Source organism: Ranitomeya imitator, chromosome 3 (assembly GCF_032444005.1).
Source record: "Ranitomeya imitator isolate aRanImi1 chromosome 3, aRanImi1.pri, whole genome shotgun sequence".
Taxonomy (NCBI): Eukaryota; Metazoa; Chordata; class Amphibia; order Anura; family Dendrobatidae; genus Ranitomeya; species Ranitomeya imitator.
In genome coordinates this window covers 384834942-384907030 of record NC_091284.1, presented here as the reverse complement: position 1 = coordinate 384907030, position 72089 = coordinate 384834942, and positions in this window count along the sequence as shown.

The following is a 72089-nucleotide window of genomic DNA, read 5'->3' as shown; positions in this document are numbered from 1 at the left end:
AGACAAACCCCTCCTCCTCTCCGATTTTTACGATCCTTTCTAAACAGACTGTAACCCTGTAAGTTAACTGCCCAGTCATAGCTTTCATCTAACCATGTCTCGGTTATTCCCACTATGTCAAAGTTACCTGTAGATATTTCTGCTTCTAGTTCTTCCATCTTGTTTGTCAGGCTTCTGGCGTTTGCGAGCATGCAGTTTAGAGGATTTTGTTTTGTTCCAATCTCCTCACTGTGGATTGTTTTAGAAATGTTCTTACCTCCCTTCTGAGTATGGTCCATGCGTCTCTTGTCAGGTGCACCTTTCTACTGTTTGATTGCCTGAGTGCTATGACAATGCAGACTTTTTCATGCCGCTGGAGGGCTGGGATGGCTTTTCTCGCAAAAGAAATGTCGACTGGGTAGCTTGAACCGTTGCACAGCGTAGTTCATCTGGGCTTTCTAAATATAAAACAAAGAAAAAAAGGAGGCTACATGCACTTTCAGCTGGGTTCCAGGGGTACACGGCCAGCATTGGTCTGGTCAGTGGAGAACTATTGGAAGGAAGGACCGCAGACAGGCTTCGAAGGCCTAACATAATAACAGATGGCTGTAGGCAATTTTAAATTGGTTCCAGGGGTACACGGGAAGCAGTGGTGTGGTCAGTGGAGGCCTAGTGGAAGGAGTGACCGCAGACAGGCATCGAAGGCCTAACATAATAACAGATGGCTGTAGGCAATTTTAAATTGGTTCCAGGGGTACACGGGCAGCAGTGGTGTGGTCAGTGGAGGCCTAGTGGAAGGAGTGACCGCAGACAGGCATCGAAGGCCTAACATAATACCAGATGGCTGTAGGCAATTTTAAATTGGTTCCATGGTTACACGGGCAGCAGTGGTGTGGTCAGTGGAGGCCTAGTGGAAGGAGTGACCGCAACAGGCATCGAAGGCCTAACATAATAACAGATGGCTGTAGGCAATTTTAAATTGGTTCCAGGGGAACACGGGCAGCAGTGGCCTGGTCAGTGTAGTAGTAGTAGAAAGAACGGACCGCAGACAGGCTTCGAAGGCCTAACATAAAAAAATTGGGCTGGCTGTAGGCAATTTTAAATTGGTTCCAGGGGTACACGGGCAGCAGTGGTGTGGTCAGTGGAGGCCTAGTGGAAGGAGTGACCGCAGACAGGCATCGAAGGCCTAACATAATAACAAATGGCTGTAGGCAATTTTAAATTGGTTCCAGGTGAACACGGGCAGCAGTGGCCTGGTCAGTGTAGTAGTAGTAGAAAGAACGGACCGCAGACAGGCTTCGAAGGCCTAACATAATAAAATTGGGCTGGCTGTAGGCAATTTTAAATTGGTTCCAGGGGTACACGGGCAGCAGTGGTGTGGTCAGTGGAGGCCTAGTGGAAGGAGTGACCGCAGACAGGCATCGAAGGCCTAACATAATAACACATGGCTGTAGGCAATTTTAAATTGGTTCCAGGGGAACACGGGCAGCAGTGGCCTGGTCAGTGTAGTAGTAGTAGAAAGAACGGACCGCAGACAGGCTTCGAAGGCCTAACATAATAAAATTGGGCTGGCTGTCGGCAATTTTAAATTGGTTCCAGGGGTACACGGGCAGCAGTGGTGTGGTCAGTGGAGGCCTAGTGGAAGGAGGGACCGCAGACAGGCTTCGAAGGCCTAACATAAAAAAATAGGGCTGTTGGCAATTTAAAATTGGTTCCAATGGTACAAGGGCAGCAGTACAATGGTCAGTGGAGGCCTAGTGGAAGGAGGGACCGCAGACAGGCTTCGAAGGCCTAACATAAAAAAATAAAAGAAATGCTAAAAAATTATTTGTTTGACCTACTAATTGCAACGAGATTGATTATGCTAATTATTTATTTGCAATACTGCTATAAAACACACAGTGGTCCTGAAAAATTATTTATTTGCCCTAGAAAAGGCAATGAGACAGCTGATGCCAATTATTCATTTCCGAGACTATTATGAAACACACAACGGTTTAATTTTTTTATTTTTTTGGCCTAGAAATGGCAACGAGATGGTTGATGTCATTTATTTCCCAGACTACTAGAAAACAAACAGCGACTTTTTGGCAAAGTACTGTCGAGGGTGGCAGAGTACACACAGCATCTTAAAGGCAAAGTACTCCCACAGGTGGGCAGTGTACACACAGTATCTTAAAGGCAAAGTACTCCCACAGGGGGGCAGAGTACACACAGCTATGTTTTGCAGAGTGCACACAGGAGCTGTTATGGAGAGTACTACCCCTACAGTAATGAGAAAATGAAACTCAAGCCACTAAACATGGTTGTCAGTATTTCCATGATATTCAATATGATATGTGCAGTTGTCCCCGTACAGTGTGCACCCTAGTTTTTACAGCTCATCATGTGATACTTGTTCCCCCCCTCCACACCCTGTTATTACCTTTTTCTATTTAATAAACTTTATCTTGTTCATTATTTTGGACCAACAATAGTCTCTTTTTTCTGCTTTAGGTTCTACAGTAATGAGAGCAGAATGGCAATGGTACTTGGTTCTGCCCTTTATACAGGCTGGGTCACATGCTGCGCCTGCCAATCACAGCCATGCCAATACTGGATATGGCTATATTGGCTCCAGAACTGCTCACAGTCTAAAAGATTGTTGATTGGCTGTGTTGCAGCCTTTCAACAAGCTTTATTAGACTGGCGAACCTGAACAGGAAACCAGACGTACATTATAAAGTCCGTGTTTGGAGTTCGTTATAGGACACTAGGTGTAGGGTACAGATGCCGAACTTTACCTTTAGGGGATCACACATCACTATTTATGAAGTAAAAAATAAAACTGTGTAACTTTTGATGTCTCAGAATAAACACAGGAGAAACTGACGGGAGGGAAACAAGCACCAGTAGCACTAAAGCTTAATAGATAAGCGCTTACTTTGTTCAGTGGCAACCAAAGGCCAGTTCCGCACCGCCTAACACCAGAAGCAGGGGTAGATGAAGCGAATTCGGACACAGTAGTTACAGATAGGGTTGAGCGACCTTGACCTTTTTAGAGTCGAGTCGTGTTTCGCGAAACCCGACTATCTTAGAAGTCGAGTCGAGTGGAATCGGCCGATTATGGCGAAAAGTCGGGTATCGCCCGAAACACGAAACCCAATGCAAATCAATGGGGGAACATAGTCGGCAGTGAGTGGAGGCCAGGAAAACACCTACACTGCCCATTTTAATGGCAAAAACATCCATTCTTGTTACAGAAGCTTGTCAACCGTAATTTAGCTTATAATAATTGGAAGGCATTTGAAATTGGGGGTCATTTGGCTAAAGTTGTGGGGGGTAGGGCTGGTTCAAGTAATTAGTGGGCCCAGTAAATCTGGACCACGTCACGGCAGTGGAGCAGGGAGAGGTAAGTATTTCAACTTTGCAAGTGCTGTGATCCTGAGCAAGCAGGGGGGGCCCACTCGTTGGCATTGGCACTGGCACAGGGCCCCTCAAAGTACAGCGGTGTGTTTGCACGGCGGGGGCGCCTCCCACCGGCAGCAACACTTTTGCGTACTATGAGAGGCCCTGTGCCAGTGACGTCGCCAACTAGTATTCCTCCCCCCACCTGATGAAGGAACCTGCACTTTCATCTGCACCTTCCTCTTTGTCCCCGTGTAAGGTGGTATGGTATGCGGGAAGAGGAACCTGACTTTCAGCAGGGTCACAATCTTGCTGTGTAGCGTGCACGGGGAATTTTGCATTATGGGTCAATGTCCCAGCAGACTCATCTATCACTGGCTGGGCAATGGGCAGGATGAGGAGGAAACACAGATATAGGCCCAAAGAATAAAGTTGGCTAAATGCAGTTCAAAATTGGTAACACAGGACTAACCAGGGGGCATTGCAGTGGAGGACAACTGGAATGAGAGGCTGACACAGAGAGTAGGCCCAAATCAGTAAGTAGTCGAAATGCAGTTCAAAATTGGCAACCGTAGTAAACAGGCAGCACAGCTTTGTTCAGTGGAGGAGAACAGCAAGGAGTGGCAGACACCGATAGTAGGCCCCAACCCAACTAGTAGGCCAAATGCAGTCTAACATTAACAACTACTTAACGAGAGCCTGAAAATGGAATTTCAGGACAGGAAACCAGGAGAACAGCAAGGAGTGGCAGACACCGATAGTAGGCCCCAAACCAACTAGTACGCCAAATGCAGTTGTTCCATTTAACCACAATTTAATGAGAGCCTGAAGATAGAAGTTCAGGAAAGGCAACCTGGAGAACACCTTGGAGTGTAACACACCATCTCTCTACACCCCATACCCAATTTGTAGGCCTAATGCAGTGTAGTTTTCAACAACTACTAAACAAGAGTCGGAAGATTGAAGCAATGTGGACGAAACCTGGGGAACACCTTGGAGTGTAACACACCGTCTCTCTACACCCCATACCCAATTTGTAGGCCTAATGCAGTATAGTTTTCTACAACTACTATCACACCTGATTGCCCTTAACTGGGGATATATTCACATGCAGGAGTCTGCTATAGACTCAGTCTGCTGCAAATCATCTTTTAACTTCCATCTTTTAAATTACATCTTTTTAATTATGATTCTGAATTAGACTGAATTCTAGAATGCATTTGGCTACTCATCACTACTACAATATTATCATCATCTGCACCATCTAATCGAGCTGTTCTCCTCTTCCCACAGGTATGCACTGACTTTACCCAGCTCTCCCTGGCTCCAGAATATCTCTGTATACTGCATTGATTTTCCATGGTATGCACTGACTTTACCCAGCTCTCCCTGGCTCCAGAATATCTCTGTATACTGCATTGATTTTCCATGGTATGCACTGACTTTACCCAGCTCTCCCTGGCTCCAGAATATCTCTGTATACTGCATTGATTTTCCATGGTATGCACTGACTTTACCCAGCTCTCCCTGGCTCCAGAATATCTCTGTATACTGCATTGATTTTCCATGGTATGCACTGACTTTACCCAGCTCTCCCTGGCTCCAGAATATCTCTGTATACTGCATTGATTTTCCATGGTATGCACTGACTTTACCCAGCTCTCCCTGGCTCCAGAATATCTCTGTATACTGCATTGATTTTCCATGGTATGCACTGACTTTACCCAGCTCTCCCTGGCTCCAGAATATCTCTGTATACTGCATTGATTTTCCATGGTATGCACTGACTTTACCCAGCTCTCCCTGGCTCCAGAATATCTCTGTATACTGCATTGATTTTCCATGGTATGCACTGACTTTACCCAGCTCTCCCTGGCTCCAGAATATCTCTGTATACTGCATTGATTTTCCATGGTATGCACTGACTTTACCCAGCTCTCCCTGGCTCCAGAATATCTCTGTATACTGCATTGATTTTCCATGGTATGCACTGACTTTACCCAGCTCTCCCTGGCTCCAGAATATCTCTGTATATTGCATTGATTTTCCATGGTATGCACTGACTTTACCCAGCTCTCCCTGGCTCCAGAATATCTCTGTATACTGCATTGATTTTCCATGGTATGCACTGACTTTACCCAGCTCTCCCTGGCTTCTGAATGTCTCTGTATATTGCACTGGCTTTTCTATGCTTCCCCTGGATCTGAGTGTCTTGGTGCAGCACATACAATCCTTTTAGTATGCTTTCTCACCTATGAGCTTGTTTCCACGACCTGTTTTCATGTCTCTCATTGTGTGATCCTGGCATCTCTTTGAGTGGTCAGTCTTACCCCTCCCTCACTTTATGACCTTTGCTTAACTCTCTACATCTGGTCTCCCATACCCAGCCACCCCCTCATTCACACCTGATTGCCCTTAACTGGGGATATATTCACATGCAGGAGTCTGCTATAGACTCAGTCTGCTGCAAATCATCTTTTAACTTCCATCTTTTAAATTACATCTTTTTAATTATGATTCTGAATTAGACTGAATTCTAGAATGCATTTGGCTACTCATCACTACTACAATATTATCATCATCTGCACCATCTAATCGAGCTGTTCTCCTCTTCCCACAGGTATGCACTGACTTTACCCAGCTCTCCCTGGCTCCAGAATATCTCTGTATACTGCATTGATTTTCCATGGTATGCACTGACTTTACCCAGCTCTCCCTGGCTCCAGAATATCTCTGTATACTGCATTGATTTTCCATGGTATGCACTGACTTTACCCAGCTCTCCCTGGCTCCAGAATATCTCTGTATACTGCATTGATTTTCCATGGTATGCACTGACTTTACCCAGCTCTCCCTGGCTCCAGAATATCTCTGTATACTGCATTGATTTTCCATGGTATGCACTGACTTTACCCAGCTCTCCCTGGCTCCAGAATATCTCTGTATACTGCATTGATTTTCCATGGTATGCACTGACTTTACCCAGCTCTCCCTGGCTCCAGAATATCTCTGTATACTGCATTGATTTTCCATGGTATGCACTGACTTTACCCAGCTCTCCCTGGCTTCTGAATGTCTCTGTATATTGCACTGGCTTTTCTATGCTTCCCCTGGATCTGAGTGTCTTGGTGCAGCACATATAATCCTTTTAGTATGCTTTCTCACCTATGAGCTTGTTTCCAGGACCTGTTTTCATGTCTCTCATTGTGTGATCCTGGCATCTCTTTGAGTGGTCAGTCTTACCCCTCCCTCACTTTATGACCTTTGCTTAACTCTCTACATCTGGTCTCCCATACCCAGCCACCCCCTCATTCACACCTGATTGCCCTTAACTGGGGATATATTCACATGCAGGAGTCTGCTATAGACTCAGTCTGCTGCAAATCATCTTTTAAATTACATCTTTTTAATTATGATTCTGAATTAGACTGAATTGGACTGGAATTGACTGGAAGGTAACAGAACAATAACCACTATAATGTTTTGGTTTCTATTCTCTTTCACCCCCATACTACTTTCCTTCTTACAATCTCCTGCAATCACTCCACCTAGTAAGGAACTAGTCATTTCTTCCTCCATACTCCCCAGCCATCTCACCTTCCCCTCAGAACTGTTCCTCCACATACAATCCTTTTTCTCCAGACACACACGGCCACATCATGTCCTATCCTGCTCCCACCTTCTAATGATCTGTCTGTTACTCCTCATTGCTGGTGACATATCCCCAAATCCCGGCCCTCCCCAATTCATCCCCACACTCGTTTCTAACCCCCTGCCACGATCCTCCGCACGTTTTCCCAACCACGACAACCTCATACCCATTCATCCAGCCCCCACTCCCCCGCTCCCACTACTTGGAGCACTATGGAACGCACGCTCCATCTGCAACAAACTGCCATTTATCCATGACCTCTTCATCACCAACAAACTCTCCTTCCTCGGCCTCACTGAAACCTGGCTCACCCCCTCTGACTCGGCCTCTCCAGCTGCGCTCTCCTATGGCGGATTCCACCTCTCTCACACCCCTCGCCCCAGCAACAAACGCGGTGGAGGAGTTGGCTTGCTCCTGTCCGACACCTGCTCCTTTACTCCAATCCCGCTACCACCCTCCGCTACTCTTCCCTCGTTTGAGGTGCACTCTGTCCGCATCTATACCCCCTCCAACCTCCAGCTGGCTGTCATCTACCGCCCCCCAGAACTAGCCATCTCCACCTTTCTCGACCACTTCACCACCTGGCTACTTCATTTCCTCTCTGTTGACATCCCCACTATCATCATGGGTGATTTCAATGTCCCCATTGACACTTTCACCTCAGCTACCTCTAAACTTTTATCACTGACTGCCTCCTTTGGCCTCACTCAATGGTCCTCTGAGGCCACTCACAAAGATGGCCACACGCTGGACCTCATCTTCACCCGCCTCTGCTCCCTTACTAACCTCACTAACACACCCCTCCCCCTGTCTGACCACAACCTACTGACATTCTCGTCCCTCTCCTCTCCTAGTGTGCAACCCCCACTCCACAAACTCACTCACCCTCGCCGAAATCTCAAACATCTCAACTTACAATCACTCTCTGAGTCCCTTCTCCCTCTCACAAACATAGCTTCCCTTCATGACACAGATGCTGCTGCCACTTTTTATAACACCACAATAACAACAACACTCGATTCGGCCGCCCCACTCATGCATAGTAAAACTCGTACAATTAACAGGCAGCCCTGGCTGACCAGCCTGACCAAAGAATTGAGACAGGCTTCCAGGATTGCTGAGCGGAGATGGAAGCGATCCCACTCTGCCGACCACTTCACTGCATACAAGCAGTCCCTCGCCAGCTTCAAGTCTGCGCTCACTGCCGCAAAACAAACTTACTTCTCATCCCTCATATCCTCCCTGTCCCACAACCCTAAACAGCTTTTCAACACTTTCAATTCTCTACTCCGTCCCCCCGCACCTCCTCCTTCCCCCCTCATTTCTGCTGATGACTTCGCCTCTTTCTTTAAACAGAAGATCGATACGATCAGAGAAAGCTTTGGCCCACAGCGCCCACTGCCCCTCTTAGCTGCTCAACCCTGCTCCTCCAAAACCAGCTTCTCCACCATGACAGAAGATCAGCTCTCCACCCTCCTGTCAAGATCACACCTCACCACCTGCACGCTTGACCCGCTCCCATCCCACCTCATCCCTAACCTTTCCACGGTCTTCATCCCAACCCTAACGCACCTCTTCAACCTCTCACTCACAACAGGTGTCTTTCCCTCATCCTTCAAGCATGCCAAGATCACACCCATCCTCAAAAAGCCCTCCCTCGACCCATCCTCTGTGTCTAGCTATCGCCCGATATCTCTTCTCCCTTATGCCTCCAAATTGCTGGAGCAACACGTCCATCTTGAACTGTCCTCCCACTTCTCCTCCTGCTCCCTCTTTGATCGGTTACAATCAGGCTTCCGTTCCCATCACTCAACTGAAACTGCCCTAACTAAAGTCACCAATGACCTACTAACTGCCAGGAGCAAGCGACACTACTCTGTCCTCCTTCTCCTGGACTTGTCTTCTGCCTTTGACACTGTAGACCACTCCCTTTTGCTACAAATCCTCTCATCCCTTGGCATCACAGACTTGGCCCTTTCCTGGATCTCGTCATATCTGACAGACTGAACATTCAGTGTCTCCCTCCCCCACACCACCTCCTCACTTCGCCCCTTGTCAGTCGGTGTTCCTCAAGGCTCTGTTCTAGGACCCCTACTCTTCTCCATCTACACTTTCGGCCTGGGACAGCTCATAGAATCCCACGGTATGCAGTACCATCTCTACGCTGACGACACGCAGATCTACCTCTCCGGACCTGACCTCTCCTCCTTGCTTACCAAAATCCCGCACTGTCTGTCTGCCATTTCAGCCTTCTTTTCTGCTCGCTTTCTACAACTGAACATGGACAAAACAGAATTCATCATCTTTCCCCCATCTCACTCTACCCCTCCACCAGACCTATCCATCAATGTCAATGGCTGCTCACTATCCCCAGTCCCACACGCCCGGTGCCTCGGGGTGATCCTCGACTCTGCCCTCTCTTTCAAGCCACATATCCAAGCCCTTGCCTCCTCCTGTCGTCTCAAACTCAAAAATATTTCCCGGATCCGTGCTTTCCTTGACCGCAACACTGCAAAAACGCTAGTGCATGCCCTTATCATCTCCCGCCTCGACTACTGCAACCTCCTACTCTCTGGACTCCCCTCTAGCACTCTGGCACCACTCCAATCCATCCTACACTCTGCTGCCCGACTAATCCACCTGTCCCCCCGCTATTCCCCAGCCTCTCCCCTGTGTCAAGCCCTTCACTGGCTTCCTATCGCCAAGAGACTCCAGTTCAAAACCCTCACACTGACATACAAAGCCATCCACAACCTGTCTCCTCCATACATCTGTGACATGGTCTCCCGGTACCTACCTACACGCGACCTCCGGTCCTCCCAAGACCTCCTTCTCTACTCCCCTCTCATCTCTTCTTCCCATAACCGCATCCAAGACTTCTCCCGTGCTTCCCCCATACTCTGGAACTCTCTACCCCAACACATCAGACTTGCGCCTACCATAGAAACCTTCAAAAAGAACCTGAAGACTCATCTCTTCCGACAAGCCTACAGCCTGTAGTGATCCTCAACCTACTGAACAGCCGCACAGCCAGCTCTTCCCTCTCCTAGTGTATCCTCACCCACCCCCTGCAGACTGTGAGCCCTCGCGGGCAGGGTCCTCCCTCCTTATGTACTCGTGTGCCTTGTTATCTGCTCATGTTTAATGTATTTGTCTATATTTGCCCCGTATTCACATGTAAAGCGCCATGGAATAAATGGCGCTATAAAAATGTATAATAATAATAATAATAATAACTACTAAACGAGAGTCGGAAGACCGAAGCAATGTGGACGAAACCTGGGGAACACCTTGGAGTGGAACACACCATCTCTCTACACCCCATACCCAATTTGTACGCCTAATGCAGTGTAGTTTCCAACAACTACTAAACGAGAGCATGAAGATCGAAGCAATGGACAGGAAACCTGGGGAACACCTTGGAGTGGAACACACCATCTCTCTACACCCCATACCCAATTTGTAGGCCTAATGCAGTGTAGTTTCCAACAACTACTAAACGAGAGCATGAAAATCGAAGCAATGGAGAGGAAACCTGGGGAACACCTTGGAGTGGAACACACCATCTCTCTACACCCCATACCCAATTTGTAGGCCTAATGCAGCGTAGTTTCCAACAACTACTAAACGAGAGCCAGAAGATCGAAGCTCAGGAAAGGCAACCTGGAGAACACCTTGGAGTGGAACACACCATCTCTCTACACCCCATACCCAATTTGTAGGCCTAATGCAGCGTAGTTTCCAACAACTACTAAATGAGAGCATGAAGATCGAAGCAATGGAGAGGAAACCTGGGGAACACCTTGGAGTGTAACACACCATCTCTCTACACCCCATACCCAATTTGTAGGACTAATGCAGTGTAGTTTCCAACAACTACTAAACGAGGGCCGGAAGATCGAAGCTCAGGAAAGGCAACCTGGAGAACACCTTGGAGTGGAACACACCATCTCTCTACACCCCATACCCAATTTGTAGGCCTAATGCAGTGTAGTTTCCAACAACTACTAAACGAGAGCATGAAGATCGAAGCATTGGCGAGGAAACCTGGGGAACACCTTGGAGTGGAACACACCATCTCTCTACACCCCATACCCAATTTGTAGGCCTAATGCAGTGTAGTTTCCAACAACTACTAAACGAGAGCATGAAGATCGAAGCATTGGCGAGGAAACCTGGGGAACACCTTGGAGTGGAACACACCATCTCTCTACACCCCATACCCAATTTGTAGGCCTAATGCAGCGTAGTTTCCAACAACTAGTAAACGAGAGCATGAAGATCGAAGCAATGGAGAGGAAACCTGGGGAACACCTTGGAGTGTAACACACCATCTCTCTACACCCCATACCCAATTTGTAGGCCTAATGCAGTGTAGTTTCCAATAACTACTAAACGAGAGCATGAAGATCGAAGCAATGGAGAGGAAACCTGGGGAACACCTTGGAGTGGAACACACCATCTCTCTACACCCCATACCCAATTTGTAGGCCTAATGCAGTGTAGTTTCCAACAACTACTAAACGAGAGCATGAAGATCGAAGCATTGGCGAGGAAACCTGGGGAACACCTTGGAGTGGAACACACCATCTCTCTACACCCCATACCCAATTTGTAGGCCTAATGCAGTGTAGTTTCCAACAACTACTAAACGAGAGCATGAAGATCGAAGCAATGGAGAGGAAACCTGGGGAACACCTTGGAGTAGAACACACCATCTCTCTACACCCCATACCCAATTTGTAGGCCTAATGCAGTGTAGTTTCCAACAACTACTAAACGAGAGCATTAAGATCGAAGCAATGGCGAGGAAACCTGGGGCACACCTTGGGGAGGCAGACACCGTTAGTAGGCCCTACCAAAGTTGTACCCCCAATGCAGTTTTAAAATTCCTAGAGGCTGAAAACAAGACTATTGACGCTCAGCTTTTTTCAAAGGAACACAGCTGAATTGAGTGGCGCAGACAGACACAGGTAGTAGGACTTAAACCAAAAATGTGGCTCATTGCAGCTTAAAAAAGTTACAGGGGTACACAAGCAGCAGTGCTCTGGGCAGTGGAGGACAATTTCAATAGTGGACCGCAGACAGACTTTGTATGCCTACTATTAAAAAAAGGATGCTCTATGCAATTAAAAATAGGTTCCAGGGGTCCACGGGCAGCAGTGGTGTGGTCAGTGGACGAGTATTGGAAGGAGGGACCGCAGACAGGCGTAGTAGGCCTAACATAACAAAATTAGGCTGTAGACACTGTAAAATTGGTTCCAGGGGTACACGGGCAGCAGTGGTGTGGTCAGCGGAGGAAAATTGGAATTAGGGACTGCAGACAGACTTTGTAGGCTGTCCCCTGTGGACCATGCATCCAACACATTAACCCAGTGCGCCGTAATGGACACGTAACTTTTTGTGGACATGCCTACTGGTCCATGCGTCTCTTGTCAGGTGCACCTTTCTACTGTTTGATTGCCTGAGTGCTATGACAATGCAGACTTTTTCATGCTGCTGGAGGGCTGGGATGGCTTTTCTCGCAAAAGAAATGTCGACTGGGTAGCTTGAACCGTTGCACAGCGTAGTTCATCTGGGCTTTCAAAATATAAAACAAAGAAAAAAAGGAGGCTACATGCACTTTCAGCTGGGTTCCAGGGGTACACGGCCAGCATTGGTCTGGTCAGTGGAGAACTATTGAAAGGAAGGACCGCAGACAGGCTTCAAAGGCCTAACATAATAACAGATGGCTGTAGGCAATTTTAAATTGGTTCCAGGGGTACACGGGAAGCAGTGGTGTGGTCAGTGCAGGCCTAGTGGAAGGAGTGACCGCAGACAGGCATCGAAGGCCTAACATAATAACAGATGGCTGTAGGCAATTTTAAATTGGTTCCAGGGGTACACGGGCAGCAGTGGTGTGGTCAGTGGAGGCCTAGTGGAAGGAGTGACCGCAGACAGGCATCGAAGGCCTAACATAATACCAGATGGCTGTAGGCAATTTTAAATTGGTTCCATGGGTACACGGGCAGCAGTGGTGTGGTCAGTGGAGGCCTAGTGGAAGGAGTGACCGCAACAGGCATCGAAGGCCTAACATAATAACAGATCGCTGTAGGCAATTTTAAATTGGTTCCAGGGGAACACGGGCAGCAGTGGCCTGGTCAGTGTAGTAGTAGTAGAAAGAACGGACCGCAGACAGGCTTCGAAGGCCTAACATAAAAAAATTGGGCTGGCTGTAGGCAATTTTAAATTGGTTCCAGGGGCACACGGGCAGCAGTGGTGTGGTCAGTGGAGGCCTAGTGGAAGGAGTGACCGCAGACAGGCATCGAAGGCCTAACATAATAACAGACGGCTGTAGGCAATTTTAAATTGGTTCCAGGGGAACACGGGCAGCAGTGGCCTGGTCAGTGTAGTAGTAGTAGAAAGAACGGACCGCAGACAGGCTTCGAAGGTCTAACATAATAAAATTGGGCTGGCTGTAGGCAATTTTAAATTGGTTCCAGGGGTACACGGGCAGCAGTGGTGTGGTCAGTGGAGGCCTAGTGGAAGGAGTGACCGCAGACAGGCATCGAAGACCTAACATAATAGCACATGGCTGTAGGCAATTTTAAATTGGTTCCAGGGGAACACGGGCAGCAGTGGCCTGGTCAGTGTAGTAGTAGTAGAAAGAACGGACCGCAGACAGGCATCGAAGGCCTAAAATAAAAAAATTGGGCTGGCTGTAGGCAATTTTAAATTGGTTCCAGGGGTACACGGGCAGCAGTGGTGTGGTCAGTGGAGGCCTAGTGGAAGGAGTGACCGCAAACAGGCATCGAAGACCTAACATAATAACAGATGGCTGTAGGCAATTTTAAATTGGTTCCAGGGGAACACGGGCAGCAGTGGCCTGGTCAGTGTAGTAGTAGTAGAAAGAATGGACCGCAGACAGGCATCGAAGGCCTAAAATAAAAAAATTGGGCTGGCTGTAGGCAATTTTAAATTGGTTCCAGGGGTACACGGGCAGCAGTGGTGTGGTCAGTGGAGGCCTAGTGGAAGGAGTGACCGCAAACAGGCATCGAAGACCTAACATAATAACAGATGGCTGTAGGCAATTTTAAATTGGTTCCAGGGGAACACGGGCAGCAGTGGCCTGGTCAGTGTAGTAGTAGTAGAAAGAACGGACCGCAGACAGGCTTCGAAGGCCTAACATTATAAAATTGGGCTGGCTGTCAGCAATTTTAAATTGGTTCCAGGGGTACACGGGCAGCAGTGGTGTGGTCAGTGGAGGCCTAGTGGAAGGAGGGACCGCAGACAGGCTTCGAAGGCCTAACATAAAAAAATAGGGCTGTTGGCAATTTAAAATTGGTTCCAGTGGTACAAGGGCAGCAGTACAATGGTCAGTGGAGGCCTAGTGGAAGGAGGGACCGCAGACAGGCTTCGAAGGCCTAACATAAAAAAATAGGGCTGTTGGCAATTTAAAATTGGTTCCAGGGGTACACGGGCAGCAGTACAATGGTCAGTGGAGGCCTAGTGGAAGGAGGGACCGCAGACAGGCTTCGAAGGCCTAACATAAAAAAATAGGGCTGTTGGCAATTGAAAATTGGTTCCAGTGGTACAAGGGCAGCAGTACAATGGTCAGTGGAGGCCTAGTGGAAGGAGGGACCGCAGACAGGCTTCGAAGTCCTAACATAAAAAAATAGGGCTGTTGGCAATTTAAAATTGGTTCCAGTGGTACAAGGGCAGCAGTACAATGGTCAGTGGAGGCCTAGTTGAAGGAGGGACCGCAGACAGGCTTCGAAGGCCTAACATAACAAAAATGTCAATACAATGGTATTGTCAGTGCCAGGCATTGAAGGATGTCAGCGCATAGACTAAACATTGGTGGAGCTGTGAGAGATAATTTTGCAAGTGGTAGAGCACTGTTTGAGCTGTGGGGGGGGGAACTGTCTTGTGGCCGGCGGTACATGCCCAGGGCCCCTCATATTACAACGGTGTGTCTGACGTTGGGTGCGCACCACCACCGCCAGAGACACTTTATTGTACTATGAGGGACCCAGTGGCAGTGCCGTCGACCAAAAGCGGGCACACCCACCTCTTCAGACAAACAGCACTCTCACGGGTGCTGGCGCCAAGTGGCGATACCACGGCCCCGTGCGGGGAGTTTGGCCATTTAGTGAGGTGTAAACATGTCGTATGCTGGACAATCAGGTGCAGAAAATTACGAGATTGGAAAAGTCATTCAGAATAGTCCACAGGCAAGACCTTTTCATAGGAAATCTAGGTGTCAGCCGGGCAAGGTGGGGCAAAAGATTTCGAAATCCAGTTGTGGTTCATTTTAATGAAGGTTAGATCATCTACATTTTGGGTAGCCAGACGAGTCACGGTGTGTCTGTTGTCGCCCAAACACTTCATAGCCAATACAGCCTGCTGACGTTTGCCAGTAGCTGCCCCATAATGGGAGAACTGGTGTGCAACAGTGGCAGCTGCGGATGGAGTGGTTGTGCGACTGCGGTCTGTGGACGAGCTCTCGCTTCTGCAGGAGGACGAGGAGGAGGAGGAGGGGGTGCGAACGGCTACAGCCAACTGTTTCCTAGACCGTGGGTTAGGCAGAACTGTCCCAAACTTGCTGTCCCCTGTGGACCCTGCATCCACAACATTCACCCAGTGTGCCGTGATGGACACGTAACGTCCCTGGCCATGCCTACTGGTCCATGCATCTGTTGTCAGGTGCACCTTTGTGCTCACAGATTGCCTGAGTGCATGGACGATGCGCTCTTTAACATGCTGGTGGAGGGCTGGGATGGCTTTTCTGGAAAAAAAGTGTCGACTGGGTAGCTTGTAGCGTGGTTCAGCGTAGTCCATCAGGGCTTTGAAAGCTTTGCTTTCAACTAACCGGTAGGGCATCATCTCTAACGAGATTAGTCTAGCTATGTGGGCGTTCAAACCCTGTGTATGCGGATGCGAGGCTAAGTACTTCCTTTTTCTAACCATAGTCTCATGTAGGGTGAGCTGGACTGGAGAGCTGGAGATCATGGAACTAGCGGGGGTGCCGGTGGACATGGCAGACTGAGAGACGGTGGGAGATGGTATTGTTGCCGCCGGTGCCCTACATGCAGTGTTTCCTACTACGAAACTGGTGATTCCCTGACCCTGACTGCTTTGGCCTGGCAAAGAAACCTGCACAGATACTGCAGGTGGTGCGGAAAATGGTGGCCCTACACTGCCGGAAGGGATGTTGCGTTGATGACTAGCTTCATTGGCCGAGGGTGCTACAACCTTAAGGGACGTTTGGTAGTTAGTCCAAGCTTGCAAATGCATGGTGGTTAAATGTCTATGCATGCAACTTGTATTGAGACTTTTCAGATTCTGCCCTCTGCTTAAGGTAGTTGAACATTTTTGACAGATGATTTTGCGCTGATCAATTGGATGTTGTTTAAAAAAATGCCAGACTGCACTCTTTCTAGCATCGGATACCTTTTCAGGCATTGCAGACTGAGCTTTAACCGGATGGCCACGCTGTCCTCCAACAGGTTTTGGCTTTGCCACGCGTTTTGGGCAAGATACGGGCCCGGCAGATGGAACCTGTTGCGATGTTGATGCCTGCTGCGGCCCCTCCTCCTCCGCTTCAGAACTGCTGCCGCCTGCACCCTGTTCCCCCAATGGCTGCCAATCGGGGTCAAGAACTGGGTGATCTATTACCTCTTCTTGTAGCTCGTGTGCAACTTCGTCTGTGTCACCGTGTCGGTCGGTGGTATAGCGTTCGTGATGGGGCAACATAGTCTTATCAGGGTCTGATTCTTGATCATTACCCTGCGAGGGCAATGTTGTGGTCTGAGTCAAAGGACCAGCATAGTAGTCTGGCTGTGGCTGTGCATCAGTGCACTCCATGTCAGATTCAACTTGTAATGGGCATGGACTGTTAACTGCTTCACTTTCTAAGCCAGGGACGGTATGTGTAAAGAGCTCCATGGAGTAACACGTTGTGTTGCCTGCTGCATTTTTCTCTGTTGTTGTTTTTGCTGAAGAGGACAAGGAAGCGACTTGTCCCTGACCGTGAACATCCACTAACAACGCGCTGCTTTTACATTTACCAGTTTCACGAGAGGAGGCAAAAGAGCTAGAGGCTGAGTCAGCAAGATAAGCCAAAACTTGCTCTTGCTGCTCCGGCTTTAAAAGCGGTTTTCCTACTCCCAGAAAAGGGAGCGTTCGAGGCCTTGTGTAGCCAGACGACGAACCTGGCTCCACAGCTCCAGACTTAGGTGCAATATTTTTTTTCCCACGACCACCTGATGCTCCACCACTACCACTACCCTCATTACCAGCTGACAATGAACGCCCCCGGCCACGACCTCTTCCACCAGACTTCCTCATTGTTTTAAAAACGTAACCAAACTAACGGTATTTGTTGCTGTCACACAACTTACACGGTGAGCTATAACTTCAGTATGATTTAGCTACCCCTTCACAGGTGGGTGAGACCACAACGAAAATCAGGCACAATGTTACACACTCTGTTTTTGGTGGCACCAAATGAGAGACATGCCACACACGCAGGACTGTCACTGAAGCACAAATGTTAATATTAATCTCCCACTGTTTTTTTTTATTTTTTATTTTTTTTTCAGGGAGACTTTAGAAACAAAATAAAATAAAATGATTTTTTCAGGAAGAATTTAGAAACCAAATAACATAAAATGATTTTTCCAATGACAATTTAGAAACCAAAAAAAAAAAAAAAAAGGCTTTCTATGCCCCACTGAGTGAGAGATGCCACACACAGGAGTCAGGAGTGGCACACAAGCCCAGAGGCCAATATTTTTCTCCCAATGATTGATGTAGTGATTTTTTCAGGTATATTTTGGAACTCAAATCAAGCAAAAAAAATAATAGGCTTTCTATGGCCCACAATTGGAGAGAGAGAGAGAGATGGCACACCCAGGAGTCAAGACAGGCACACAAGCAGAAAGGGCAATATTAATCTCCCACTGATTTTTTTTTTTTTTTCAGGGAGACTTTAGAAAAAAAAATATTAGAATAAAATGATTTTTTCAGGAAGAATTTAGAAACCAAATAAAATAAAATGATTTTTTCAGGGAGAATTTAGAAAACAAATAAAACAAAAAATAGGCTTTCTATGGCCCACTGAGTGAGAGATGATGCACACAGGAGTCAGGAGTGGCACACAAGCCCAGAGGCCAATATTGTTCTCCCAATGATTGATGCAGTGATTTTTTCAGGTAGATTTTGGAACCCAAATCAAGCTAAAAAAATAATAGGCTTTCTATGGCCCACAATTGGAGAGAGAGAGAGAGATGGCACACCCAGGAGTCAAGACTGGCACACAAGTAGAAAGGGCAATATTAATCTCCCACTGATTTTTTTTTTTTTTTCAGGGAGAGTTTAGAAAAAAAACATAATAGAATAAAATGATTTTTTCAGGAAGAATTTAGAAACCAAATAAAATAAAATGATTTCTTCAGGGAGAATTTAGAAAACAAATAAAACAAAAAATAGGCTTTCTATGGCCCACTGAGTGAGAGATGACGCACACAGGAGTCAGGAGTGGCACACAAGCCCAGAGGCCAATATTGTTCTCCCAATGATTGATGCAGTGATTTTTTCAGGTAGATTTTGGAACCCAAATCAAGCTAAAAAAATAATAGGCTTTCTATGGCCCACAATTGGAGAGAGAGAGAGAGATGGCACACCCAGGAGTCAAGACTGGCACACAAGCAGAAAGGGCAATATTAATCTCCCACTGATTTGATTTTTTTTTTTTTTCAGGGAGACTTTAGAAAAAAATAAATAAAAAAAAAATGATTTTTTCAGGAAGAATTTAGAAACCAAATAAAATAAAATGATATTTTCAGGGAGAATTTAGAAAACAAATAAAACAAAAAATAGGCTTTCTATGGCCCACTGACTGAGAGATGGCACACACAGGAGTCAGGAGTGGCACACAAGCCCAGAGGCCAATATTAATCTCCCACTTTTTTTTTTTTTTTCAGGGAAAATTTATAAACCCAATAAAAAAAATTATAAATAGGTTTTCTATGGCCCACTATCTGAGAGAGAGAGATGGCACGCTTAGGACTGGCACACAAGCCCAAAGGCCAATATTAATCTCCCTTTTTTTTCAGGGAGAATTTATAAAACCAAAAAAAAAAAATAAATAGGCTTTCTATGGCCCACTATTTGTGAGAGAGATGGCACGCTCAGGACTGGCACACAAGCCCAGAGGCCAATATTAATCTCCCACTTTTTTTTTTTTTTTCAGGGAAAATTTATAAACCCAATAAAAAAAATAATAAGTAGGCTTTCTATGGCCCACTATCTGAGAGAGAGAGATGGCACGCTTATGACTAGCACACAAGCCCAAAGGCCAATATTAATCTCCCTTTTTTTTTCAGGGAGAATTTATAAAACCAAAAAAAAAAAATAAATAGGCTTTCTATGGCCCACTATTTGTGAGAGAGATGGCACGCTTAGGACTGGCACACAAGCCCAAAGGCCAATATTAATCTCCCACTGATTGATTTATTGATTTTTTCAGGTAGAATTTAGAACTCAAATAAAGCAAAAAAAAAAATAGGCTTTCTATGGCCCACTGAGTGAGAGATGGCACACACAGGAGTCAGGAGTGGCACACAAGACCTGAGGCCAATATTTTTCTCCCACTGATTGATGTAGTGATTTTTTCAGGTAGATTTTGGAACCCAAATCAAGCAAAAAAAATAAATAGGCTTTCTATGGCCCACTGACTGAGAGATGGCACACACAGAAGTCAGGAGTGGCACACAAGCCCTGAGGCCAATATTTTTCTCCCACTGATTGATGTAGTGATTTTTTCAGGTAGATTTTAGAACCCAAATCAAGCAAAAAAATAAATAGGCTTTCTATGGCCCACTGAGTGAGAGATGGCACAGACAGGGATGGCACTCTAGCAGAAATGCCAATCTTAATCTCCCACAAAAAAAAAAAAAAAAAAGGAACTGTCCTTCAATTACTATCTCCCTGCAGTAATCTCAGCCAGGTATGGCAGGCAGCAATAAGGAGTGGACTGATGCACAAATTAAATAAAAAGTGTGGACAAACAAACAAGATAGCTGTGCAGAAAGGAAGGAACAAGAGGATTTGTGCTTTGAAAAAAGCAGTTGGTTTGCACAGCGGCGTACACACAGCAATGCAGCTATCAGGGAGCCTTCTAGGGCAGCCCAATGAGCTACAGCGCTGAGGAAAAAAAAAATGTAGCTTCCACTGTCCCTGCACACCGAAGGTGGTGTTGGGCTGTGGAAATCGCTACAGCACAAGCGGTTTGGTGGTTAATGGACCCTGCCTAACGCTATCCCTGCTTCTGACGAAGCGGCAGCAACCTCTCCCTAAGCTCAGATCAGCAGCAGTAACATGGCGGTCGGCGGGAACGCCTCTTTATAGCCCCTGTGACGCCGCAGACAGCAAGCCAATCACTGCAATGCCCTTCTCTAAGATGGTGGGGACCAGGACCTATGTCATCACGCTGCCCACACTCTGCGTTTACCTTCATTGGCTGAGAAATGGCGCTTTTCGCGTCATTGAAACGCGACTTTGGCGCGAAAGTCGCGTACCGCATGGCCGACCCCGCACAGGGGTCGGATCGGGTTTCATGAAACCCGACTTTGCCAAAAGTCGGCGACTTTTGAAAATGAACGACCCGTTTCGCTCAACCCTAGTTACAGAAATAGTTTATATAAGTTTCAAAGGTTTCCTTGGCTCAGATAACACAGTTCTGGGATATCACAGCGCAAAAAAATGTAATTTGTCATCTAACTTAACTCCACTCAGTGGTTTTTGCAATGTGAAGATATCTATGTTACAGGTGCTTCTCACAAAATAGAATATCATCAAAACGTTAATTTATTTCAGTTCTTCAATATAAAAAGAGAATCACATATTATATAGAGTCATTACAATCACCCTGTGAACAGCCAGCTTCTTTAGCAATGACTTTTTGTGTCTTACCCTCCTTGTGGAGTGTGTCAATGACTGCCTTCTGGACATCTGTCAAGTCAGCAGTCTTCCCCATGATTATGGAGCCTAATGAAACAGACTAAGGGACCATTTTAAGCACTTAGGAAGCCTTTGCAGGTGTTTTTTGTTAATTATTCTAAGTTACTGAGATAACTACTTTTGGGTTTTCAATGGCTGTAAGCCATAATCATCAACATTATCAAAAATAAACACTTGAAATAGATCACTCTGTTTGCAATGAGTCCATATAATCCATATAATATAGGAGTTTCACATTTTGTATATGTTAAGAAAGGGTGCTGTGAGTTATAATAACCGTTACTACATCTGTCTTTCATGCCCTCTCAGGGAGCCCTACACTAAGCATAGCAGTCTGCAAGTTTACCAGGAAGTATAAGTTAAGAAGAATAATGTTATTCACACAATAAAATAAGTCTGGTCCTCAATAAATTCATTCTTTATTGATCAAAATTGAAGGAATCTCACCGTAAATATATGCTAAATATATTCTAAATCTAATCTGCTTCCAATGAAAGTGATGATAGATGGTGTAAATGGATTGAATGGTAGTGGCTTTAATATGAGTGACAACTTGTTAATTACAAAATATGGGTAACTGATCCAGGTAATTATTTTCCATTAGATGCCATTATGAAGAAAAATTGGAAATATTCCCACTGTGAGGATAAATGCACTTCTGCCTCGCTGGTGATTTTTCCTACTTTTTCTGGATCTACAGATTATATACATGCTTGAACCCTATAACCTTAAGCAAAGTTTGAATTTTGTTAACTTGTTTACAACATTTGTAACTATGTGCATATCACATTAGTTTTAGAGATACTAATTTTAGAGCTACTAAATGTTGTAATAATATGTCACTGTTCCCTTGGCCTATTTTACAAGGGACAGATTATTACGTAATTTTTTTAAATGCGACACATGCAATAGGTGATCGCATTAAAATTACAGTGCCATCTTACCTCTGGGTAAATGGTGTTGTGACAATGGTTGTGATTGACTGTTCAATTCTGAACCGCCAATCTCAGCATTTATCAGTGTATCAGGCAATTAGATTGCCTGAAACACTGATGTCCCAGCCTATGATCGGTGCTCTAAGAGCATCAATCATAGGCTGGTGAATGGCAACGCACCAACAGCACCAATCACAGGGCTCAACCATGGTGGGAATGCCCTGTGACCTGGCTGTGCCCTCCCTGTGACATGCCCAGGATCAGAGCTGTAAGAGCACCTATCATAGGCTGGTGCCTGGCAAAACCAGGGTCACCAGGGCCAGCTCTGATTGGTGCGATCGATGTCATTGTCAATTGCACCAATCACATGGTATAGACACGGTGTGACAACGCTGTGACCTGTCTGTAACCACCCTGCACGTCCTCACAGAAGCTGAGGATTTTTACAGGGCTGTCACGCTATCAATCTGAGCTTTGCTTGGCCTTGTGGTGCCACAGAAGCCTGTGACACCACAGTCCCTCACTGGGGTCACTTGTGGGGTGTTTCCACTGTCTAGGCATATCAGGAGCTCTCCAAACACGACATGGCATCCAATCACAATTCCTGCCAATTCTATCTTGAAAAAGTCAAATGGCGCTCCTTCCCATGATGATGTGCACCCAAATAGTGGTTTCTCCCCACATATTGGGTATCAGTGTACTCAGAGCAAATTCCACAACAACTTTTATCATCCAATTCCTTCAATTAACCCTAGGGAAAAAAACAAAAAAAGGGGGCTAAATGATCATTTTTGTGCAAAAAATATGATTTTTTTATTTTCATGGCTCTACGTTATAAATTTCTGTTAAGAACTTGGGGGTTCTAAGTACTCACCACACATCTAGATAAGTTCCTTGGGGGTCTAGTTTCCAAAATGAGGTCACTTATCGGGGGTTCCCACTGTTTAGAAACATCAGGGGCTCTCCAAACGTGACATGGCGTCCGATATCAATTCCAGCAAATTTTGCAATTAAAAAGTCAAAGGGCGCTTCTTCTCTTCCGAGCTCTGCCGTGAGCCCAAACAGTAGTTTATGCCCTTATATCGGGTATCAGCATTTTCAGGAGAAATTACAATACAAATTTTGTGGTACAATTTTTTCTGTTACCCTTGTGAAAATTTAAAAAAATGCTCTAAAGTTTTAGTGAAAAAAGTTAAATGTTCATTTTTTCATTTCACATTCCATTAATTCCTGTAAAGAACCTGAAGGGTTAATACGCTTCTTGAATGTGGTTTTAAGAATCCCCAAGGCTTGCAGGAGAAACCTTTATGTTTAACAAGTCTTCCACTGCTTCTGCCTCCTTCTCTATCTCCTCTAGGGCCTCCACCTGTGCCCTCAACCTCTGCCTTAATGAGACACGAGTTCCAATAGTGCAGAGGAAATCCCCACCAACTCCATACTGCACATTAAAGGCTCATCGGAATCAGGTAGTGTTGATATGCCTTGGAGATTGCAGTAATACAGCTGAAGAAATGTGGACAGCTCCCAGGCTGAGTTTGATCAATGGCTGTCTCCGCTGAACCTGCGTCCAGGGAAGGCGGTGTCCGATAATGGTGCAAACCTTGTGGTGGGCCTGTGGCGAGGCAAGCTCACACACAAGTCTTGCATGGCTCACGTCCTCTACCTGGTGGCACAGAATTTTCTCTGCCACTATCTTGGCCTGGGTGAGCTGTTACAGAAAGCATGGAGGCTGTGTGCTCATTTCTGCCATTCGCACCCCTCAGGTCATCGACTTGCATCGATACAGAGGTCTTTGTCCATGTCAGTTAACAGGTTGATATGCGATGTGCTGACACTGGAATTCCACTCTGCACATGTTGCAGCAACTGTGGCACCAGCAATGAGCCCTGATGCAGTATATCATATTATATAGCCTGGACTAAAGCAGTATTGACATGGCACATATCACGTTTACAGAAACGGCACAGACTAAGGACATCTGCACCCTGAAGGTTCAAGATCTGGGGAAGAAATGGAGGAGAAAGAGGTATGGGTGATCAACTGTCAGGAGATGAAGAGGATAATCCTCCAATCTCTGTTGTTCATGGTTGGTGGGATGGGATGGAGGAAACAAACATCAGAGTTACCCAGCCACTAGCACAGCATGGGCTTGGACCTCATGGCAGAGCCTGACATATGAGTGCCTTCTTGCTGCACTATCTGCAACATGATCCCCTTATACTTCTGATTAGAAATAGTGCTGAATACTGGGTTGCCACTCTGAGATCCAAGTTATAAAGCCAAATTTTGCCAGTTGCTCCCACCCTGGAAAAGGACCAGGGTATGCTGGAGTATCGACACACGCTTTTACACTACCTTAGATCTTTTCCTCAAGACAGCAGTGAAGCACACAGTTCACATGAGAGCTCTAGTCTTCCAACCTACGGCCGTCTTTTGTCAACTCCAAAACATTAGCAGCTGCAGCAGTAGTGTAAGTGGAAGAATCAATTTCTGTGAGTCCGTGGCATTTAACGGGTTAACAGCAGTGGGTGGATCACGATTCCACCTGTGGCTGTTAGGGGCACATGTCAGCTGTTCTTGGCATTCTTTCCACCAGTCTTTCACACTGCTTCTGGTGCAAAAACTTAAGCAGTTCTTCTTTGTTTGATGGCTTGTGACTAACCATCATCCTCTTGATTACATTCCAGAGGTTTTCAATGGGATTCAGGTATGGAGAATGGGCTGCCCATGACAGGGTTTTGATGTGGTGGTGTCTTAATTTTTGCCAGAGCTGTATACGCAGTGGGTATGGAAAGTATTCAAACCCCTTTCAAGTTTTTCACTCTTTGTTTCATTGCAGCCATCTGGTAAATTCAAAAAAGTTATTTTTTTTAACATTAAAGGGAATCTATCACCCCGCCCCCTCCCCCTCCGCCCAGTTGTTTTTAACTAAAATAACCAGCTTGAGCAGCACTAATGCTGCATTCTGTCAAGGTGGCTCTTTTAGTTCGGGTCCCTGCAAACGCTGAAATAATTGCTTTTATAATGTGCCCCTCATACCTGAAATTGTCAGGGGGCATGTCTTTTCCCCCCTGACACAAATGTCCCCCCAGCCATCACTCAGGGCCTCCGTGCGCCGGGCGCTGCCTCCATTTCCTTCATGAATGTCCCCGGTGCCTTCACTGTAAGTTCGAAGGGCAGCGCAAACTGCGCTTGCCAGAAAAAAAATCTACAGTGCAGGCGCCGGGTGGCTCTTTTAGTTGATAACGCCTGGGGGGTGACAGATTCCCTTTAATGTACACTCTGCACTCCATCTTGACTGAGAAAAACTACATACATACTACATACATACTACATACATACTACATACATAGCACATACATAGCTACATATATAGCTACATACTACATACATAGCTACATACTACATGCATACTACATACTATATGCATAAATACTACATACTACATACATGCATACTACATACATACTACATACTACATACATACTACATACAATACATTCATACAGTACATATAACAGAGTACATACTCACCATCACTTGTCACTTTGATCCCCAAAGCCAGTGTCACCTGTAAAAAATATTAAAATAACAAAAACAATATACTCCCTGATCTGCAGAAATCCACGAGTGTCCGACGACGATCTCCCGTGAACAGCAGCAGCATCAGCTGATACGACCGCTCTCTAGGGTCTCCAGGAATACAATGACGGGAGGGAGGTATCCTTCCGCACTGTATTCCTCCGCCACTGAAAAAAATAGTCCCTAGTCTCACTTTTGGCACTGCTGTGTGAGAAAGTTCCCACGCAGCAATGGCATAAAGTGAGACCAGTGAACTACAGTAACCTCTCAGTGATGCACTGCAGGAGCCATTGTCTCCTGTCAGTGTATCACTGGAGGTCCTATAGAGCAGTGACATTACCCGATGTCACTGTTCTATAGGGGAGATCGTCGTGGGACACTTGTTATTAATTGGACTGCGTATGACAGGGAGTATACGGTTTATTATTTTATGTTTTTTGCAGGCGCTGAAGTATGGTAAGTATGGTTAAATTAAGAATAATAAAATACTTTTTTCTGGCTGTGTCTTTATTTTGTTTTTAACTCTTTCACTACTCTAGGATTAATAATGGAAAGGCGTCTTATTGACGCCTCTCCATTATTAACCCGGCTTAATGTCACCTTACAATAGCAAGGTGACATTAACCCCTTATTACCTCATATCCCACCGCTACTCAGGAGTGGGAAGAGAAGGGGCTAAATGCCAAAATTGGCACATCTTACAGATGCACCATTTCTGGGGCGGCTGTGGACCTTTATTTGTAGCCAGGGGGGGCAATATCCTCTCTAGGCTATAATTATCAGCCCGCAACTGTCTGCGTAGCCTTTCTGGCTATAAAATATAGGGGGACCCTATGTCATTTTTTTGGGGGGTCTCCCTATTTTAATAGCCAGTAAAGGCTATGCAGACAGCTGCGGGCTGATATTCTTAGCCTGGGAGGGGCCATGGGTATTACCCCCTTCCCAGGCTACAAATATTGGCCCCCAGCCATCGGCTTTCCCCCTCTGGCGCAGAAAATTGTGCTGGAGCCCACGCCATTTTTTTCCATTTTTTTTTAAACGCTCATTAAGAAACATCGGCCTTTCTATTATATACTGTATCTATGGATATATCGACCTATAGATATATTTATAGATAGATATATCTATAGATCTATAGATACATAGATGTATCTATCCATATATCTGGCTGCTTTCACACATCAGGTTTTTGCCGACAGGCACAATCCTGCGAGTTTTGAAAAAAACAGTTCCTTTTTTCACGCCGGATCTGTTTTTTTCTCATAGAGTTGTATTAGCGCCGGGGTACGCCTAATGGGCACACGTTTCATCCGTTTGTTGCCGGATCCTTCAGAAAAGCTGTTTCCGGTGGACAGAGAAAACGTTAAGAAGAACTTTTTTTCTGTCCGGCGAAAAAACAAACAGCTATGAATCCGGCGAAAAATGTATGACTCAGATCTGAAATGATGAATCCGGCCTCCGAATCCGGTTTTCATGCATTTTTTTCCATTGAAATCATGCACATCTTTCATTCTCTCTCTCTAAAAAAAAACAAAAAAAAACGGATCAGTTGCATCAGTTTTTCACTATTTGCAACAGATCCATTTTTTTCAACAATTCGCCGGATCCTGCCTGATGGATAGATGTAGATGGATATATGGATAGTTAGGCTACTTTCACACATCAGTTTCTTTCCATCAGGCAGGATCCGGTGAATTTGTGGAAAAACGGATCTGTTGCAAAAAGTGAAAAACTGATGCAACTGATCCATTTTTTAGAGAGAGAGAATGGAAAATGTGCATGATTTCAATGGAAATAATTCAAAAAAATTCGGAGTGGACAAGTCACATAAAAAATCTTGCCCAACCTGCAGCTCCATCTGCCACCTCTTCCGCTATCTTTGTAGCTTGTTCCTCCCAGGAGAGAGGGAACGTCCTCCTGCAGTAGTGTACAGACAGCCATCGTCACTGTCACACCACCACCAACCTCACAATCCCGGTTATCCTCACAGTCCCAGTCTAGCCTGCAGCCATCTGTCCCACTGTTATGGGCTCGAAAAAGGAAATTCCCGGCAAGCCACCCCCGAGCACAGGCCCTCAATGCTAGCATTTCAAAACTGCTGGCCCTTGAAATGCTATCATTCAGGCTGGTGGACACGGACGCCTTTCGCAACCTCATGGCATTGACAGTTCCACAATACTGTGTTCCTAGCCGCCACTATTTTAGTCGAAAAGCCGTCCCTGCCCCGAAACAGCACGTGGAGAAAAAAATTAAGCGTGCGCTACTTAACGCCATCAGCAGCAAGGTCCACCTGACCTCCGATGCGTGGACCAGTAAACACAGTCAGGGACGCTACATTTCCCTCACTGCCCATTGGGTAAATGTGGTGGAGCCGGGTACAGCATTGGATAGTGGCACTGCGCAGTTCCTGCCAACGCCAAGGATTGTAGGCTTTCGTCCATTTGCATTGCCTCTTCCTCCTACTCCACTTCCTCAGATACCTCCGCACAGCAGTTAGCAGCATCTACATCCACAAGGATTGGTGAACCGTCCACTGACACGACCAAGTTGAGCACTGCCGTGGCCAAACGTCAACAGGCCATGTTGAAATTAATTAGTTGGGGGGATACAAGCCACACTGCAGAGCAGCTGTGGAATGCCATCAAGCAGCAGAGCAACCAGTGGTTTGGGCCGCTCAACCTCCAGCCAGGTATGGTGGTGTGCGATAATGGGTGAAACCTGGTGGCAACTCTGGGTCTAGCCAATCTGACTCATATCCTGTGCCTGTCACATGTGTTAAATTTGGTTGTGCAAAGTTTTCTTAAAAGCTATCCGGATCTTGAAGATCTTCTGCACACAGTCCGTGGCGAGTGCGCTCACTTGTACCTTTCGAGCATACACAATGCGCACATTGCAGCTCTGCAGTGAAGATTTAACCTGCCTGAACACCACCTCATATGTGACGTCCGAACTAGGTGGAATTCCACATTGCATATGCTGGAGAGGTTGTGTGAGCAGCAGCAGGCAGTAATGGAATTCCAGCTGCATCAGGCGCAAACGAGTCGCACAGCTCGCAGGCCACACTTCACATGTGCCGACCGGGCTTACATGAAGGAAATCTGCTGTTTTGCAGCCCTTTCATGATTCCACTCTCATGTCAAGCGTGGATGATGTCATATTCAGCATCACTGTACCCCTCATGTGCCTCCTTGAAAAAACTATGCTAGGGATCAGGGATGCAGTTTTAGACGAGGAGGAGGAGGAACAAATGCTGACAATGCCTTCTGTATCGGGACAGTCAACCCACAGCTCTACGGGTGGGGTGTTAGCCAGGCAACACGGCAACTCACAAAGATCCAGACAGAGGACAATTTTTGATGAAGAGGAGGAGGAAGAATTAGAGGAGGAAGTAGTATGGCCATAGGAGGATGGTACACCACACACTTGGAGTCATCATTTACAGCGAGGATGTGGGGATGCAGAGGACACAGAGCACACCTCAAGCAGGGGACAGTGGGGCGTGGCCAGTCGGCAGTCTGCAACACGAGTGATTTCATGCTGCAGTGCCTTCGAAACGACCGGCGTATTGCTCACATTCTCAACACTGATGATTACTGGGTGGCCACCCTCCTGGATCCTCGCTACCAGGACAACCTACAAACCCTGATAACACCGTTGAATCGGGATCGTAAAATGCAAGAGTTCCAAGACACACTGGTACATTCGATGATGTCCTCATTTCCACCTGAGAGGACTACTACGAGTGTTTCACATGGCAGCTCAGTGCCTCCAGGACGGGGAGGAAGCCATCCACAGAGCAGGAGCAGCATCTCTGCAGAAGGCCAGTTCAGTCTTGCCGAAATATGGCAAAGTTTTGTGTGTCTGCAGCCACGTCATGCACCATCCTATACGGTTCCATTCAGCAGGACGCAGCATTACCGTCAGATGTGTCAGACTACATGTCCAGCCATGTCAGTGTGTCCCTTTAAGTTTTGGGTCTCCAAGCTTGATATATGGGCAGAGCTTAGGCAGTATGGCTTGGAGGTGCTGGCCTGCCCCACTGCCAGTGTGTTATCGGAGCGTGTCTTTAGCGCCGCTAGTGGAGTCCTAACAGACCAACGCACGCGCCAATCCACCCATAACTTTGACCGCCTAACTTTTATAAAGATGAACCAGGCCTGGATCTCGCCAGACTTTGCAAGCCCTGCGCCAGATGAGACTGAATAAACACATGTCTGGCAACAGTCTCCAGGTCCACACTTGGCCCTCTGGCACCACTAGATTGATCAGCCCACCTGGGCTTCAGCACCATCAGCTGTTTCTCAGAAGTGTCAGTCGCACAGTGAACAACTGCTGCTTTGTTTACGGGGTTCAGCACCGCAAGCTATACTCTGGCTGTGCCACTGGCAAATCAGATACTCCAGTCCACCTACAAATACTCCAGTCCACCCGGGCTTCAGCACCGTCAGCTGTTGCTCGGAAGTGTCAGTAGCACAGTGAACACCCGCTGCCGTGTTGTCGTGGTTCAGCAACACAAGCTGGACTCTGGCTATGCTACTGGCAATTCAAATTCTCCTGTCCACCTACAATGAATCCTGTCTGCCTGGGCCTCAGCATCGCTAGCTGTTGCTCGGAAGTGCATACAGCACAGTGAACACCCGCTGCCGTGTTGTCAGGGTTCGGCAACGCAAGCTGGACTCTGGCTGTGCTACTGGCAATTCACATTCTGCTGTCCACCTACAATGAATCCTGTACCATTGGGCCTCAGCACCACCCGCTGTTGCCCTGCAGTGTGACCTCTGTTAGCTAGTTCTCAAAAGTGCCGGAATTACATTTGCCTCCTAGCTTGGCTCCGGGTTCTGGTAACAAAGACTGGTAATCGGGGAGATGCACAACTTGATCTGCTTCTGCTCCGTGCCCCAGTAGAGTTAGCTGGGTCTCCAGAGTGCAGGTAGTCCAGGTGGCTCCTGCTGTGGCTCCAAATTCCAGTAACAGAAGCTGTCCTTCATTTTGGGGGTTAGTAACACATGCTAACCCTGCAGTCCAATACGAGTTCCAGATCCACAAGATGGTTCTTGATAATGCCAATGGCACTTCTACCTTCTGCTTAATAACAGAGCCCCAGCACCACCAGCTGCTTCTCGATAATGTCTTTGCCACAGGTTCCTTCTACTGTGTATCCGGGTTCCATTAACATCAGCTGGTCCACGAATGTGCTTTTGGACACTGGTACTACTTGCTGTTCCTCCGTGCACCTGAACTACATGCTTCACAAATTACAATTATAAATACAAGTACCAAAAGAAGAAGAACAAGAAGAACTAGAAGAAGAAGAACCAAATGAAGAACAACTGGAAGAAGAAGAACTTGGACCAGAGGAAGAAGTACCAGAGAAAGAAGAAGAACCAGAACCAGAGGAAGAAGAACAACCGGAAGACGAAGCACCAGAACAAGAGGAAGAAGAACCAGAGGAAGAAGTAGAACCAAAACCAGAGGAAGAAGAACAACCGGAAGAAGAACCAGAACAAGAAGAAGAAGAACCAGAGGAAGAAGAAGAATCGGAACCAGAGGAAGAAGAACCAGAGGAAGAAGAAGCGGAAGAAGAACTGGTACAAGAGGAAGAAGACCCAGAAGAAGAAGAAGAAGAAGAACCAGAGGAAAAAGAAGATGAAACAAATGTTTAGGAAAATGGAAGAACCAGAAGCACCAGTACCCAAAGCACCAGAACCAGAAGAGCCAGATACCATAAGGCCAGAAAAAAAAGAATAAGCAGAACAAGAATAAGCAGAATGATAAAATGCAGAAAAAAAAAAAAAAGTCTAAGCAGAAGAAGACGAAACAGTGTATGGGGGTGAGTCCATTCCTCCTCGTGCTACCCCTGGAGACTCCCTGCTGCTGCGGGGCAAGCTGAACATGGACCCCTCCCGTTGAGAGTCCCCTGAGACAGGCCTCCCGGAAGGTGTATTTTTCAAATGTCACTAAACCATGCAAAGTTTTTACATTTAAACCTACTCCGACACAACTGAGGAATAGGGTAAGCAAAATTATTATTATTTTTTTTTAAACAAACACATTTTCTTAAAAAAGCTATCACAATGAGCTATTTAAAAAAGAACGATGAAAGGTAACAAAAAAAAATAAATTAATAGTGGGTAGAACTCGGTACCATTTATTGTACCCAGGGCACGGAACAGCAAACATGGCATCAATGCTGCTGCCGCGGAATGATGTGCAGACAAAAATGTAGTCAGGACTCTTGCTACAGCGCACTCTATTTTGGCTTGTGGTTCGCAGCTTTAGATCTCTTCAATCTTTTTTATTGACAGTGGCGACAGGGCGTTAGCTGTAGACTAGAGTCTTCCAGCATTTTGTCGTGTGCGACGTGGGTCAGAAAGATGTTGGTGTGATTTCAGGTCATCAGTATCTATAGTGAATTTTGTGGTTTTCCACGCTGGTTCTGGTGTATGGCCTCCCTGCATCTCAGGCATAGATTGCAGCGGAAGCGACAGACAATCATTTAAGAACTGTTTTTGACCTTGATCTTAGCGGAAAAAAGAGCGAAGCAGGCACCTTGGCCTGGGAGATCCACAGGCGTGATAATGGTATCTACAACGACGTGCCCACCGTTGAAGAATAAAATGAAATGAATGAAGAAAAAATAAATTCCAAAGAGTTTGCCAAGCATTACATTATTATTTTGCCCCGTAGACCAAATGTGCCCCATTATAAAGGCTATTCATACTAAAAACAGTACTTATGCCCATTATCATTTGATTTCTCTGGCTCTGCTGCCTCAGATTACCAATTCTACATGTTCTTTTGGCGTTTTTATTCATTTAGAAAACACCACAATGTAAAATAGGTGTTTTAGGAATTCCGATTTTTTATCCCCATTGACTTCAATGAGGATCGGAAATCGGAATTCCCGATTGCCGATTTTCAAGTGTGATCGGACCGATCCTTTCCGATCCGATTTTTAGGATGATCGATCAACCCTAGTCTCTATCCCATCTATAATAGAGATCTTCTTCTCATCATACGGTGTTATATGCTCTGCCAATTTTACCAGATGCATGCTAGAAGCCTAACCAACTGACACACCAGAGCTCTTATGACAGTTTCAGGCATAAGTCAATCATGCTCCAAGTGCAGGACAAGATGAAAGGAGTGGCCACAGGTCTCCTAACCTGAACTCAACAGTTTCATACAGTGGCTTGCAAATGTATTTACCCTCTTTGGCTTCTTACCTATTACTATATGTTACATTATAACCTGTGTTTAAATATTTTTGTAATCTGATTTGTCACAGTGGCATTGCCTTCCTCTCAGGGAGGGTGATGCCATGCCTGGGAGCGAGAAGGGTCCCCTTAGCAGGTAACACTAGCATACAACACTTTCCTGACTCCAGGCCAGAAGGGGGAGCTCTAGACCCAGTTTTAGGGTAGCTTCCCTATAAGTTCTGGTCTGGAGGAGGAGTTAGTCAGTCAGGGCGGGTCTGAGGAGGAGGAAGCATGTGAGGAGAGGAGAACTGGGAGTATAGCTGCGATAGAGCTCACTCCCAGGATTGAACACAAGAAGCCGGACACCGGGGTCTGAGGTTGTGTGGGAACTGTATGCCCCACAGCAGAAACCGGAGGGTAGGAGTTTGCAGGTCTTCTATCCTCAACTAACACCCGAAGGCACAGCAGCAGATTAGAGCCCGGGTCACCACGAGAAAGGGACACCTGTAAACAGGCTCGAGCTGCCTGCCATGCAAGTAGAGTTCCACCTAAGGGACAGATTGAGAGAGGGACTTGAGGAAAGCTAATGCATCCAGAACCCAGAATTAAGCACAGAAAGGAAGGCTTCCAACCCCACCTGGCTAGGGGAATTCCAAAGACGACCTGTAATCTGTGTACCTGAGCTTCATCAGTAAAAGGTAAAGAGACTGAAACCCTGTATCATCCAATTCTTTCCTGTACTTCACCATCTATCATCCTTTACCATCTGCACCTGGAGACGTGGGGACTAATCTCTACCTGTGGGGAGCAATACCAACTCTGCTGCAACATCATCGCCAGTGGTCCCCTTTATGCAGCGTCGGCCATCCCTGGCCGAGTACTACAGGTGGCGTCAAGAACATTTCTCCGTAGACTTTATTTGCCACTACACTTCATCCCATTTAATTGGACGCCCAGGGCCATGGACTAGGTCACCGCTGCAATGACCTTCCTTTTTAAGAACTGCCATGTGGGACACGGTACCGAGTACCCCCACTACCCTGGCGGGTGCTCCAGATGCATCAGCACCAAATATATAAGGGAGAAGAGTAAGATGCAATAACGATGTGCACACCTCAAGTTATAAGTCGTATAAAAATATGATGGCTTAGATTGTTTGTTTAGGGTTGTCTGGTATATAATTATGCATCAACATTAATACTAATCCATGTTGTTTCCCTCTATACAGACTTCTATATGAGTTTACATATGCTATTATAAAACTTGGTATTCAGGTATATATTCTAATGGTGGACAATCTCGTTGTTCTGTCATGCCTGCATTGCACATAGCACTTTACGGTCTATTGTATTTCTGGGCTATATATTGTTATACATAGCATACATTGGTTTCCAGACTCCCTTCTGGCTCTGAGGAGATATAATACTTACTATCCAATATAAGCCTACTCATGTTTATCCCAACTTTGGTCATATTATGTGGTATATTGATATCTATTCATTGGGTTTGTGTGTTTTTCATGTTTAATTGGATTGTAGGAAATATTTTTTATATAATAAAGTGTGTTATATTTTTATACGACTTATGACTCAAAGTGTGCACATCGTTATTGCATCTCTTTCTCTTCTCCCTTACTTATATGATTGTTTTGATGCATGATGATGCACACTAATATTATACTTATCGAATAGGTAAAAAATTGTCATGTGCATATGTATTCACCCCTTTTGCTATGAAGCCCTTAAAAATTTCTGGTGCAATCAATAATCTTCATAAGTCACATGCCTAGTGAAAGGAAGTCCACCTGTGTGCAATCTAATTGTCACATGTAGTGATGAGCGAGTATACTCGTTGCTCGGGTTTTCCCAAGCTCGGAGCTGTGAGTGCTCGGAGATTTAGTTTTTGTTGATGCAGCTGCATGATTTACAGCTGCTAGCCAGCCTGAGTACATGTGGGGGTTGCCTGGTTGCTAGTGCATCCCCACATGTATTGAAGCTGTCTAGCAGCCACAAATCATGCAGCTGCGTCAACAAAAACAAAATCTTCGAGCACTGACAAATACTCGGAGACCACCCGAGCATGCTCAGGAAAACTCGAGCAACAAATATACTCCCTCATCACTAGTCACATGGTCTGTCAATATATATACACCTTTTCTGTAAGGCCATGGATCCTGCAACACCATTAAGCAAAAGGCACTGCTTACCAAACAAAACCGAGGAGAACTCCAAACAAGTCAGGGAAAAAGTTGTTGAGAAGTACAAGTCAGGGTTGGGCTATAAAAAATATTCCAATCTCTGATGATCTCCCGAAGCACCATCAAATCCATGATCATCAAATGGAAAGAACATGGTACTACAACAAATCTGCCAATATATGGCAGCCCAACAAAACTCTTAGACAGCGTAAGGAGGGCATTAATCAGAGAGCCAGCACAGAGGCCTAAGGTAACCCTAAGAAGCTGCAGAGTTCCCAAGCAGAGACTGGAGTATCTGTCCATACAACCACAATAAGCTGTACGCTCCAAAGAGGTGGCCTTTACAGAAGAGTGGACAGAAAAAAGCCTTTACTTACACACAAAAATTGTAAGGCTTGTTTTGAGTTTGACAGTAGACATGTGGGAGACTCCCCAAATGTATGGAGGAAGGTGATGTGATCAGATGAGACCAAATTTGAAATTTTTGGCAAACAAGTAAACACTATGTCTGGTGCAAACAAACATAGCTCATCACCCCAAGAACATAATCCCCACAGTGAAACAGTGGTGGCAGCAGTGTGCTGTGGGGATGTTTTTCAAGAGAAGGGACAGGAAAAATGGTCTGAATTGAGGGGAACATTGATGGTGCAAAATACAGGGATATTCTTTAGCAAAACATGTTTCATTCTGTCAGTGATTTGAGACTGGGATGGAGGTTCACCTTCCAACAAGACAATAACCCAAAGGAAGCTGCTAAAGAAACACTCAAGTTGTTTAATAGGAAACATGTAAATGTTTTGGAATGCTTAGTCAAAGCCAGACCTTAATCAAATTGAGAATCTGTAGTCAAACTCGAAGATTCCTGTTCACCAGAGGAAACTATCTAACTTGAAAGAGCTGAAGCTGTTTTGCCTTGAGGAATCGGTAAAAATCCCAGTGGCAAGAGGTGGAAAACTCATAAAGACTTATCGAATTATATTTGCATCTGTAATTGGCTAAAAAGGAGTCTCTACAAAGATAATTACAGCTGCAAGTCACTTTGGATAAGTCTGTATGAACTTTTCACATCTTGCCACTGGGATTTTTGCACATTCATCACGGCAAAACTGCTACAGCTCCTTCAACTTAGATTGTTTCCTTTGGTGAACAGCAATCTTCAAGTCTGACCACAGATACTCATTTGGATTCAGATCTGGGTTTAGATTAGGCCACACCAAAACATTTATACGTTTCCCCTTAAGCCTCTCGAGTGTTGCTTTAGCAGTAGGCTTTGGGTCATTGTCTTACTGGAAGGTGAACCTCCATCCCAGTCTCAAATCATTGACAGACAAACACGTTTTGCTCAGGAATATCCCTGTATTTTGCAGCATCGATCTTTACCTCAACTTGGACATTTTTCCCTGCCTCAGCTGCTGACAAACATCACCACAACATGCTGCTGCCATCACCATCTTTCACTGTAGGGATGGTGTTCTTGGGGTGATGAGCTGTGTTTGTTTGGCGCCAGACATCGCATTTACCTTGGTGGCCAAAAAGTAATATTTTTGTCTCATCTGACCGAAGCACCTTCCTTCATAAATTTGGGGAGTCTCCCACGTGTGAAAATTAGCCTTACATTTTTTGGGTGTAAATAAAGGCTGTTTTCTGCCCACTCCTCTATAAAGGTCACCCTGTGGAATGTATGGCTTAATGTGGTCATATGGACAGATACTCTTTTCTCTGCATAGGAATTAAGATAAATGTGAGTGTATATATGTGTGTGCTTGTATATATATTCTATATGAAGCAGCTATACAAATGTAATAATTTCATAGCTTTTAATGCTTATTGGTTATTGCTCAAGTTTTTCATGGAGTAAACATTCAAAATTGTACATTAATTTTTTTTACACTTTTATATTTTTTATGAATTTTATAGCCGTCAAATTCTTCAAAATTCAGTTTATTTTCTCATAAAAAATTAGGCATAGCGCTGATTGTTCAGTTTTGATAGAAATTGACTTTTGCCATATGTTCTCATGTCTCATCCACCACCATTTTGAAAGTGTGGAGCTTTGTGGGGAGAGACGCAACGGAGCAAAGCCAACAGTCATCATAATTTACAACATAAGTGACGTAAATTGTGACAAAAATGTCTGGGAACACCTGAGTAACTTTCTGTCGCAATTTATGACATTTTTGTTATGTAAATTATGATGATTTTGTCAACTGCACTCCGAAAAGAGAGTTCTTATTTCTACATACAAGCTTAGAAGGATTAGTCAGTTTTTAATCACGTGATGGCATAGACTTAATTTAAAAGAGAAGAACTAACTGGGTAGAAAGGCAAAATGAGCAATTGTAAGTACACAGTAACATATAATATAATGACGACAATAAATTAAGAGTTAAGTCTTATGAGGTGCTTTCTCCAACCAAGTGCAAAAATTGCACAAAGATGTGGTATATTATACAAACCCTCTCAGAGTAAAAAAGCTCCCAAGAATAATAAAATATAATCATTTTATTTATAGTGCCAACTAGAGTTGAGCGACCTTGACCTTTTTAGAGTCGAGCCGGGTTTCGCGAAACCCGACTATCTCAAAAGTCGGGTCGAGTGAAATCGGCCGATTATGACGTAAAGTCGGGATCGACCGAAACACGAAACCCAATGCAAGTCAATGGGGCAGCATAGTCGGCAGTGAGTGGGGGCCAGGAAAACACCTAGAGTGCCCATTTTAATGTCAAAACCATCCATTCTTCTTAATGAAGCTTGTCAAGCGTAATTTACCTTATAATAATTGGAAGGCATTTGAAATTGGGGGTCATTTGGCTAAAGTTGTGGTGGGTAGGGCTGGTTCAAGTAATTAGTGGGCCCAGGAAATCTGGACCACGTCACGGCAGTGGAGCAGGGAGAGGTAAGTATTTCAGCTTTGCAAGTGCTGTGAACCTGAGCAAGCAGGGGGGGCCCACTCGTTGGCATTGGCACTGGCACAGGGCCTCTCAAAGTACAGCGGTGTGTTTGCACGGCGGGGGCGCCTCCCACCGGCAGCAACACTTTTGCGTACTATGAGAGGCCCTGTGCCAGTGACGTCGCCAACTAGTATTCCTCCCCCCACCTGATGAAGGAACCTGCACTTTCATCTGCACCTTCCTCTTTGTCCCCGTGTAAGGTGGTATGGTATGCGGGAAGAGCAACCTGACTTTCAGCAGGGTCACAATGTTGTTGTGTAGCGTGCATGGGGAATGTTGCGTTATGGGTCAATGTACCAGCAGACTCATCTATCACTGGCTGGGCAATGGGCAGGATGAGGAGGAAACACAGATATAGGCCCAAAGAATAAAGTTGGCTAAATGCAGTTCAAAATTGGTAACACAGGAATAACCAGGGGGCATTGCAGTGGAGGACAACTGGAATGAGAGGCTGACACAGAGAGTAGGCCCAAATCAGTAAGTAGTCGAAATGCAGTTCAAAATTGGCAACCGTAGTAAACAGGCGGCACAGCTTTGTTCAGTGAAGGAGAACAGCAAGGAGTGGCAGACACCGATAGTAGGCCCCAACCCAACTAGTAGGCCAAATGCAGTCTAACATTAACAACTACTTAACGAGCGCCTGAAAACGGAATTTCAGGACAGGAAACCAGGAGAACAGCAAGGAGCGGCAGACACTGTTAGTAGGCCCCAAACCAACTAGTACGCCAAATGCAGTTGTTCCATTTAACCACAATTTAACGAGAGCCTGAAGATAGAAGCTCAGGAAAGGCAACCTGGAGAACACCTTGGAGTGGAACACACCATCTCTCTCCACCCCATACCCATTTTGTAGGCCTAATGCAGTGTAGTTTTCTACAACTACTAAACGAGAGTCGGAAGACCGAATCAATGGCAAGGAAACCTGGGGAACACCTTGGAGTGTAACACACCATCTCTCTCCACCCGATACCCATTTTGTAGGCCTAATGCAGTGTAGTTTTCTACAACTACTAAACGAGAGTCGGAAGATCGAAGCAATGGCAAGGAAACCTGGAGAACACCTTGGAGTGTAACACACCATCTCTCCCCACCCCATAGCCAATTTGGAGGCCTAATGCAGTGTAGTTTCCAACAACTACTAAACGAGAGCATTAAGATCGAAGCTCTGGAAAGGCAACCTGGAGAACACCTTGGAGTGTAACACACCATCTCTCTCCACCCGATACCCATTTTGTAGGCCTAATGCAGTGTAGTTTTCTACAACTACTGAACGAGAGTCGGAAGACCGAAGCAATGGCAAGGAAACCTGGGGAACACCTTGGAGTGTAACACACCATCTCTCTCCACCCGATACCCATTTTGTAGGCCTAATGCAGTGTAGTTTTCTACAACTACTAAACGAGAGTCGGAAGACCGAAGCAATGGCAAGGAAACCTGGGGAACACCTTGGAGTGTAACACACCATCTCTCTCCACCCGATACCCATTTTGTAGGCCTAATGCAGTGTAGTTTTCTACAACTACTAAACGAGAGTCGGAAGACCGAAGCAATGGCAAGGAAACCTGGGGAACACCTTGGAGTGTAACACACCATCTCTCTCCACCTGATACCCATTTTGTAGGCCTAATGCAGTGTAGTTTTCTACAACTACTAAACGAGAGTCTGAAGACCGAAGCAATGGCAAGGAAACCTGGGGAACACCTTGGAGTGTAACACACCATCTCTCTCCACCCGATACCCATTTTGTAGGCCTAATGCAGTGTAGTTTTCTACAACTACTAAACGAGAGTCGGAAGACCGAAGCAATGGCAAGGAAACCTGGGGAACACCTTGGAGTGTAACACACCATCTCTCTCCCCCCCATACCCAATTTGTAGGCCTAATGCAGCCTACTTTCCGACAACTACTAAACGAGAGCATGAAGATCGAAGCTCAGAAAAGGCAACCTGGGGAACACCTTGGAGTGTAACACACCCTCTCTCTACACCACGGACGGGCTGATTCTTAGGAAGGAAGGCTGTCGGAAAGAAGCAGGGCGCGTCCGAGGGTGATTATATTCTTATTAGGTATATACTCACCCTCGGACGCGCCTTGCTTCTTTATTTGTAATGAATGTTTATTTGCAATGTGGTTTTGACTTACTCTATTTTTTTGGTAAATAATGATTTTATTATTTTCATTGTTTTGCATCTTCTTGGCAATAATATAAAGAAGACGCGACAGGACAACACTCGGTGGATGCCATATCTGTGTTTTAAATTGAAAAAAACTTTCAGTTAACTACTTGCAGGAGAAAGTTATTGTAGCTGGTGGCCATTTTTAGTACTGTACCAGTTTTTTGTTGTATGTGTTTGTTTTTAATGTTAAAATGTCTGCATTTGATATCTCTCCAGTATTTTCTTTTTTATAAGCAAAATACTTATTTTTATATTTTCTGATGTTGGTTCAAGGGGTACACGGGCAGCAGTAGATAGGTCAGTGGAGGCCTAGTGGAAGGAGAGACCGCAGACAGGCTTCGAAGGCCTAACATAATAAATTGGGCTGGCTGTAGGCAATTTAAAATTGGTTCCAGGGGAACACGGGCAGCAGTGGCCTGGTCTGTGTAGTAGTAGTGGAAAGAACGGGCCGAGACAGGCTTCGAAGGCCTAACATAACAAAAATTGGGCTGTAGGCAATTTAAAATTGGTTCCAGGGGAACACGGGCAGCAGTAGACAGGTCAGTGGAGGCCTAGTGGAAGGAGGGACCGCAGACAGGCTTCGAAGCCCTAACATAATAAATTGGGCTTGCTGTCGGCAATTTTAAATTGGTTCCAGAGGAACACGGGCGGCAGTAGCCAGGTCAGTGTAGTAGTAGTGGAAAGAACGGGCCGAGACAGGCTTCGAAGGCCTAACATAACAAAAATTGGGATGTAGGCAATTTAAAATTGGTTCCAGGGGAACGCGGGCAGCAGTAGACAGGTCAGTGGAGGCCTAGTGGAAGGAGTGATCGCAGACAGGCTTCGAAGGCCTAACATAAGAAAAATGTCAATACAATGGTATTGACAGTGCCAGGCATTGAAGGATGTCAGCGCATAGACTAAACATTGGTGGAGCTGTGAGAGAAAATTTTGCAAGTGGTAGAGCACTGTTTGAGCTGGGGGGGGGGGACTGTCTTGTGGCCGGCGGTACAGGCCCAGGGCCCCTCATATTACAACGGTGTGTCTGACGTTGGGTGCGCACCACCACCGCCAGACACTTTATTGTACTATGAGGGACCTAGTGGCAGTGCCGTTGACCAAAAGCGGGCACACCCACCTCCTCAGACAAACAGTACTCTCACGGGTGCTGGCGCCAAGTGGCGATACCACGGCCCCGTGTGGGGACTTTGGCCATTTAGGGAGGTGTTAACATGTCGGATGCTGGACAATCAGGTGCTGCAAATTACGAGATTGGAAAAGTCGTTCAGAATAGTCCACAGGCAAGACCTTTACATAGGAAAGCTAGGTGTCAGCCGGGCAAGGTGGGGCAAAAGATTTCGAAATCCAGTTGTGGTTCATTTTAATGAAGGTTAGATCATCTACATTTTGGGTAGCCAGACGAGTCCTTTTTTCTGTTAGTATTGAACCTGCAGCACTGAATACTCTTTCTGATAGGACACTAGCTGCCGGGCAAGCAAGCTCCTGCAATGCATATTCTGCCAATTCTGGCCAGGTGTCTAATTTTGATGCCCAGTAATCAAATGGGAATGACGGTTGAGGGAGAACGTCGATAAGGGATGAAAAATAGTTAGTAACCATACTGGACAAATGTTGTCTCCTGTCACTTTGAATTGTCATAGCAAGATCACTCCACAACCTGGTCAGAAAACCCCTCTGGCCAACGCCACTTCTGATTTCTGCCCCTCTAACACCTCTGGTCTGCTGGCCCCTGCAGCTCGTGTTAGAACGATCACGGGCGCTGTGTGCAGGGAATGCCAGAAGCAAACGGTCAACAAGAGTTGATTGTTTGGTTGCTAATATTAGTTCCAAGTTCTCATGTGGCATTATATTTTGCAATTTGCCTTCATAGCGAGGATCAAGGAGGCAGGCCAACCAGTAATCGTCATCGTTCATCATTTTTGTTATGCGTGTATCCCTTTTGAGGATACGTAAGGTATAATCCGCCATGTGGCCCAAAGTTCCAGTTCTCAAATCTGTGGTTGTGCTTGGTTGAGGGGCAGTTTCAGGCAAATCCACGTCACTTGTGTCCCTCAAAAAACCAGAACCCGGCCTTGCCGCGCCAACAATTTCCACTGGCCCCGGAAAAGCTTCCTCATTAAAAATATAATCATCCCCATCATCCTCCTCGTCCTCCTCCTCCTGTTCGCCCGCTACCTCGTCCTGTACACTGCCCTGGCCAGACAATGGCTGACTGTCATCAAGGCTTTCCTCTTCCTCAGCTGCAGACGCCTGATCCTTTATGTGCGTCAAACTTTGCATCAGCAGACGCATTAGGGGGATGCTCATGCTTATTATGGCGTTGTCTGCACTAACCAGCCGTGTGCATTCCTCAAAACACTGAAGGACTTGACACATGTCTTGAATCTTCGACCACTGCACACCTGACAACTCCATGTCTGCCATCCTACTGCCTGCCCGTGTATGTGTATCCTCCCACAAAAACATAACAGCCCGCCTCTGTTCACACAGTCTCTGAAGCATGTGCAGTGTTGAGTTCCACCTTGTTGCAACGTCTATGATTAGGCGATGCTGGGGAAGGTTCAAAAAACGCTGATAGGTCTGCATACGGCTGGAGTGTACGGGCGAACGGCGGATATGTGAGCAAAGTCCACGCACTTTGAGGAGCAGGTCGGATAACCCCGGATAACTTTTCAGGAAGCACTGCACCACCAGGTTTAAGGTGTGAGCCAGGCAAGGAATGTGTTTCAGTTGGGAAAGGGAGATGGCAGCCATGAAATTCCTTCCGTTATCACTCACTACCTTGCCTGCCTCAAGATCTACAGTGCCCAGCCACGACTGCGTTTCTTTCTGCAAGAACTCGGACAGAACTTCAGCGGTGTGTCTGTTGTCGCCCAAACACTTCATAGCCAATACAGCCTGCTGACGTTTGCCAGTAGCTGCCCCATAATGGGAGACCTGGTGTGCAACAGTGGCAGCTGCGGATGGAGTGGTTGTGCGACTGCGGTCTGTGGACGAGGTCTCGCTTCTGCAGGAGGACGAGGAGGAGGAGGAGGGGGTGCGAACGGCTACAGCCAACTGTTTCCTAGACCGTGGGCTAGGCAGAACTGTCCCAAACTTGCTGTCCCCTGTGGACCCTGCATCCACCACATTTACCCAGTGTGCCGTGATGGACACGTAACGTCCCTGGCCATGCCTACTGGTCCATGCATCTGTTGTCAGGTGCACCTTTGTGCTCACAGATTGCCTGAGTGCATGGACGATGCGCTCTTTAACATGCTGGTGGAGGGCTGGGATGGCTTTTCTGGAAAAAAAGTGTCGACTGGGTAGCTCGTAGCGTGGTACAGCGTAGTCCATCAGGGCTTTGAAAGCTTCGCTTTCAACTAACCGGTAGGGCATCATCTCTAACGAGATTAGTCTAGCTATGTGGGCGTTCAAACCCTGTGTACGCGGATGCGAGGCTAAGTACTTCCTTTTTCTAACCATAGTCTCATGTAGGGTGAGCTGGACTGGAGAGCTGGAGATCGTGGAACTAGCGGGGGTGCCGGTGGACATGGCAGACTGAGAGACGGTGGGAGATGGTATTGTTGCCGCCAGTGCCCTAGATGCAGTGTTTCCTACTACGAAACTGGTGATTCCCTGACCCTGACTGCTTTGGCCTGGCAAAGAAACCTGCACAGATACTGCAGGTGGTGCAGAAAATGGTGGCCCTACACTGCCGGAAGGGATGTTGCGTTGATGACTAGCTTCATTGGCCGAGGGTGCTACAACCTTAAGGGACGTTTGGTAGTTAGTCCAAGCTTGCAAATGCATGGTGGTTAAATGTCTATGCATGCAACTTGTATTGAGACTTTTCAGATTCTGCCCTCTGCTTAAGGTAGTTGAACATTTTTGACAGATGACTTTGCGCTGATCAATTGGATGTTGTTTAAAAAAATGCCAGACTGCACTCTTTCTAGCATCGGATACCTTTTCAGGCATTGCAGACTGAGCTTTAACCGGATGGCCACGCTGTCCTCCAACAGGTTTTGACTTTGCCACGCGTTTTGGGCAAGATACGGGCCTGGCAGATGGAACCTGTTGCGATGTTGATGCCTGCTGCGGCCCCTCCTCCTCCGCTTCAGAACTGCTGCCGCCTGCACCCTGTTCCCCCAATGGCTGCCAATCGGGGTCAAGAACTGGGTCATCTATTACCTCTTCTTGTAGCTCGTGTGCAACTTCGTCTGTGTCACCGTGTCGGTCGGTGGTATAGCGTTCATGATGGGGCAACATAGTCTCATCAGGGTCTGATTCTTGATCAGCACCCTGCGAGGGCAATGTTGTGGTCTGAGTCAAAGGACCAGCATAGTAGTCTGGCTGTGGCTGTGCATCAGTGCACTCCATGTCAGATTCAACTTGTAATGGGCATGGACTGTTAACTGCTTCACTTTCTAAGCCAGGGACGGTATGTGTAAAGAGCTCCATGGAGTAACCCGTTGTGTCGCCTGCTGCATTCTTCTCTGTTGTTGTTTTTGCTGAAGAGGACAAGGAAGCGACTTGTCCCTGACCGTGAACATCAACTAACGACGCGCTGCTTTTACTTTTGCCAGTTTCACGAGAGGAGGCAAAAGAGCTAGAGGCTGAGTCAGCAAGATAAGCCAAAACTTGCTCTTGCTGCTCCGGCTTTAAAAGCGGTTTTCCTACTCCCAGAAAAGGGAGCGTTCGAGGCCTTGTGTAGCCAGACGACGAACCTGGCTCCACAGCTCCAGACTTAGGTGCAATATTTTTTTTCCCACGACCACCTGATGCTCCACCACTACCACTACCCTCATTACCAGCTGACAATGAACGCCCCCGGCCACGACCTCTTCCACCAGACTTCCTCATTGTTTTAAAAACGTTACCAAACTAACGGTATTTGTTGCTGTCACACAACTTACACGGTGAGCTATAACTTCAGTATGATTTAGCTACCCCTTTACAGGTGGGTGAGACCACAACGAAAATCAGGCACAATGTTACACACTCTGTTGTTGGTGGCAACAAATGAGAGAGATGCCACACACGCAGGACTGTCACTGAAGCGCAAATGTAAATATTAATCTCCCACTGATTTGTTTTTTTTGTTTTTTAAAGGGAGACTTTAGAAAAAAAAAATAATAAAAAAAATGATTTTTTAAGGAAGAATTTATAAACCAAATAAAATGAAATGATTGTTTCAGGGAGAATTTAGAAAACAAATAACAAAAAAATAGGCTTTCTATGGCCCACTGAGTGAGAGAGGACGCACACAGGATTCAGGAGTGGCACACAAGCCCAGAGGCCAATATTTATCTCCCACTGATTGATTTAGTGATTTTTTCAGGTAGATTTTGGAACCCAAATCAAGCAAAAAAATTAATAGGCTTTCTATGGCCCACAATTGGAGAGAGAGAGAGAGATGGCACACCCAGGAGTCAAGACTGGCACACAAGCAGAAAGGGCAATATTAATCTCCCACTGATTTGTTTTTTTTTGTTTTTTTCAGGGAGACTTTAGAAAAAAAAAATACAAAAAAATGAATTTTTCAGGAAGAATTTAGAAACCAAATAAAATGAAATTATTGTTTCAGGGAGAATTTAGAAAACAAATAAAAATGAAATAGGCTTTCTATGGCCCACTGAGTGAGAGAGGACGCACACAGGAGTCAGGAGTGGCACACAAGCCCAGAGGCCAATATTTATCTCCCACTGATTGATTTAGTGATTTTTTCAGGTAGATTTTGGAACCCAAATCAAGCAAAAAAATTAATAGGCTTTCTATGGCCCACAATTGGAGAGAGAGAGATGGCACATCCAGGAGTCAAGACTGGCACACAAGCAGAAAGGGCAATATTTATCTCCCACTGATTTGATTTTTTTTTTTTTTTCAGGGAGACTTTTGAAAAAAAAATACAAAAAAAATGATTTTTTTCAGGAATAATTTAGAAACCAAATAAAATAAAATGATTTTTTCAGGGAGAATTTAGAAAACAAATGAAACAAAAAATATGCTTTCTAGGGCCCACTGAGTGAGAGATGACGCACACAGGAGTCAGGAGTGGCACACAAGCCCAGAGGCCAATATTTATCTCCCACTGATTGATTTAGTGATTTTTTCAGGTAGATTTTGGAACCCAAATCAAGCAAAAAAATAAATAGGCTTTCTATGGCCCACAATTGGAGAGAGAGAGAGAGATGGCACACCCAGGAGTCAAGACTGGCACACAAGCAGAAAGGGCAATATTAATCTCCCACTGATTTGATTTTTTTTTTTTTTCAGGGAGACTTTAGAAAAAAAAATACAAAAAAATGAATTTTTCAAGAAGAATTTAGAAACAAAATAAAATAAAATGATTGTTTCAGGGAGAATTTAGAAAACAAATAAAAAAAAAATAGGCTTTGTAGGGCCCACTGAGTGAGAGAGGACGCACACAGGAGTCAGGAGTGGCACACAAGCCCAGAGGCCAATATTTATCTCCCACTGATTGATTTAGTGATTTTTTCAGGTAGATTTTGGAACCCAAATCAAGCAAAAAAATTAATAGGCTTTCTATGGCCCACAATTGGAGAGAGAGTGATGGCACATCCAGGAGTCAAGACTGGCACACAAGCAGAAAGGGCAATATTAATCTCCCACTGATTTGATTTTTTTTCTTTTTTCAGGGAGACTTTAGAAAAAAAAAATACAAAAAAATGAATTTTTCAGGAAGAATTTAGAAACAAAATAAAATAAAATGATTGTTTCAGGGAGAATTTAGAAAACAAATAAAAAAAAATAGGCTTTGTAGGGCCCACTGAGTGAGAGAGGACGTACACAGGAGTCAGGAGTGGCACACAAGCCCAGAGGCCAATATTTATCTCCCACTGATTGATTTAGTGATTTTTTCAGGTAGATTTTAGAACCCAAATCAAGCAAAAAAATTAATAGGCTTTCTATGGCCCACAATTGGAGAGAGAGAGATGGCACACCCAGGAGTCAAGACTGGCACACAAGCAGAAAGGGCAATATTAATCTCCCACTGATTTGATTTTTTTTTTTTTTCAGGGAGACTTTAGAAAAAAAAAATACAAAAAAATGAATTTTTCAGGAAGAATTTAGAAACAAAATAAAATAAAATGATTGTTTCAGGGAGAATTTAGAAAACAAATTAAAAAAAAATAGGCTTTGTAGGGCCCACTGAGTGAGAGAGGACGCACACAGGAGTCAGGAGTGGCACACAAGCCCAGAGGCCAATATTTATCTCCCACTGATTGATTTAGTGATTTTTTCAGGCAGATTTTGGAACCCAAATCAAGCAAAAAAATTAATAGGCTTTCTATGGCCCACAATTGGAGAGAGAGAGATGGCACACCCAGGAGTCAAGACTGGCACACAAGCAGAAAGGGCAATATTAATCTCCCACTGATTTGATTTTTTTTTTTTTTCAGGGAGACTTTAGAAAAAAAAATACAAAAAAAAATTATTTTTTCAGGAATAATTTAGAAACCAAATAAAATAAAATGATTGTTTCAGGGAGAATTTAGAAAACAAATTAAAAAAAAATAGGCTTTGTAGGGCCCACTGAGTGAGAGAGGACGCACACAGGAGTCAGGAGTGGCACACAAGCCCAGAGGCCAATATTTATCTCCCACTGATTGATTTATTGATTTTTTCAGGTAGAATTTAGAACCCAAATCAACCAAAAAAATAAATAGGCTTTCTATGGCCCACTATTTGTGAGAGAGATGGCACGCTCAGGACTGGCACACAAGCCCAGAGGCCAATATTAATCTCCCACTTTTTTTTTTTTTTTCCAGGGAAAATTTATAAACCCAATAAAAAAAATAATAAATAGGCTTTCTATGGCCCACTATCTGAGAGAGAGAGATGGCACGCTTAGGACTGGCACACAAGCCCAAAGGCCAATATTAATCTCCCACTGATTGATTTATTGATTTTTTCAGGTAGAATTTAGAACCCAAATCAACCAAAAAAATAAATAGGCTTTCTATGGCCCACTATTTGTGAGAGAGATGGCACGCTCAGGACTGGCACACAAGCCCAGAGGCCAATATTAATCTCCCACTTTTTTTTTTTTTTTCCAGGGAAAATTTATAAACCCAATAAAAAAATAAATAAATAGGCTTTCTATGGCCCACTATCTGAGAGAGAGAGATGGCACGCTTAGGACTGGCACACAAGCCCAAAGGCCAATATTAATCTCCCACTGATTGATTTATTGATTTTTTCAGGTAGAATTTAGAACCCAAATCAACCAAAAAAATAAATAGGCTTTCTATGGCCCACTATTTGTGAGAGAGATGGCACGCTCAGGACTGGCACACAAGCCCAGAGGCCAATATTAATCTCCCACTTTTTTTTTTTTTTTCCAGGGAAAATTTATAAACCCAATAAAAAAATAAATAAATAGGCTTTCTATGGCCCACTATCTGAGAGAGAGAGATGGCACGCTTAGGACTGGCACACAAGCCCAAAGGCCAATATTAATCTCCCACTGATTGATTTATTGATTTTTTCAGGTAGAATTTAGAACCCAAATCAACCAAAAAAATAAATAGGCTTTCTATGGCCCACTATTTGTGAGAGAGATGGCACGCTCAGGACTGGCACACAAGCCCAGAGGCCAATATTAATCTCCCACTTTTTTTTTTTTTTCCAGGGAAAATTTATAAACCCAATAAAAAAAATAATAAATCGGCTTTCTATGGCCCACTATCTGAGAGAGAGAGATGGCACGCTTAGGACTGGCACACAAGCCCAAAGGCCAATATTAATCTCCCACTGATTGATTTATTGATTTTTTCAGGTAGAATTTAGAACCCAAATCAACCAAAAAAATAAATAGGCTTTCTATGGCCCACTATTTGTGAGATAGATGGCACGCTCAGGACTGGCACACAAGCCCAGAGGCCAATATTAATCTCCCACTTTTTTTTTTTTTTCCAGGGAAAATTTATAAACCCAATAAAAAAAATAATAAATAGGCTTTCTATGGCCCACTATCTGAGAGAGAGAGATGGCACGCTTAGGACTGGCACACAAGCCCAAAGGCCAATATTAATCTCCCACTGATTGATTTATTGATTTTTTCAGGTAGAATTTAGAACCCAAATCAAGCAAAAAAATTAATAGGCTTTCTATGGCCCACTGAGTGAGAGATGGCACACACAGGAGTCAGGAGTGGCACACAAGCCCAGAGGCCAATATTTTTCTCCCACTGATTGATGTTGTGATTTTTTTCAGGTAGATTTTGGAACCCAAATCAAGCAAAAAAATAAATAGGCTTTCTATGGCCCACTGAGTGAGAGATGGCACACACAGGAGTAAGGAGTGGCACACAAGCCCTGAGGCCAATATTTTTCTCCCACTGATTGATGTAGTGATTTTTTCAGGTAGATTTTAGAACCCAAATCAAGCAAAAAAATAAATAGGCTTTCTATGGCCCACTGAGTGAGAGATGACACAGACAGGGATGGCACTCTAGCAGAAATGCCAATCTTAATCTCCCACAAAAAAAAAAAAAAAAAAGGAACTGTCCTTCAATTACTATCTCCCTGCAGTAATCTCAGCCAGGTATGGCAGGCAGCAATAAGGAGTGGACTGATGCACAAATTAAATAAAAAGTGTGGACAAACAAACAAGATAGCTGTGCAGAAAGGAAGGAACAAGAGGATTTGTGCTTTGAAAAAAGCAGTTGGTTTGCACAGCGGCATTCACACAGCAATGCATCTATCAGGGAGCCTTCTAGGGCAGCCCAATGAGCTACAGCGCTGAGGAAAAAAAAAAAATGTAGCTTCCACTGTCCCTGCACACCGAAGGTGGTGTTGGGCTGTGGAAATCGCTACAGCACAAGCGGTTTGGTGGTTAATGGACCCTGCCTAACGCTATCCCTGCTTCTGACGAAGCGGCAGCAACCTCTCCCTAAGCTCAGATCAGCAGCAGTAACATGGCGGTCGGCGGGAACGCCCCTTTATAGCCCCTGTGACGCCGCGGACAGCAAGCCAATCACTGCAATGCCCTTCTCTAAGATGGTGGGGACCAGGACCTATGTCATCACGCTGCCCACACTCTGCGTTTACCTTCATTGGCTGAGAAATGGCGCTTTTCGCGTCATTGAAGCGCGACTTTGGCGCGAAAGTCGCGTACCGCATGGCCGACCCCGCACAGGGGTCGGATCGGGTTTCATGAAACCCGACTTTGCCAAAAGTCAGCAACTTTTGAAAATGAACGACCCGTTTCGCTCAACCCTAGTGCCAACATATTCCTCAGCACCTTTCTTTATCCTTCCAAACCAGAAGGTCACGGCAAGGGTTGGGGATAGCTGCCTCCAGGGGCGGACTGGGCCGGGTGGCAAAGATGCAAATTCCACCCGGGACACTCCCCCAGCAGCTGCTCAGGGCCGGCCACCTGGTGGTGGCTCTACAGCCGCACATCAGATTGTGCGCGGCCGTGTGCGCTGCACTGTGATGCGGCCAGCAGCAGTCACAGTCGGCGCACACGTCCATCCCGGGTCTGGGATCTATGCGTGACTGTCACCTTGATGGCTGCACAGCTCCTGCTCCCTCCATGATCTCTCTATGCTTCTGGGTCAGGCGTCGGGCGTGCGCGATGACGTCATGGCACACGCGCCGACATGTCCTGACCAGGACGCTAGAAGCAGAGAGGCGCTTCAGGGGAGCGAGTGGTGATGTAAGTATAAAAATTACTTTTTTTTTTAATTAAATGGTGGGTAACTGTAAATGAAGAAGTGGGGAGGGGTGAAAGGAGACTGCACATGATGGAATTTGGGGGGTTAAAGGAGGCTGCACATGATGGAATTTGGGGGGTTAACCCCTTTCTGACATTAAACGTACTATCCTTTCGAGGTGGGGTGGGCCCGTATGACCACCGACGGGATAGTACGTCATAGCGATCGGCCACGCTCACTATAACAGCTGACATCCGGCACTATGTGCCAGGACCACCCCCGGCACATTAACCCCGGCACACTGCGATCAAACATGATCGCAGTGTTCCGGCAGTATAGGGAAGCAACCCTGCGTGCTTCCCTGAGACCCCCGGAGCAACGCGATGTTTCTTACCTCCTCCTCCCTGCAGCAAGCCCAGATCCAAAATGGCCACGGGGCTGCATCCGGGTCCTTCAGGGAGGTGGCTTACCATAGCCTGCTCGGAGCAAGCGCTGGTAAGCCTGCAGAAGTGCACGTCAGATCGCTGATCTGACACAGTGCACAGCAAAGTGTCAGATCAGCGATCTTACACTATAACATGATGCCCCCCCCTGAGGCAATGTTATATTGTAAAAAAAAATATTCACATGTGTAAAAAAATTTAAAAAACATCCTAAAAAAATACATAAAGTTCCTATAAATACATTTCTTTATCTAAATAAAAAAAAACAATAAAGTGCATATATTTAGCATCGCCACGTCCGTAACGACCCGACCTATAAAACTGTCCCACTAGATAACCCCTTTAGTGAACACCGTAAAAAAAACGAGGCAAAAAACAACGCATTATTATCAGGCCGCCAAAGAAAAAGTGGAATAACACGCGATCAAAAAGATGGGTATAAATAACTATGGTACCGCTGAAAACATCATCTTGTCTCGAAAAAATGAGCTGCCATACAGCGTCAAAGAAAAAAAAAGTTTTAGTCGTATAAAAGCGCCAAAACATAAAAAATGATATAAATGAGGTATCGCTGTAATCGTACTGACCCGAAGCATAAAACTGCATTAATCATTTTACCAAATGCCAAACGGTATAAACGCCTCCCCCAAAAGAAATTCATGAATAGATGATTTTTGGTCATTCTGCCTCACAAAAATCGGAATAAAAAGCGATCAAAAGATGTCACGTGCCCGAAAATGTTACCAATAAAAACGTCAACTCGTCCTGCAAAAAACAAGACTCACATGACTCTGTGGACCCAAATATGGAAAAATTATAGCTCTCAAAATGTGGTAACGCAAAAAATATTTTTTGCAATAAAAAGCGTCTTTCAGTGTGTGACGGCTGCCAATCATAAAAATCCCCTAAAAAACCAACCCCCCCTTAGTTAGGGAAAAAAAAAAAATGTATTTATTTCCATTTTCTCATTAGGGTTAGGGCTAGGGTTAGGGTTAAGGCTACAGTTAGGTTTGGGGCTAAGGTTAGGGTTAGGTTTGGGGCTAAAGTTAGGGTTAGAGTTTGGATTACATTTACGGTTGGGAATAGGGTTGGGATTAGGGTTAGGGGTGTGTCAGGGTTAGAGGTGTGGTTAGAGTTACCATTGGGAATAGGGTTAGGGGTGTGTTTGGATTAGGGTTTTAGTTATAATTGGGGGGTTTCCACTGTTTAGGCACATCAGGGGCTCTCCAAACGTGACATGGCGTCCAATCTCAATTCCAGCCAATTCTGCGTTGAAAAAGTAAAACAGTGCTCCTTCCCTTCCGAGCTCTCTTGTGCGCCTAAACAAGGGTCTACCCCAACATATGGGGTATCGGCGTACTCAGGACACATTGGACAACAACTTTTGTGGTCCAATTTCAACTGTTACCCTTGGAAAAATACAAAACTGGGGGCTAAAAAATAATTTTTGTGAAAAAAAAGATTTTTTTATTTTCGTGGCTCTGTGTTATAAACTGTAGTGAAACACTTGGGGGTTCAAAGTTCTCACAACACATCTAGATAAGTTCCTTGGGGGTCTAGTTTCCAATATGGGGTCACTTTGCAGGGTTTCTACTGTTTAGGCACATTAGGGGCTCTGCAAACGCAATGTGACGCCTGCAGACCAATCCATCTAAGTCTGCATTCCAAATGACACTCTTTCCCTTCCGAGCTCTGCCATCCGCTCGAACGGTGGTTCCCCCCACATATGGGGTATCAGCATACTCAGGACAAATTGTGCAACAACTTTTAGGGTCCAATTTCTTCTATTACCCTTGGGAAACTAAAAAATTGGGGCGAAAAATAATTTTTGTGAAAAAATATGATTTTTTATTTTTACGGCTCTGCATTATAAACTTCTGTAAAGCACTTGGTGGGTCAAAGTGCTCACCACACATTTAGATAAGTTCCTTAGGGGGTCTACTTTCAAAAATCGTGTCACTTGTGGGGGGTTTCAATGATTAGGCACACCAGTGGCTCTCCAAACGCAACATGGCGTCCCATCTCAATTCCTGTCAATTTTGCATTGAAAAGTCAAACGGCACTCCTTCCCTTCCGAGCTCTCCCATCCGCCCAAACAGTGGTTTACCCCCACATGTGGGGTATCAGCATACTCAGGACAAATTGTACAACTTTTGGGGTCCATTTTCTCCTGTTACCCTTGGTAAAATAAAAAAAATTGGAGCTGAAGTAAATTTTTTGTGAAAAAAGTTAAATGTTCATTTTTATTTAAACCTTCCAAAAATTCCTGTGAAACATCTGAAGGGTTAATAAACTTCTTGAATGTGGTTTTGAGCACTTTGAGGGGTGCAGTTTTTAGAATAGTATTACACTTGGCTATCATATAGACCCCTCAAAATGACTTCAAATGAGATGTGGTCCCTAAAGAAAATGGTGTTGTAAAAATGAGAAATTGCTGGTCAACTTTTAACCCTTATAATTCCCTAACAAAAAAAATTTTGGTTACAAAATTGTGCTGATGTAAAGTAGACATATGGGAAATGTTACTTATTAAGTATTTTGTGTGACATATTTCTGTGATTTAACCCCTTAGTGACAGAGCCAATTTGGTACTTAATGACCAGGCCAATTTTTGCAATTCTGACCACTGTCACTTTATGAGGTTATAACTCTGGAACGCTTCAACGGATCCCGCTGATTCTGAGATTTTTTTTCATGACATATTGTACTTCATGTTAGTGGTAACATTTCTTCGATATTACTTGCGATTATTTATGAAAAAAACGGAAATATGGCGAAAATTTTTAAAATTTTGCAATTTTCAAACTTTGTATTTTTATGCCCTTAAATCAGAGAGATATGTCATGAAAAATAGTTAATAAATAACATTTCCCACATGTCTACTTTACATCAGCACAATTTTGGAAACAAAATTTTTTTTTGTTAGGGAGTTATAAGGGTTAAAAGTTGACCAGCAATTTCTCATTTTTACAACACCATTTTTTTTTAGGGACCACATCACATTTGAAGTCATTTTGAGGGGTCTATATGATAGAAAATAATGAAGTGTGACACCATTCTAAAAACTACACCCCTCAAGGTTCTCAAAACCACATTCAAGAAGTTTATTAACCCTTTACGTGCTTCACAGGAACTGAAACAATGTGGAAGGAAAAAATGAACATTTAACTTTTTTTTGCAAACATCTTAATTCAGAACCATTTTTTTTATTTTCACAAGTGTAAAAACAGAAATGTAACCATAAATTTTGTTATGCAATTTCTCCTGAATATGCCAATACCCCATATGTGGGGGTAAACCACTGTTAGGGCGCACCGCAGAACTTAGAAGTGAAGGAGCGCCGTTTGACTTTTTCAATGCAGAATTGGCTGGAATTGAGATCGGACACCATGTCACATTTAGAGAGCCCCTGATGTACCTAAACAGTGGAAACTCCCCACAAGTGACACCATTTTGGAAACTAGACCCCTTAAGGAACTTATCTAGATGTGTGGTGAGCACTTTGAACCCCCAAGTGCTTCACAGAAGTTTATAACGTAGAGCCGTGAAAATAAAAAATCGCTTTTGTTTACACAAAAATGATCTTTTCGCCCACAAATTCTTATTTTCACAAGGGTAACAGGAGAAATTAGACCACAAAAGTTGTTGTGCAATTTCTCCTGAGTACACTGATACCCAATATGTGGGGGTAAACAACTGTTAGGGCGCACCGCAGAGCTTGGAAGAGAAGGAGTGCCGTTTTACTTTTTCAATGTAGAATTGGCTGGAATTGAGATTGGACGCCATGTCGCGTTTGGAGAGCCCCTGATGTGCCTAAACAGTGGAAACCCCCCACAAGTGACACCATTTTGGAAACTAGACCCCTTAAGGAACTTATCTAGATGTGTGGCGAGCACTTTGAACCCCCATGTGCTTCACAGAAGTTTATAACGTAGAGCCGTGAAAAAAAAAATTGCATTTTTTCTACAAAAATGATCTTTTTGCCCACAAATTTTTATTTTCACAAGGGTAACAGGAGAAATTAGACCACTAAAGTTGTTGTGCAATTTCTCCTGAGTACGTCGATACCCAATATGTGGGGGTAAACCACTGTTTGGGCGCACCGCAGAGCTTGGAAGAGAAAGAGTGCCGTTTTACTTTTTCAATGTAGAATTGGCTGGAATTGAGATCGGATGCCATGTCGCGTTTGAAGAGCCCCTGATGTGCCTAAACAGTAGAAATCCCCCACAAGTGACCCCATTTTGGAAACTAGACCCCCCATGGAACTTATCTAGATGTGTGGTGAGAACCTTGAATGCCCAAGTGCTTCACAGAAGTTTATAATGCAGAGCCGTGAAAATAAAAAATATTTTTTTTTTCCACAAAAAAGATTTTTTAGCCACCAAATTTTTATTTTCACAAAGGTAACAAGAGAAATTGGACCCCAAAAGTTGTTGTCCAATTTGTCCTGAGTATGCTGGTACCCCATATGTGGGGGTAAACCACTGTTTGGGCGCACGGCAGAGCTCGGAAGGAAGGAGCGCCGTTTTGGAATGCAGACTTTGATAGAATGGTCTGCGGGTATTATGTTGCGTTTGCAGAGCCCCTGATGTACCTAACCAGTAGAAACCCTCCACAAGTGACCCCATTTTGGAAACTAGACCCCCCAAGGAACTTATCTAGATGTGTGGTGAGAACTTTGAATGCCCAAGTGCTTCACAGAAGTTTAGAATGCAGAGTCGTGAAAATAAAAAATATTTTTTTTTTCACAAAAAAGATTTTGTAGCCCCCAAGTTTTTATTTTCACAAGGGTAACAAGAGAAATTGGACCCCAGAAGTTGTTGTCCAATTTATCCCGAGTACGCTGATGTGCCATATGTGGGGGTAAACCACTGTTTGGGCGCACGGCAGAGCTCGGAAGGGAAGGAGCGCCTTTTTGGAATGCAGACTTTGATAGAATGGTCTGTGGGCATTATGTTACGATTGCAGAGCCCCTGATGTACCTAAACTGTAGTAACCCCCCACAAGTGACCCCATTTTGTAAACTAGACCCCCCAAGGAACTTATCTAGATGTGTGGTGAGAACTTTGAATGCCCAAGTGCTTCACAGAAGTTTAGAATGCAGAGTCGTGAAAATGAAAAATATTTTTTTTTTCACAAAAAAGATTTTGTAGCCCCCAAGTTTTTATTTTCACAAGGGTAACAAGAGAAATTGGACCCCAGACGTTGTTGTCCAATTTATCCCGAGTACGCTGATGCCCCATATGTGGGGGTAACCCACTGTTTGGGCGCACGGCAGAGCTCAGAAGGGAGGGAGCACCATTTGACTTTTTGAGCGCAAAATTGGCTGTCGTGTTTGGAGACCCCCTGATGTACCTAAACAGTGGAAACCCCCCAATTCTAGCTCCAACCCTAACCCCAACACACTCCTAACCCTAATCCCAACCTCATCCATAATCCTAATCACTAACCCTAACCATAATAATAATAATAATCACAACCCTTACCCCAAAACAACCCTAATGTCAACCCTAACCATAACCCTAATCAAAACCCTAAATCCAACACACCCCTAATCCTAATCTCAACCCTAACCTCAAACCTAACCCTAATCCCAATACACCCCTAATCACAACCCTAACCTTAACCCTAATCCCAAACCTAACCCTAATCCCAAGCGTAACCCTAATGCCAACCCTAACCCTAATACCAACCCTAATCCAAACCCTAACCCTAATCCCAGCTCTAACCCTAACTTTAGCCCCAACCCTAGCCCTAACTTTAGCCCCAACCCTAACCCTAGCCCTAGGGCTACTTTCACACTTGCGTCGTTTGGCATTCCGTCGCAATCCGTCGTTTTGGACAAGAAACGGATCCTGCAAATGTGCCCGCAGGATGCGTTTTTTGCCCATAGACTTGTATTGCCGACGGATCGTGACGGATGGCCACACGTCGCGTCCGTCGTGCACTGGATCAGTTGTGTTTTGGCGGAGCGTCGGCACAAAAAAAGTTCAATGAAACGTTTTTTTGTACGTCGCATCCGCCATTTCTGACCGCGCATGCGTGGCCGTAACTCCGCCCCCTCCTCCCCAGGACATAGATTGGGCAGCGGATGTGTTGAAAAACTACAGCTGCTGCCCACGTTGTGCACAATTTTCACAACGTGCGTCGGTATGTCGGGCTGACGCATTGCGACGGCCCCGTACCGACGTAAGTGTGAAAGAAGCCTAACCCTAAGTTTAGCCCCAACCCTAACCCTAAATTTAGCCCCAACCCTAACCCTAAATTTAGCCCCAACCCTAGCCCTAACCCTAGCCCTACCCCTAACCTAACCCTACCCCTACCCCTAACCCTACCCCTAACCCTAACCTAACCCTACCACTAACCCTACCCCTAACCCTACCCCTAACCTAACCCTAACCCTACCCCTACCCCTAACCCTAACCTAACCCTACCCCTAACCCTACCCCTAACCTAACTCTAACCCTTTTTTTTTCTTTTTTTTTTTGCGGTCGCCGGTAAACAGTTAATTACCGGCGATCGCAAAACAGGGGTCGGTAATACCGACCCCGATCGTGCTCTTTGGGGTCTCGGCTACCCCCGGCAGCCGAGACCCCAAAGATTCTCCCGGTGCCGGCCGGCGGGCGCACTGCGCATGCGCCCGCCATTTTGAAGATGGCGGCGCCCACCGGGAGACACGAGGAGCATCGGGGGAGCTAGGTGAGTATTGGGGGGCCACCTGGGACCCCTTTTCTCTGTCCTCCGATGTGCGATCACATCGGAGGACAGAGAAATTAAAAAGAGATTTTTTTTTTGCGATCGCCGGTAAACGGTTAATTACCGGCGATCGCAAATGCGGGGTGGGTTAAAAAAACCCCGAATCATGTTCTCTGGGGTCTCGGCTACCCTCGGCAGCCGAGACCCCGGAAAAAATCGGCCTCTGGGGGGCGCTATGGACTTTTTCCACAGCGCCGTTAATTAACGGCGCTGTGGTTTAAGTACCCTTAGCGGCCGCCGTTAAAAGGCGTATCGGCGGTCGCTAAGGGGTTAAATGCATAAAAATTCAAAGTTAGAAAATTGCAAAATTTTCAAAATTTTTGCCAAATTTCCATTTTTTTCACAAATAAACACAGGTAATATCAAAGAAATGTTACCACTATCATGAAGTACAATATGTCATGAGAAAACAATGTCAATCACTGGGATCCGTTGAAGCGTTCCAGAGTTATAACAGTGGTCAGAATTGTAAAAATTGGCCTGGTCATTAACGTGCATACCACCCTTGGGGGTAAAGGGGTTAAAGGAGGCTGCACATGATGGAATTTGGGGGGTAAAGGAGGCTGCACATGATGGAATATGGGAGTTAAAGGAGGCTGCACATGATGGAATTCAGGGGATGAAAGGAGGCTGCACATGATGGAATTTAGGGGATTAAAGGAGGCTGCATATGATGGAATTTGGGGGCTTAAAGGAGGCTGCACATGATGGAATTTGGGGGGTTAAAGGAGGCTGCACATGATGGAATTTGGGGGGTTAAAAGAGGGTGCACATGATGGAATTTGGGGGCTTAAGGGAGGCTGCACATGATGGAATTTGGGGGGTTAAAGGAGGCTGCACATGATGGAATTTGGGGGGTTAAAGGAGACTGCACATGATGGAATTTAGGGGATTAAAGGAGGCTGCACATGATGGAATTTAGGGATTAAAGGAGGCTGCATATGATGGAATTTGGGGGGTAAAGGAGGCTGCGCATGATTTAATTTGGGGGTTAAAGGAGGCTGCATATGATTGAATTTGGGGGTTAAAGGAGGCTGCACATGATGGAATGTGGGGGTTATGGAGACTGCACATGATGAAGGGGAGTGGGGCCGCACATGATGGAATTTGGGGGTTAAGGAGACTGCACATGATGAAGGGGAGTGAGGCCGCACATGATGGAATTTGGGGGTTAAGGAGGACTGCACATGATGAAGGGAATTGGGGCCAAACATGATGGAAATTGGGGGTTAAGGAGAATGCACATGATGAAGGTGAGTGGGGCCGCACATCATGCAATTTGGGGGTTAAGGAGGACTGCACATGATGAATGAGGAGTTGGGCTGCACATGATGAAGTGGGGGAGTTGGGCTGCACATGATGAAGTGGGGGTAAGGGGGACTGCACATGATGGGGGACTCATAAGCTTGCAATCTATGAGGCTGCATAATAACCAATAATATATTGATTGTGGGTGGACCTCTGTATTCAGATGTGTAGTGTAGAAAAAAGGGAAAAAGTGGGGAATGTGCTCTGGAAGCGGTGATCTAGGTAACTGTTATTTTATGCCGAGGCGAGTCCTGACTGAAAGAAGCGACAGCGGTCTGTGCTGCATGAATGAGAAAAGCAAAGATGAAGGACTTCAGCTACAGACGTCACTGGTAAGTCAGTGTTTTACCTGTACACTGACACTATACACTGTATACTATATACAGAGCTCCTGTGTATAATGTCACTGGCAGTGGTGATGATCACTGTATTGCCTGTACACTGGCACTTTTTACAGAGCTCCTGTGTATAATGTCAGTGGTGATCCCTGTATTACCTGTACACTGACACTGTATACAGAGCTCCTGTGTATAATGTCACCAGTGATCACTGTATTACCTGTACACGGACAGTAAATACAGAGTTCCTGTATACAATAGCACTTAGTATTGTGGATTTTTTAAATTAATGATCAGTATTGTACTATTCAGTCAATATGTGGTGGTAATATGTGGTCTGGTCATGGTGTGGCGGAATTTGTTCCTTGTATGTGGTATTATTGGTCATCATGTGGTGGTAATATGTGGTCTGGACATGGTGCGTAAATCATGTAAATCATTCAGCTGCGGCGCTGAAAACTAAATCTCCAAGCACTAAAAAATACTCGGAGGACACCCGAGCGTGCTCGGGAAATCTTGAGTAACGAGTATGCCCGCTCATCACTAAACAAATACCAACGCACCATGTCCAGACCAGACCACGGTTCTGCTCCCATATCTCTGGAGTAAGCTCGGTTCTTCTCCCATATCTCAGTAGTAAGCTCAGTTCTGCTCCCATATCTCCGGAGTAAGCTCAGTTCTAATCCTTTATCTCCGGAGTAAGCTTTGTTCTGCTACCATATTTATGCAGCAAGCTCCGTTCTGTTCCCATATCTATGAACCAGCCTGTTTTTAAAGCCTGTTGTCTCTACTACTTTTATGCAGTGGCCAGAGATAAGCAGGGAAAAGGAGGGCCACCGCAACTGAAGGGCCACTGCCTTGTGACTGCCCCCCAGGCTGAAAAATACCAGCCAGCCCCTGGCTGCCTCCCCCTATTTTAATAGGTTCTATTTATCATCTTACCCCAAAGGCAGAACATTAGCCACCATGCTGTGTTTTCCCACAGATTCTGCTTTGCTCCTGCTGTGATAGGGTAATTTAATGAAACAGTGCTACAATTTCACACATGCAGCAAGAGATTCTGGGATATGAAATGCAAATTAGCCATCACAAAGGATCACTTCACTTATTGCTTTTATCTACTGGAATTAGTTAATTGTAGTATTTGCTGCTTGGTGGTTATTAATGTCTACACCTTTTATCGTTTTGAGTGCTCAATTATTTTAGATGGTATATGCTTATTCTTAAATAGAAAAGCTATGAAATGGAAACACATTTATTAAATATACATTCTAATAAGAGAGCTTTTTTTAAAGATATAATTAAAGAACTTGATTATAAATACTTATAAACAAAATGGAGCATATAGGGAAGCATCCTTGCACAGTTTAATGTAATATTGCATTATTCATAATGCAAGACATGTTGTGCTGTGCATGCTGAGCCTATTGAGTTACACAGCTTCTGACTGCAAAAACATGCAAACACACAGTTTAGTCATTTGGGGTATGTTGACGTAATGTGATCGCACACCTTTTGAAAATAAGCAAACATTAGCTCCTTGTTCCACCATTCAGTCTGTGCATCTAAATTTCAGGTTATCAGGTGTGTTGACATCAGTAGATCATACAGTATATGCTGAATGAAGCCTATGTCCACATGCTGCAGAAACCTGAGCAGTGCAGGGGAAAGGTAAGTAGTTTTTGTTTTTCTTCATTCAGTACTTGTGGTAGGAATTGTGGGTGTATCATATCATGTGATCTAATTTGTTCTTTTGATCTATTATGTTAATTTTTCTCTAATTTTAGTCCTCTGCTAGTTGTTTTCACTTTAAATCCCTTACTGATGTCCGGTCTTTGTGCTATATAGATTAAGTAGTTTATAACATAAAAAAAGATCGTTTATGCGATTCTAACATACTTGTCCTTTATGCCTTTTTCATTAATACTATGCCCTGGGGTGGTTTTGATTATTGTTTATATTAACTCATGTGAGTGGCTATAAGTATGTCATATTTGACTGTAGATAGAATTAACATGAAATATTATCTATTTTTTCCACCGATATGGCACCCAGGCGTCACTTGTTACCATCTGCGTCACATTACCATGTTCTTTTTATTTGATGATCATGGATTTGATGGTGCTTCAGGGGATCATCACTTCCGGTCACGCGTGCATACCGATTTCACATGACTGGACAATAACCGGAATTTCGTCATCACCTAGTTCAGTGTGAGTCTCCATTTAAAATGGCTGTGGAGCACATTTGCTCAGCGCCTTTCTACAAGCACGGTTGTGTTTTTCCATGTAGCGAGGTCTGCCTAATCTCTGCAAAAGGCTTCACTGGTGAGTGTTTCTGTTCGATCATTGAATGCTAGGTCTCAGCTTGGATGAAGCCTATTTGGGCCATATGACTCATAGTAGTTATCATTTGTCCTTATTGTCTATTTTTATTCTTTTCAGATTTCACAGCAATTATTTACTCACATTGATCCACTACCTGGTAAAGTTGTTTTTTTCCTTATTCAACTGTTGTCTTTCTTCTATTTTAGCTATACTCATGTCTACGGCATTTATGATATTATTCCCTTTACCTCCAAGGGTGGTTTGCACTTTAATGACCGGGCCAATTTTTACAATTCTGACCACTGTCCCTTTATGAGGTTATAACTCTGGAACGCTTCAACGGATCCCAGTGATTCTGACACTCTTTTCTCGTGACATATTGTATTTCATGATAGTGGTAAAATTTATTTGATATTACCTGCGTTTATTTGTGAAAAAAACGGAAATTTGGCAAAAATTTTGAAAATTTTGCAATTTTCCAACTTTGAATTTTTATGCAATTAAATCACAGAGATATGTCACACAAAATACTTAATAGGTAACATTTCCCACATGTCTACTTTACATCAGCACAATTTTGGAACCAATATTTTTTTTTGTTAGGGAGTTATAAGGGTTAAAAGTTGACCAGCAATTTCTCATTTTTACAACACCATTTTTTTTAGGGACCACATCTCATTTGAAGTCATTTTGAGGGGTCTATATGATAGAAAATACCCAAGTGTGACACCATTCTAAAAACTGCACCCCTCAAGGTGCTCAAAACCACATTCAAGAAGTTTATTAACCCTTCAGGTGCTTCACAGGAAATTTTGGAATGTTTAAATAAAAATGAACATTTAACTTTTTTTCACAATTTGTTTTATTTTACCAAGGGTAACAGGAGAAAATGGACCCCAAAAGTTGTTGTACAATTTGTCCTGAGTACGCTGATACCCCATATGTGGGGGTAAACTACTGTTTGGGTGCATGGGAGAGCTCAGAAGGGAAGGAGCGCTGCAAAATTGACAGGAATTGAGATGGGATGCCATGTTGCGTTTGGAGAGCCACTGATGTGCCTAAACATTGAAACCCCCACAAGTGACACCATTTTGGAAAGTAGACCCCCTACGGAACTTATCTAGAGGTGTGGTGAGCGCTTTGACCCACCAAGGGCTTCACAGACGTTTATAATGCAGAGCCGTAAAAATAAAACAAACATTTTTTCCCACAAAAATTATTTTTTAGCTCCCAGTTTTGTATTTTCCCAAGGGTAACAGAAAAAATTGGACCCCAAAAGTTGTCCTATTTGTCCTGAGTACGCTGATACCCCATATGTTGGGGTAAACCCCTGTTTGGGCACACGGGAGAGCTCTGAAGGAAAGGAGCACTGTTTTACTTTTTCAACGCAGAATTGGCTGGAATTGAGATCGGATGCCATGTCGCGTTTGGAGAGCCCCTGATGTGTCTAAACAGTGGAAACCCCCAAATTATAACTGAAACCCTAATCCAAACGCACCCCTAACCCTAATCCCAATAGTAACCCTAACCACACCTCTAACCCTGACACACCCCTAACCCTAATCCCAACCCTATTTCCAACCGTAAATGTAATCTAAACCCTAACCGTAACTTTAGCCCAACCCTAACCCTAACTTTAGCCCCAACCCCAACTGTAGCCTTAACCCTAGCCCCAAGCCTAACCCTAGCCCTAACCCTAGCCCTAACCCTAGCCCTAACCCTAACCCTAACCCTAACCCTAATGGAAAAATGGAAATAAATACATTTTTTTAATTTTTCCCTAACTAAGGGTGTGATGAAGGGGGGTTGATTTACTTTTATAGCGGGTTTTTTAGCTGATTTTTATGATTGGCAGCCGTCACACACTGAAAGACGCTATAATTTTTCCATATTTTGGTTCACAGAGTCCTGTGAGGTCTTTTTTTTTGCGGGACGAGTTGACGTTTTTATTGGTATCATTTTGGGGCACATGACATTTTTTGATCGCTTTTTATTCCGATTTTTGTGAGGCAGAATGACCAAAAACCAGCTATTCATGAATTTCTTTTGGGGGAGGCGTTTATACCGTTCCGCGTTTGGTAAAATTGATAAAGCAGTTTTATTCTTCAGGTCAGTACGATTACAGTGATACCTCATTTAAATCTTTTTTTTTATGTTTTGGCGCTTTTATACGATAAAAACTATTTTATAGAAAAAATAATTATTTTTGCATCGCTTTATTCTCAGGACTATAACTTTATTGTTTTGCTGATGATACTGTATGGCATCTCGTTTTTTGCGGGACAAGATGACGTTTTTAGCGGTATCATGGTTATTTATATACGTCTTTTTGATTGCGTGTTATTCCACTTTTTGTTCGGCGGTATGATAATAAAGCATTGTTTTTTGCCTCGTTTTTTTTTTCTTACGGTGTTTACTTAAGGGGTTAAGTAGTGGGACAGTTGTATAGGTCGGGTCGTTACGGACGCGGCGATACTAAATATGTGTACTTTTATTGTTTTTTTTTTTCATTTAGATAAAGAAATGTATTTATGGGAATAATATATATATTTTTTTAATTATTTAGGAATTTTTTTCTTTTTTTACACATTTGGAAATTCTTTTTTTACTTTTTTACTTTGTCCCAGGGGAGATATCACAGATCGATGATCTGACAGTTTGCATAGCACTCTGTCAGATCACCGATCTGACTTACAGCAGTGCAGGCTTACCAAGCGCCTGCTCTGAGCAGGCACTTGGTAAGCCACCTCCCTCCCTGCAGGACCCGGATGCCGCGGCTATTTTGGATCCGGGCCTGCTGCAGGGAGGGAGGTAGGGAGACCCTTGCAGCAACGCGATCACATCGCGTTGCTGCGGGGGTCTCAGGGAAGCCCACAGGGAGGCCCCTCCCTGCGCGATGCTTCCCTATACCGCCGGCACACCGCGATCATGTTTGATCGCGGTGTGCCGGAGGTTATTGTGGCGGGGCGGTCCGTGACCGCTCCTGGCACATAGTGCCGGATGTCAGCTGCGATAGGCAGCTGACACCCGGCCGCGATCGGCCGCGCTCCCCCCGTGAGCGCTGCCGATCGCATATGACGTACTATCCTGTCGGTGGTCATACGGGCCCACCCCACCTCGACGGGATAGTACGTCTAATGTCAGAAAGGGTTTAAAGGTCTGTATTCATATTCATGGTCTACTTGTCTGTTACTTCATTACTATGTACTGAATATTTATCTTTCAGGTCCTCTAACTTTATTACTCAGGTTTTTAATGTATTCTATATGAGATTGTTTTCTCTTTGCATTATGGACTGATGTATAATAATTTATACGTATATGTAATTCTATCTATTTATGTTATATTTTAGTTCTGAGGAAGGCCATTATAGGCCGAAACATCAATTATATAAGTGGATCCTTCCTGCTTTTTTTCTATGTGCAATAAACTTATATGATTTCAGCATCTAATATTGGAGTGCCAAATTCCTTTTTAATGTTCTTAGAATGGTGTCACTTTGAGGTATTTTCGGTTACATAGATCTGGCAAACACTTCAAATGTGATGTATTCCCCAAAATATGGTTTTGTTAATTTTGTTGTTAAAAATGATAAATCGCTGGTCAAATTTTAAACCATCTAACTCCCTCACAAATAAAGTTTCAAAAATTGTGCTGATGTAAAGTAAACATGTGGGAAATACGTAAGCTACATACCGGTAGCGGTGTTTTTCAGGAGCCCAGGACAGCACCACGAGAGAGCGGATCCTCCCTTCAGGGACAGGAAACCTACAGACATAAATGGGCTGCATCTCTCTCCTGCATTAGTTGGTTTACAGAGCATGAGAAGACATCCCTGGTTAGTAGCAAATAAAAAATGTAAAACATGGTACAATTCACCCTGTGAGTAAACTTAGGACTTAATGAAAAAAGGAAGTGTTGACCCATACAAGAAAAATGGTAGGTAAATAAGGGTGCTGTCATGGGCTCCTGAAAAACACCACTACCGGTAAGTAGCTTACGTAATTATTCAGTTGCCATGACAGCACAATGAGAGACTTTCAGAGAAGTAAAAGAGACTAGGGAGGGACAAATGCTTCAAGCACTCTTCTCCCAAACGTGAGATTGGAGGAGCTACCCAGATCTAGTCTATAGTGTTTAAGAAAAGTAGATGGAGAAGACCATGTGGCCGCCTTACAAATGTCTTCAATCGACACCTCTGATCTCTCTGCCCAGGAAGTAGCCATGGCTCGAGTGGAGTGAGATTTTATACCTTCCAAGATCTGCACGCCACCTGCTGAATAAGCTAAAGAAATTGCCTCCCTGATCCATCTAGCTAGTGTGTTTTTGGACACTAAGCCCCTTTCTAACTCCCTGAAAGGATTCAAATAGGGAACTATCTTTCTTCCAAGAGTTAGTGACTGAAATATATCTAAGAAGACACCTTTTTACGTCTACAGAATGGAATTTTTGCTCGTTATCATTGGTGGAATTAGGACAGAGCGAAGGTAGAACAACTTCCTGCAATCTATGACATTTTGATGCTACTTTTGGAAGGTAAAGAGGATCAGGTTTCAAAATAACTCTATCTTCTCTAAACTGCATGTATGAAGGATGTCTAGACAGGGCTTCTAGATCGCTAACCCTTCTTGCGGATGTGAGCACAACTAAAAGGGCCATTTTTAAAGATAGGATTTTAATTTGAACAGTATCAATAGGTTCAAATGGCGCTTCCATCAAAGCGGAAAGCACAAAATTTATGTCCCATGGCACCAATTTTTGCTTAATGACTGGCCTGGACCTAGTTGCAGCCTTGAAGAACCTAGTTATCCAGTGATTACTGGCTAAATTACTATTGTACAGCGCCCCCAGAGCCTATACTTGAACTCAGAGTGCTTGTGGCTAAACCCATTTCTAATCCCTTCTGTAGGAATTCCAAAAATTTTTAATACAGATTTTTTGGCCAATATGTGACCCTGAGACTTCTAAGAACTTTTTCCAAATTCTGACATAAATGTTTGTTGTAGACGCCTTTCTACTCTTTAGTAATGTGTTTACTAGTTCTTGAGAAAACCCCTTCGCCTTCAGCAATGACCTCTCAAATTCCACGCCGTTAGATGTAAATTGGCGACTCATGGATGAAGAATTGGGCCCTGGGAGAGGAGATCTGGTATTTCTGGGAGAATCCAAGGCTGGGAAATGGACATCTTCCTCAGCCACGGAAACCTTGATCTCCTGGGCCAGAGCGGATCTACCATGATTACTCGGGCGCTGTCTTCCTGTATCTTCCTCAGAACTTTCAGAATTAAGTTTAGAGGGGGAAAGGCATAAGCGAGATTGAAGTGCCATGAAACTAGGAGAGCGTCCACCGCATATGGGTTTTCTTTGGGGTTTAAGGAACAGAATCAATGTAGCTTCCTGTTTTCCTTGTTTGCAAAAAGGTCTATGTCTGGGCACCCCCATAATTGTACAATCTGGTTGAAGATGGTCTGATTCAATGTCCAATCTCCCTGTCCGAGTTTGTTGCGGCTTAGGTAGTCGGCCACGACATTGAGCTTTCCTTTTATGTGAAGAGCCGTAAGAGATAGATGATTTTCGGCCATATGAAAAATACGATCCGCAACATCCATTAATGAATCTGTCCGAGTACCTCCTTGATGGTTAATATAGGCTACGGTCACCTGGTTATCTGAGAAGAATCTGACATATCTACCCTGTAGGGGTATAAGGAAATTACATAAAGCGCGTTCCACCGCTAATAATTCTTTTAAGTTGGATGATGAATTCTGCTCAGATTGAGACCACAGTCCCTGGACCCAATTACTTTCCATGTGCGCTCCCCATCCCCTGGGACTAACATCTGGAGTTACTATTCGGGACACATCGTTTGTCTAGGGAACACCTCTACGTAAATTTGGTATGTGTGTCCACCAATGTAAAGATTGTATAGATTCAGTGGATAGTGAAAATATACTGTCAAGATGTCCGTCAAGTGACGGGTGTTATGTAATACGTCCCACTGTAGTGTTCTGGTGTGAAATTGAGTCCAGAGAACCACCGGGATACATGATGTGAGTGATCCTAACAGTGACATTGCTCTTCTTACAGAGACTGATGGATTTTTAATCACTTTAGTTACCAGTTGTTGGATCCAATCCACTTTTGCATCTGGAAGACGACATTCCTGTCTGCTAGAATCTATGACAAGACACAAAAACTCCTGTACTTTAGAGGGTTGTAAACGGGATTTTTTAAGATTAATGATCCACCCCAATTTCTGCAATACTGATGTCACCTTCCATAATTGGTCGGTGCAGTGTAATTCCGAATGTCCCACGATTAACAAGTCATCTAAGTAGAATTATTAAGATGTCCTGTTTGTGAAGGTGCGCCATGACTTCTACCATTATTTTAGTGAATACACGGGGTGCGACCGCGACTCCAAAGGGAAGTGCTCGGTATTGGAAGTGTTCTATTGTACCATTAATTGAAACTGCCACTCTAAGAAATTGTTGGGGGTCTGCTTGTATTGGGACATGATAATAGGCGTCTTTAAAATCTAAGACAACCATGAAGCAAATGTTAAACATAAGTTTTATTGCCGTCTTTACAGACTCCATTTTGAAGGAAGGAACCAGCAGAAATTTAGTTAGGCCCTTTAAATTAATGATGGTACGGAAGGATCCATCAGGTTTTTTTAACCAGAAAGATGGGGGAATAAAACCACTTACCTCTCTGTACTGTGGGCACTTTAAACAGCACTCCTTTTTGCTGAAGTTCCTGGACTTCTGACTCCCGTGCAAATTGTTCTGCAGAAGAAGAAGGGATGGGTGTTAGACAAAATTTGTCTTGAGGAATCCTTTGGAACTCGAACTTTAGACCAGTTGCAATAATACTGAGGACCCACGGGCTATTGGAAATTTTCAACCAGACAGGGTAGAATGCTGAAAGTCTGCCCCCCACCTGGTCCAGCAGTCATTGATGATTTTTATAGTCCTGAGAGGTGTTAAACATATACCCTCTACCTCTTTTCCTGTTACTGTCATATCTGGATCTTTCTCTGTTTGATCTTTTGCGGTTGAACCATCTTCTATTGTATTCTCGTCTGTATGAGGGTCTTCCTAGGGAGGGGAATCGTTTTTTATTATCGCCCACTTTTTCTAACAGTTCATCAAGTACCAGCCCAAACAAGTGTGCCCCCTCACAGGGAATGCCACATAATTTTGATCTGGCCTGCAAATCTCCTGGCCAACACTTTATCCATAAAGCCCTGCGGGCCGCATTAGAAAGGGCTGAAGATCTAGCTGCCAATTTTATAGAATCTGCCGAGGCGTCTGAAAGAAAAGCTGCTGCCTCTTGAATTATAGGAAGGGAGGTTAAGATCTCATTTCTAGAGACTTTGTTTTTGAGTTCTTCCAGGCGGTCAAGCCACACCATTAGTGACCGTGCTGTACAAGCAGCCGCAATTGCTGGTCTCAGAGATCCTGCCGCCGTTTCCCAAGCACTCTTAAGAAAAATGTCAGCCTTTCTGTCTAATGGGTCTTTTAGATTGCCTAAATCCTCAAATGGTAGCAAGGTCTTTTTACACGCTTTGGCTACTGCCGCGTCTAGTTTCGGGGCTTTATCCCATGAGGATGATATCTCTTCCTCGAATGGATACCTCCTCTTAAATGCTGGTGGAAGCGATCCTTTCCTCTCAGGTTTCTTCCACTCCCTTGTAATTAAAGTATTTATTTTATCAATCACCAGGAAAGATCTACAGGATTTTCTATCTAAACCCTTAAACATTATGTCCTGCATGGACCACTCTGACTGAAGCTCCTCAATCCCCATTGTATTATTTACCGCTTTAACCAGCCAATTAATTCTATCTAGTGGTAAACAGTAGGGTTGAGCGAAACGGATTGGTCATTTTCATAAGTCGCCGACTTTTGGCAAAGTCGGGTTTCATGAAACCCGACCCGATCCCTGTGTGGGGTCGGCCATGCGGTACGCGACCTTCGCGCCAAAGTCGCGTCTCGATGATGCGTTCAGCGCCATTTCTCAGCCAATGAAGGTGGACGCAGAGTGTGGGCAGCGTGATGACATAGGTCTCAGTCCCCACCATCTCAGAGAAGGGCATTACATTAAATGGGTTGTAAAAAATGGGTTATAAAGTCTGTCAGAAACCTCTACAACTAACTACTACAGAAAAGCATTAAGCATGTGTTACAAATACAGGAATCCCTATCTGATTTTGTCTTGTTTTCTTAACATTAGATACCACATTTGAATAATGGACAAATTATAAAATGTGCACACTACCATCAATACTACACCAATAAGGGTTAAAAATTTCAGTGGACTCTTGTAGAGCTGCTTTTACTACACTGCCTGGACCAACAGTTAAGCACAGCAACTACAAATACAATCATGTAGTTCTTCTGGGTGGTTTTTTTTTTTTGCAGCTTTTGCTACCAAAGTATTAATGTAACAGGATGTACAATAACAAATTGTATTGTTAGCCAGAAAAATAGATGTGGATGCTTTTCTGCCCAATGATGACAGAAGTATTCTAGGAGTGATTGGCTAGCCAGAGGGTAATGGGTTTGCAGCTTTCAGAGCACAGTGGCTCCTTCAGGCAGGATTATGAGTCGCTGTGCTCTGAGGGCTGCGGACGTGTCTTCTGGTTGGCCAATAAAGGTATCACTCCGGGAGTACTTCTGTCATCATTGGGCAGAAAAGTATTCACATAATGGAACTAGAGAGAGTACAAAGGAGGGCAACAAAATTAATAAAGGGGATGGGAGAACTACAATACCCAGATAGATTAGCAAAATTAGGATTATTTAGTCTAGAAAAAAGACAACTGAGGGGCGATCTAATAACCATGTATAAGTATATAAGGGGACAATACAAATATCTCGCTGAGGATCTGTTTATACCAAGGAAGGTGACGGGCACAAGGGGGCATTCTTTGCGTCTGGAGGAGAGAAGGTTTTTCCACCAACATAGAAGAGGATTCTTTACTGTTAGGGCAGTGAGAATCTGGAATTGCTTGCCTGAGGAGGTGGTGATGGCGAACTCAGTCGAGGGGTTCAAGAGAGGCCTGGATGTCTTCCTGGAGCAGAACAATATTGTATCATACAATTATTAGGTTCTGTAGAAGGACGTAGATCTGGGGATTTATTATGATGGAATATAGGCTGAACTGGATGGACAAATGTCTTTTTTTCGGCCTTACTAACTATGTTACTATGTTACTATGTTACAGTGATTGGCTTGCTTTCTGCGGCGTCACAGGGGCTATGAAGGGGCATTCCCGCCGACCGCCATCTTACTGCTGCTGATCTGAGCATAGGGAGAGGTTGCTGCCGCTTCGTCAGAAGCAGGGATAGCGTTAGGCAGGGTACATTAACCCCCAAACCGCTTGACAATTCTCCCAGGAAAAAAAATTGTGGGAGATTAAGATTGGCATTTCTGCCTCAGTGCCAGTCCAGTGTGTGCCATCTGCCTCTCATTTTGTGCCACATAAATCCTAGTGTGTAACACGTTGCCAGATTTTTTGACAATTCTCCCAGGAAAAAAAAATAGTGGGAGATTAAGATTGGCATTTCTGCCTCAGTGCCAGTCCAGTGTGTGCCATCTGTCTCTCATTTTGTGCCACATAAAACCTAGTGTGTAACACGGTGCCAGATTTTTTGACAATTCTCCCAGGAAAAAAAAATTGTGGGAGATTAAGATTGGCATTTCTGCCTCAGTGCCAGTCCAGTGTGTGCCATCTGTCTCTCATTTTGGGCCACATAAAACCTAGTGTTTAACACTGGGCCAAATTTTTTGACAATTCTCCCAGGAAAAAAAAAATAGTGGGAGACTAAGATTGGCATTTCTGCCTCAGTGCCAGTCCAGTGTGTGCCATCTGTCTCTCATTTTGTGCCACATAAAACCTAGTGTGTAACACTGGGCCAGATTTTTTGACAATTCTCTCAGGAAAAAAAAATTGTGGGAGATTAAGATTGGCATTTCTGCCTCAGTGCCAGTCCAGTGTGTGCCATCTGTCTCTCATTTTGGGCCACATAAAACCTAGTGTGTAACACTGGGCCAAATTTTTTGACAATTCTCCCAGGAAAAAAAAAATAGTGGGAGACTAAGATTGGCATTTCTGCCTCAGTGCCAGTCCAGTGTGTGCCATCTGTCTCTCATTTTGTGCCACATAAAACCTAGTGTGTA